The sequence below is a fragment of the Chiroxiphia lanceolata genome, chromosome Z, assembly GCF_009829145.1.
Source record: "Chiroxiphia lanceolata isolate bChiLan1 chromosome Z, bChiLan1.pri, whole genome shotgun sequence".
NCBI classification, from domain to species: Eukaryota; Metazoa; Chordata; class Aves; order Passeriformes; family Pipridae; genus Chiroxiphia; species Chiroxiphia lanceolata.
In genome coordinates this window covers 54,330,869-54,402,957 of record NC_045671.1, presented here as the reverse complement: position 1 = coordinate 54,402,957, position 72,089 = coordinate 54,330,869, and the positions used below count along the sequence as shown (strand labels likewise).

The window sequence follows — 72,089 nt, the reverse complement described above, 5'->3', positions numbered from 1 at the left end:
GAATCTGCTCTGGATTAGTGCTCTTCCTGAAGAAGGAAAGAGCACTTTTCTCAGAAAATCTGCTTAGGTAAACCCAGAAAAAATAATGTGGGGCTGCTTCTTGTTTTAACAAGTATTTTGTACCTTTGTATGACGAATATTCAGGCAGATGGAATTTCCTATGCCTTTACATTTCAGCCGTGATGAAATGGCAAAACCATTTAGTTTCCGCTAGTGAAATTGCAGAAAATGATTGTCAGAGAGATGCTTAGTTCTGATTTGTAATGTAATGCTGTATCATCTGTTGTTACTCAGGAGTCGATTAGTTCTCACATAATTGGACATGACTCAGGACATATCTATTAGAAAGCATGAATTTCACATGCAGGAATTATTTTAGCAGGAATGTCTAGGGCACTTGCACCCACCGGTCCCATATATCTCATATGAATGTCAAGCCTATTACTTACAATACTTATGATGTCATTAGAAAGATTTTTGGATGAAAATTTATCCAATTTCTTTGTTTAATTTTAAAATCATTTTAGAGACAATTCTACTGTTCTAAGTATAAGCAATACTTATTACCAGATTAAAAAAACCGATAGAAAAGTTCCAAACTTATCAAATGATAATATAATAAGTATCAGTAATGACATTTTTTGGGGAGGTGGGTATTAATAAAGTAATTTTAAACTTTTAATTGATATTCATGAGAAGTGTTAGAGTATTTTAGAATAGGGGGTTTAAATTTATCACAGGTCTGCTTCTCCCCTCCCCAGTCTATGCAGGTGGTTTGTAATTCAACCTCATTGTCTTCTCTTGTAGATATTTCACAACCCACATTATCTACATTCTGAAAATTTTGGCTTACATTTCGTTTTTCTGATGAATGTTTAGGTGTTGTGTTATTTTTTCCCTTTATTGCAGTGGTTATAGAGGGTCTTTACAGGACATTCAAATACAATTTCAATAAGAAATTTATATTGTCATATTTTACTCAAGAAGAATTCACTATTTTATGAAAAAGATTAAATATTTCTATTTGATTTTTTGCAGGTCAAAAGATTTGATATGTTAAATAACAGCTGTGGTATACAGAAGTTTTCCTAAAGAGTACTTTTATAGCAAAGACTCTTTCCTTGTGAGAGAAAATAATTTTTAAAATCAGTTTCTGGATAATGTAATTTTTCTAAATAATTATTATTCATTCTTTTATTACACTGGTCTTTAATTTGATTACACTATTTTTTAATCATTTGTTTCTTTGTTTCCATGTACCAGAGGAATAGTAAAGTAAAACTATCAGAGATTTATAATGCTACTATGATGTATCATGGCATTTTGAAGGTCAAACAAGGAGAAAATTTTAACATTATAGAAACAGTGAGAATTTCCTGGGAATAAAGGGTCTTTTTTTGTTCATTTTTATCATCTGAGGATGATACAAGTACCCTTCTTTCAGCTGTTGTATTTAAGACCCAATTTTGGTCTTGCTTAAACTAAAGTTTCCTTTACGTGTGTGTGTGTGTGTGTGTGTGTGTGTGTGTGTGTGTGTTTAAAAGTGCACTAAAATACATCAATCCCTTTCAAACCAGAAATCAGTTTCGAAGCTGATAAGAGAGAAAATCTGATTTTTTTTTCAATTTGAAAAAAAATAAAGAAGAAAAGTATGATAACTACTGAAAAATGCCCCAAACAATTAGTTGTCTGTTCTCTAAGGCATTAGGAACTAAATATTATGCATTTTACAGTTCTTTTAATAGGATCTAGATCATAGAATCATAGAATGTTAGGGGGTTGGAATGAACCTTAAATATCATCTAATCCCAATCTCACCAGCCACAGGCAGGGACACCTCCCACTAGACCAGGTTGCTCAAGGCCTTATCCAACCTGGCCTTAAACACTGCCAGGGATGGAGCATTCACAGCCTCCTGGGTAACTTGTTCCAGTGTCTAACAATCCTCACAGTAAAACACTTCTTCCTAATATTTAACTTAAACTTCTCCTCTTTCAACTAGTACCCATTACTCCTTGTAATAACCCTATTACTACAATTCCTGACAAAGAGTCTCTCTTCAGCTTCCCTGTAGGCTCCTTTCAGACACTGGGAGGCTATTATGAGATCTCCACACAATCTGCTCTTCTCCAGGCTGAACAGCCCCAACTCTCTCAACCTGTAGGAGAGATGCTCCAGTCCTCCTACCAACTTTTGAATCCTCCTCTGGACAACCTGTAGGAGAGATGCTCCAGTCCTCCTACCAACTTTTGAATCCTCCTCTGGACTTGGTCCAACAGTTCCATGTCCTTCTATGTTGGGGACACCAGTCTAGTTGGGGTCTCAGAAGAGAAGAGTAGAGGGGGAGGACAACCTCCTTCGACCTGCTGGCCACATTCCATTTGATGCAGCTCAGGATTTGGTTGGCTTTCTGGGCTCTGAGCACACATTGCCAGCTCGCTCTGAGCACACATTGCCAGCTCACTCTAAGTTTTCTTCAACCATCACTCCAAAGTGTTTCTCTGCAGGGCTGCTCTCAATCACTTCCCCGCCCAACCTCTAAGTGCGTCTGGAGTTGCCATGACCCAGGTACAGGACCTTGCACTCGGTCTTGTTAAACTTCATGAGGTTCACACAGGCCCGCATTTCAAGCCTGTCCAGATCCCTCTGGATGGCATCCCTTCCCTCCAGCGTGTTGACTGCACCACACAACTTGATGTTGTCAGTGAACATGCTGAAGATGCACTTGATCCCATGGTCTATGCCATGGACAAAGATGTTGAACAGTACTGGCCCTAGTACTGACTGCTGGAGGACATCATTTGCCACTGGTCTCCACGGGGAAAAAGTTGTTTACCACAACTCTTTGTGTGCAGCCAGACAGCCAGTTCTTCATTCACCAAGTAATCCATCCATCTAATCCATGTCTCTCCGATTTGGAGACAAAGATGTCATATGGGACAGGGTCAAGTGCTTTGCATAAGTCCAGGTAGGCGAAGTTAGTTGCTCTGCCCCCACCAGTGCTGTATCCTGTGTAACTCCGTCAGACATGATTTCCCCTTTGTAAGGCCGTATTGGCTGTTACCAATCACATCCTTGTTTTCCGTGAGCCGTAGTGTAGTTTCCGGGAGAATCTGCTCCATGATCTTGACTGGCACAGAGGTGATACTATAGTCTGTGAGGGTTGTAGTTCCCAAGGTCTTCTGTTTTCCCAATTTTAAATTGGGGGTTATGTTTCCCTTTTTCCAGTCATCAGGGACTTCACCTGACTGCCACAATTTTTAAAAAATAATGGATAGTAGCTTAGCAACTTTGTCTGCCAGCTCCCTCAGGTCCTGTAGACGAGTCTCATCAGGTCCCATGGACTGTGCATATTCAGGTTCCTTAGAAGGTCTTGAACCTGATCCTTTCCTGCAGTGGGCTTGGAGCCTTAATTCTCCCAGTCCCTGCATTTGTCCTTCTTGACTTGCATGGTGTGGCTGGAGCACTTGACATTGAAGACGTAGGTATAGAAATTGTTGAGAACCTCAGCCTTCTCTTTCTCCAGGGTAGACAGGCCTCCTGTTTCCTTCTGGAGAGGGCCAACATTATCCCTATCCCTTTTTTTTTGTTTGCAACTTATCTATAGAAGCCGTTTCCTGTTAGCCATAATATCCTTGGCCAAATTCAATTCTAGCTGAGTCTTGGTTTCCCTAACTTTATCCCTGTCTTCCTGTACAATTCTCCTGTACTTCTACCAGGCCATCTGCCATTTTTACATCTTCTTTTTGCACTCTGAGTTTGCTTGGCAGTTCCTTATCCATCCACAGAGACAACCTGGCATTTTTGCCTGATTTCCTCCCTGTTGGGATGCATTGCTCTGGAACTATGATTCTAAAATAAAATAATACTGTTTTCTTATTCTTACTTTTATCACTTATGATACATTGTTTAATTTAATAAAATTTAAAATATGTAACAGTTGCTATTTAAAATGCTGTTTGAAAATAATTATAATTAAAATTTAATTCTCAGTCCAAATTTTTATATTAAAAGTAAAAATCAATTGCTAGTAGAGAAATTAGTCCTTTTCTCTCTGTTGCAGAATTGAAAACAGATAAAAACTGGCAACTTGCATATGAAGCCATGAAATTGCTTCAGTAAACTGGAATAGACATGAGATTAAGTGCAAGTAAGAGCTAAATTATAAGTTTTGGAGTCAGACATTCAAAGAGTTTAGAAAAAAAGAACAAGAAGAATTGTGTCAAAGCTTCTTCACAGAAATAAATGTTTTCCTGTAAGGATTTTAAATAGCTAACAAAGCTAATTAATAAAGTTAATAAAAATATTTCTTTTTTATATATTTTATTTTACACTTCTGTATGTAAAATGTTAAATTACTTTACACTATACAGTTGATAGCTGAACTACAATTCAATCTCCTTTGATTTATAACAGAGCTCTGGCTTACTATATTCTTTAAAACTAGTTTAAAACTGCCCTTAACTGTCTCTCACCAAAACATCAAAATTCTAACTGCAGCATAAAATCAAACAGGGGTCTATGTGTACATTCTGCATATAGATTGTAAATAGTTTTTATAAATATTTAGGGGTTTTTTTCTCCCTGTGGTGGACTGGAACCGGTCCGGTACTGTCTAAAGCTTGCACTTATCATCCGTGTTGCTGCATCATGGAGTTCGTCACAAACCATTCACAATCACCTTCTTTATCCACTCTAGTTGTTTTTCTCTGAAGCATCATCACCATAATGCATCTACATTTTAGTGACATTCATGTCCTTCTTTCTTTTCTCTTGCATTCCCTTCCAATACTCTTAGAGTGTACTCCAAGACTTAATTGAAAAAGGCCATAAGTACATTAATGCACTCAGGAACAGACATTGTGTTCCCAGCAGTACAGTGATAAGCACACTTATCAACTTGTTGCATAAAAGCACTGTCATTGGGATGTTTCATCTGTACAAAGTGTTCTTTTTGGATAGGTGATTCAAACCTAAAAGCAGCATGTAATGAACAGGCATGCAGTTAAAAAAACTAAAGCCTGTGGATGTTACCTTCTGAATGACAGGTCAGTGCTGGTATAAAACGTTTTTTCAACTTAGTATATACATGGTAACATTAGGGACTTGATTCAGCTGACTAACTCAAATAAACCACTCAGCCCCAGATATCTATGCTTGGCAGAGAAAAAATAATTCTAAAAGTGCACAGTTGGTATTTAAATTTGCAGTCTGCATTTTCTTCCAGGAACTTAGCATTATCATCTTCAACAACCACTTGTTAGAGGCAACAACAAGTTGTTGCTGTTGTTGTCTTCAACAACAACCATCATCTTGACATTCATTTGTCCTTTATTCGATCTATAATTTCAAAGTTCATAGTTTTAAACTTTTGTTCCTATCTATTTCTTTGATTTCATCTTCTATGAAGTGTGGAAGTCTCAAACAAAAAGTTTATTAGAAAAGCCCTTCTGTTGAGTCATGAGGTGCACAAAAGATCCCCTTGCACTCCTCAGAGAGGAATCTGAATCCTATTGCAGCTGAATCCAATTTTAGCTCCAGACTGTCAACAGTTTAAGTCTGAGGAATTATAGAGGTGTGACTGAACTTTCATAAAACTGTCTTGCAGGGTTAGAGATGGAAAATCATATCTATTTACATAAAGTGAATTATTTATTATGAAAAATGATTAGACGAAAAGGTCTTAATCAGAATAATTTATTACACAGTATAGAAGCTAAAACTATTAGTATAGTATGATATAGTATAGTGCACTATATCAAAGCAGTTATATTAAAGCAACTATATTAAAGCTATCAAAAAAGAAAGAAACAATTATTAAGTACCTATACCTATGACCTTGGGCATATTTCTTTCACTCAGGCTTGAGGAGTAATCTTGAAGGGCATCCCTCTCAAGGGAGATCTCCATACATACTCTAAGAAAAGGTGTTGTTATTTGATAAACCTAAAAACTCCAAACCAAACAAAAAAAAATGCAACCAAAAATATAATTAATAATTATGAACAAAAATATTTTACAGTTTTTATTCACTACTTAAGAACTTCTGTACATTAACTGACATGATGGTTATTGTGTTAATGTCTATGTAGGGAAAATAATTATTTCGTGCAATTTTGAGTCTATTCACTTTGAGATTAAACAACAGCAATGTCATAAATGCATTATTGCATGCTGGTTTTTGATGAATTCTGATGTCTGCGATTGTGTCAATTTCAGCAAAGAATCACAAAATCACAGAATGGATAAGGTTGGAAGGGACCACAGTGGGTCACCTGATCCAACCTCCCTGCTCAAGCAGGGTCATCCTAGAGTACACAGCATAGGATTGCATCCAGACAATTCTTGATTATCTCCAGTGAGGGAGACTCCATAACCTCTCTGGGCAACCTGTTCCACTGTGTGGTCACTCACACAGTAAAAAGACATTCTTCCTCTTCTTGTGAGGCATATTCAGCTGTAACTTCCTGTGCATCACTTTCTCTCCATTGCCTCTTGTTCTACTGCTCAGAACTACCAAGAAGGGCCTGACTGCATCCTCTCAACACCCTCCCTTCAGATACTATAGACATTGTTGTGGTCCACTCTGTTATCTCTTTCTGAGGCTAAATGGGCTCAATTCTCACAGCCTATACTCATAAGAGAGATGCTCCAGTACCTTAATCATTGTCATAGTTTCAGATTGCCCCCCCTGGAAGCTGGGGGGCCCAGAGGTGATTGGATGCCAGGGCAGTTTCCCTTGGAGGGCCAATCACCACCCGTCTTGTTCGCTCCTGCTGAAAAATCATATATACACAACTGGCGGAAGTTGTTGGCAATTGGTCTGTCTGTCTGCTCTGTGTGTGGGGGTGTGAGAAGGCCAGGGGTGGTGGGGGTGGGGGGGTCCTGCGGCCCCACAACTCTCACTTTAAAGTGAGAGGGGAGGGGAGACACTGAAGCCAAAGTAGACGGGCTAAATGCAGCTCGGTCCCAGGGAGATAACCCCAGATGAAATTGGAGATGGACCAGAGACAGAACTGGAGGACGTCCCTGCAGTGATTTAAACGCAGGACAGCCAAAAACATGGAGAAGGAATGAAGATTCCAAGAGCTGCAGTTCTCAATACATGTCATTGTCCATTAATCCAGTCCACACTTCCTATGGTTTCCTAAGTAGATTTTGTGAGACAGTGTTGAAAACCTTGCTAAATTCAGGGTAGACAATATCCACTGCTCTCTCCTCATCCATCCATGTAGTTGTTTCCATGTAGAAGGCAATTAGGTTAGTCAAGCATGATTTATCTTTAGCCAATCCACACTGACTACTCCTGATCACCTTTTTGTCACCCATGTGGAGAGGCACAGCCTCCAGAATTAAGGCACTCTACCACCTTTCCGGGGACTGAGATGACTGGTAGTTCTCTGTGTACTCCTTGATCTTTATGAAAACTGGGGTGGCATTTGCTTTCTTTCAGTCCTCAGGCACTCTCCTGGTTGCTCTGACCATTCAAAGTTGAATATGAGTGGCCTCACAGTGGTGTCTGCCAGCTCTCTCAGTGCCCATGAAGGCATCCCATCAGGGCCCATGGACTTGTGGATGTTGTTTGCCTAGGTTGAGAAAACTCAATTCAAACAGTTATTTTTTTCAGTTATTTACTCTGATGTAAATTCATATGAGGCAATACTTCATTTGTATTAAACAGGAAATCCATGTGTAAGATCCCAAGTCTTGAGCTATGAGCTCACCAAAGGAGTTTTACTTTAAAATATGCAAGGCTCCAACAATCATTAGAAGATCCTTCAGATCATTAGAAGATCCTTTGGTTCTTTTAAGACCTTAAGAGAGAGCACATAGGAGGATAGCTGTACACATCTTCCCAGGGGGTACTTTTACTGGTAAACTTCTAGAAAATAAGAGTACTTGGCAAAAGTACTTGATCTGGATGAGAGGATTGAGTCCACCATCAGCAAATTCACAGATGATACCAAGCGGGAGGGGAGTGTCAATCTCCTGGAGGGTAGGAGGGCTCTGCAGAGGACCTGAACAAGATGGAGCATGGGCTGAATCCAATGGTATAAGGTTCAACAAAACCGAATGCCGGGTCCTGCACTTTGGTCACAACAACCCCCTGCAGTGCTACAGGCTGGGCACAGAGTGGCTGGAGAGCAGCCAGGAAGAAAGGGACCTGGGGGTGCTGGTCGACAGTGGCTGAACACGAGCAGCAGTGTGCCCAGGTGGCCAAGAAGGCCAAGGGCATCCTGACCTGGATCAGGAACAGTGTGGCCAGCAGGACCAGGGAAGTGATTCTGTCCCTGTATTCAGTGTTGGTGAGGCCTCACCTGGAGTACTGTGTCCAGTTCTGGACCCCTCAGTTCAGGAAGGATATTGAGGTGCTGGAGGGTGTCCAAAGAAGGGCAACAAGGCTAGTGAAGAGAATGGAGCACAAATCCTATGAGGAGAGGCTGAGGGAGCTGGGGTTGTTCAGCCTGGAAAAGAAGAGGCTCAGAGGAGACCTCATCACTCTCTACAACTCTCTGAAAGGAGGTTGTAGCCAGGTGGGGATTGGTCTCTTCTCCCAGGCAGCTATCAATAAGATAAGAGGGCATGGTCTTAAGCTCTACCAGGGGAGGTTTAGGTTGGATATTAGGAAGAAATTCTTTACAGAGAGGGTAATCAGGCATTGGAATGGGCTGCCTAGGGAGTTGGTGGATTCACCATCCCTTAAGGTATTTAAGAAGAGACTGGATGTGGCACTGAGTGCCATGGTCTAATAGCCAAAGGTTGGACTAGATGACCTCAGAGGTCTTTTCCAACCCAGCTGATTCTGTGATTCTCTGAAGTTTGAAGGGTAACATACAACCAAAATAAAGCATTCCACAAAGTATTGACTTAGAACATGCTAACCCACACAATTTAGCAAAATCCAGCCTATCTGGTCCTAAATTACCCAAAATATTAAAAAAAGGGATTAAGAGAAGAAGAAGAAAAGAAAGAGAGAGAAAAAGAGAAATATAGCTACCATTCCTAGATCCAGCATAGGTCATGCTACAAGAGTCTAAAAGATGGAGAGTTCGAACAAGCATGGGGAACACATGTTGCTGTTTTTATGTGCTTTGTCCCTCCTGTGGCCACACCACCTGCCCCTAGGTGGGACTTCCAGTGTGCCAGCCAATACGAGGATGGGTCAGGGGCTCTGATATGTGGTATGGGCAGTTCATTTGGGATGTTTTTGACCAATAGCTTCTCTGGGTTTGCCCCAAGAGGCTTGCAGGGGCTGGCGTGTGGGACTGGGCACAGTCAGTGAAATTTGACCTATCACCTCCCTGCCCACACACACACTTGAGTTGGTCCAAGCCAATAATTTATATAATAATTCTGTGTCTCACACCATATATCCCAAATCATTAGATGTATGAATATATGAAATGCTGCAGCGTGTCCAGAGAAGAGCAACGATGCTGGTGAAGGAGCTGGAACACAAATCTTATGAGTAGCGACTGAGGGAGATAAGGGAGAGAAGGAGACAGAAAAAGAGGCTCAGGAGGGATCTCATTGTTCTCTATAACTACATGAAAGGGGGTCAGAGTGTGATGGGGATCAGTCTCTTCTCCAAGGTAACAAGTGAAAGGACCAGAGGAGTGGCCTCAAGTTGAGGGGAGGTTTAGACTGGATATTGGGAAAAATTCTTCACACAGAGGGTTGCCAAGCATTGGAACGAGTTGCCCAGGGAAGTGGTTGAGTCATCACAGCTGGACTTATTTAAAAAACCCACGTAGATGTGGCACTCAAGTACATGGTTTAATGGTTGACTTGACAGTGCTGGGTTAATGATCTGGGTTGGACTGAATGATCTTAATGGTCTTTTCCATCCTAAAGTATTCTATGACTCTAATATACTTTTACTTGTAACAGGTGTCAAGGGCCACCAAGATGTATAAGGATTTGCATGTAAAGCAAATATACAGGTGAAAAACATAACTTGGAAATCTTTTCACACAAAGAAACATTTCACCATGTCATTCCCTAGTTAGCAAAGCTGTGGTATTCTTGCATGTAAATGTGCGTAGGGGATAGAGATACACAACTGTAGGTCTTTGTACATAATTGCCACTGAAATTTGCTCTATAGAAAATGATGCAAATATGGACATCACAGAATATAACCCAGAGGAAATCTCAAATCTTTTAAGAATGCTTAGGAAAATGAGTGCATTTTAATAACTTCTTTGAAACCATGTAGGGTGATACATTGTAATGTATTACCTTGATTTCCATTCTAAACTTCTACATGAGTTCCTTGGGATGGTGATTCTGTCTCCTTGGAGCATGTTGCAGGGTCTTCTAGGGAGTTCCAATAATTATACAGTTACATATAATCAGCATTTTACTCAGTAAATCTTGTAAATTAGAAATAGTCATTCTCTCAGACACATCCACCTTCTTTTCCCTGACTAAAAAACCCCAAAACAACCAGACTTTGTATGGCACAATCATAGAAAAAGCAAATCAAATATTTGAAGACAGGTTCTCCACTAGTTCCCTTAGAAAAGCACAGTGTGTTAAATTTATGCAATGAATATTTTTAAGTTTCTTAAAAAGGGCTTACTTCCTTCTGAATTCTGCATTTGTTGTTGCAATCAGTGCATGGTTGACAAATCTGGGGAGATTCTGTGCACATCTATCTTAGACATGCACTGAGACATTTAGGCACAATATGCAAAAGACATCTATTTTCAAAACAACAAAGATACTAAAGAAAAATTAACAGTGGGGTAAAAATTTGGAAACCATATGTTTACAAGCCATGACTCAGTATTAGAATTCATATAGTTATTCACTGCAATGCACACAATGGAAGATGTGTCATGGGACACATGGCATGGCAGCAACATGTGTCTAAATGCCTTTTACTGATGTACTATTGTTTCTTATATTCAAAAGTAAATTGTTTGGGGATAGTTAGGCTTCTGTCAATTGACAAGGGGATTTCTCACCTGTCCAGGCTACATAAAGACAATCCCTTTTAATCCAGTTGGGGATTTCCCCCGTTTGGATACAATCAAACACAATTTTCTCTGCTTCAACATATTCTAAATCAGACTTTGCTTTCCCAATATTTCTGAAAAGCTTCGTTGGGAGGTGTATCCTATCATTAAAGAAAAAAGAGAGAGAAGTTTGTAGTGAACTTCCTGTAGAAAGAATAGGAAGAAAATATGTTGATGTTGCAGTACAAGGCTGCCAAATAAGCTTATTTCAGCATATTTTATAATACAGTGGATGAAACTTGCATAAGCCAGTTAAGCTGAAATGTTTTTCTGCTTTTTGTGGTGTTTCGAAGTTACTTGATTTTTTTGGTAATATAAATTATAAGTAAAATATTTCTATTATATATTGTATATATCATATATTTACATACATTATATATATTATATATATTATATTTATAATATTGATGCCTTAAGGTCCATTTAGTTTTTTGATTTTTCTAATTTTTCTAAGTTTTATGAGTAGTTATATAGCGGAAGTAGATCTAGAAGCAGCAGCACTTATTCCCTTACCCTTAGCACAGAAACTCTAGAACCCTATTACCCCATCCTATGCTCCCCATACCAATTCTACCCCTGGATTCCATTAGAACATGTTTAGTCTCACTGTAAGATAGGCCTGTTCTATCTGAAGAATGCTTGTATCTTAGCCTAAACCGCAGAACATGGTCAGAAACTGAGTGACCATGTATCCTTTGTGCTCTGAAGAAGATGAAGATTGATGAAGAGGTGGTCTCAAAAGACTCCAACCCCAATTCCCCAGGGGCATGACTGAGGGCAGTCCGGGGCAAAAGCCACGGGGTGGAAACATCTAGGATTGGACAAGCAGTATTATAAATTGTAAACATCTGTAACAGAGAGGCTGCGCACGTCTTGTAACCTTATGCCTCAGAGGCACAAATTAAAACCCTTTCCTTATCTCACCTTCAAAACTAATTTGCCTAGGAATTTTTCCTCCCTGAATCTTCTTTCAGGCATCATACAAACAAAAAATACTTTGATATTTTTCCCCCCATAACTGCATGTGGAAACTATAACAGCATCCTTCAAAATTTACTTTCTCTTTGTGAAAATAGGTTATTTTTCTATGTTACTTCATTATTTTTCTATATTTTTCCTATCTTTGTTTTATTCACTATTGAGTATACCTTCTGTCATCCATAGGTTCATTTCCATAAAGTACTTCATAGGACAAAATGTCAGCCTGAGCTTTGTTAAAGGCTTCTTTCCGATCAACTCTTTCATCGTCATTCTTCCTGATAAGCTGACTGACGCATTGTTGTGCCCCAGGAACATCACAATATATGGTGTGAACCTACCATGAATCAAAAATTAGATCACATTTCCTGTAAAGCTGGTGCATCTCTTTGTAATTCATGCAGTTCGCATAACTGAAAGGGTAGAAAACCACATTTTTTTTCCATGATGTCATTCTCATGCTTCACTAATTTATCTTTTAAAATAATGCCAATTAATGAGTGTTCAAGTTGGTCTAATCAGTTTTCTGTAGGCTGACTTTCAGTGGGTACTTATGGTTCTTTAATTCCATGTGTTATTCCTAAAATCTAGCGTGTAAATCAATGTACACTAAATAACGTTTCACAGTTTTTAAGATCATAACAATAATAAACAAAACAGCACTTTTTTCCTTACTGAACTATATAGAAAGCCCATCAAATAAATTTTCATCTTTGCAGAAACTGTGTTCTTACCTTCTTGACAAGAGATTTCAAGAAGACTAGCATGGTCATTTGAGGTTTCATTGCCTTGTTAAATCTTCTTTTGTTTTGCAGGAGCTCAGTGACTTCCCTCTCTCGTTTCTGCAAAGATCCTTGTATCTTTTGAAGGATGGTATGTCCCTGCCAAAAATATCCCTTTTCCACTGACCATTCAGTCTTCTTTTCTTCATTAGCTATCTGGGGGCAACAAAGATAAGTCTTATACACTAAGCCAGGATCTAGATTTTCATTGTTTTCATATGAAATTTTTAAGATTTTAATGAGTAAGATAGAGCAAAAATGGAGAAAACAAAAGAAATATTGAATATGAAGGTCTGTTTGGTTCCAACATCCAGAATATAGTTTTTGTAATTCAAAGAAGTGGATATTTAAAAGATTTTTGTGGCAAAGTTTTCTGCTATCAAATATTATAATGAGAAAAGAACACTATCAGTAATTCCTGAACCAATGAATTGATTTCATTACTGTGATATTTTAGTCATTCATTAAAAATTTATCATTCTCCAGCTATGTATATATTTGCACAAGATTTTTGCTATCAGTTAGTCCCATGGTTTAGTTCCGCTTTTGCTATAGTCAGCCTGATTGCCTTTGAAATACCTGCAATAATCCCATAAACAACCAATAACATTTCCATTTTTGTGCTCACTTGTTCTGGCTGAAGAATTTTTATCTGGAAATTCATGAGGTCACGCAATCTTTCCACATGAAGACTGATGTTGTGTAGTTCCTGCAAAGCTGCATTGAAAACAAGAAAAAACTAGGTAGGAACAACTTAAGCATTTCTAATCTTCATTTTCCACAATACTGTTTATGCCAAATGATCTCTGTTTAGAAGTCAAGAATTTGTCATGAACTAATATTTTTTTAGTAATCAATAATTCATTTCAATTTATTAAAACTCAAAAATTATAAAGGGGTCATGCTTTATTGGGTTTTAAACTTCTAAAGGGAAGACTTAAAGTGCTGAAATAAACCTAGTGAGAAATGATGCTGACTGTAATAAGACAGTTGTGCTAAGGAGTTTGGATTTATGACAGACATTATTTGTAGCTTCGATATTCTTTTATTATTCCATCTGCACACACAGTATTGCAATGGAAGGCCTTATATTGACCTCAGCTGGCAAGCAGCAAAAAGCAAACAGCAAAGAAGTCAAGAAACTACATCTTAAATACAAAACTCACTCAGTGCATGTTGGGTATAAAGATAATCTAGATTTTTACACAAATTTTGTAGAATCCAGACCTGCAAGGCAAGAAAAGAAGATAGCAGGAAATCAGTGCTCTACCATTTTTCATTATATTTCCTTGGGGAGAATAGTCAACAATAGGAAATTAATGCTGTTGCCACTTATAGGTACAACGTACACAGATGGGCTATTGAGCAGTAATTGGCTCTTACTTGAAAAGAAAATATTGAAATAAACTAGAGAGTGCTCAGACTTCAGTGTTTTCACAGGCGCCTGAACCAAGTTGTCCCACGCTTATACTTTCTAAAACATTTGTCCATGTTACTGGAATAATAATAGAGACAAAACCGATAGATACTCCTGAAACAGCTGAATAACAAAAGCTTTTGGAAGAATTCCTAAGACAGCCCTGAAGAAAAGGTTGTGTGCACCAAATTTTATCAGTATTATTTGGCCTAATAAAAAGTATTCCTTCTTCCTACAAGCCTTAGAATATTGTATCCTCATCAGTTCTTTCTCTTTATTGTAATACTTCTGCTACATTTTCTTTATATGTAATAATTAGGTCAACTGACTTGTAAAACCCACGATTTTTCATCAACGAGGCACAGTAGACATTCGTCAAAGTGTTTGAAAAGTGAAAAAACCCTTTAATTTTAAATACTGTTGCCATGCAAAACTGAAACAGAAGGTGGAGCCACATGGTTTGAAAAAGGAACCAAAAAACTTGCCTGAGATCTTCACTCAGAAATCCTACAGAAATCTGCATTCAGTTTCACAAATGCAAAAGAGAATCTGGCTCACAGACTCACTGCCCCCACCACTCCCCACCACAAAGTTGGTTAGGATCTCCCTGAATATGGGTCTTGGAGCACTATCATGAAAATTGGCTGTAACAAATTGATGTTGATGATTTGCAAAATTGCAGGAAGACTTGACCATATCAAACAGAATAGAACACTAGGCAGAAAATAACAAATATCAGACCATGATCACAGATGCTATCAATGAAAAAAAAATTCTTTTTTTACACTAGGAAGTCATCTCAAATCTTTGGTAAACTGAAGTCGCATTATTACAGAAAAATTTGGAAAACCTGAGGAACTTTAGGTAGTTTTCTGTGGGAACTACCAAATGAGGTAGTATTGCTGCTATGTCAGCCAGGTGAAATGCAGTATTGCAGTATCTTAGATGATGACACGTTGATTTTTAATGCTAATTGCTAAATAAAAAAGAATGAATGTGCTCTAAGAAATGTGATCTAAGAAATCTTCAAAAACACATGAAATGTGAAATGAGAGAAAAAATGACAGTCTAGTAGTTTTTAGTGGAAAGAATAATATAGTAAGACAAAAAGGCATATGTCATCTTCATTGCTGTATAAAGGGCAAAAAAGTAGATGGACTCCCTGAAAAAAAGAAGGCAAGTGCACAGAAATTCAGTCTTGGCTGATTCAGATATAGATATCTAAAGGCAGACAGGCAGGCAAACAGCACACACTAGATGCAGTAATAAGAACACTGTCGTACACCAAAAAGAAAACACAAACTTGCTTTGTTCACCTTTTCTTCTTCCCAGTTCTCTGTTTGTTGTTTCATTTGGTAAAGAAGATCTTCATTCTCTTGGATCAGTTGCCTGTTTCTTTCTTTCAGGCTCTGAAGACATTAAAATAAGGCACAATTTTAATGCCATTTTTCAGAAAGGCCTAAAATTTGAGGGTTTTTTGTTCCATATACGTATTGAAAAGTCATAATATTTGGTCCAAGTTGCTAAGATCTGGAGATCTCACACAAATAATAATTAAAATTCCCATTTTGCTATAACCACGTGTGACCACAACAAGTCTGATTCTAAAGACCCTCTCTAAAGACTTGAACACTGAACTTTTTCCTGTAGCAGAACAGAATGAGGAACTGGATAAACTTTAATATCTGTTTCACCAGAAAAGCAGCACACATCATATATATTCTAGAATGAATTCAGATTTATTTGCATGAAAACATAGCTATTTCCAAGTGCATAAGTACAGTTAGGCCAAGCTATGAAAACTGGTTTGAAGGTATGCTGTGCAAGGCTTTACTAATCTCCAGAAGGAGACAGACATAGTTTTGTATTGATTTCACAGACTGTGTGTCTTCATTTGACCGTTAGTCCAGAAGAAGAAAGCAACCTCTGTAAGTACCTGCCAGGATTATCCCAATGTAAAAATTGTAATACTGGGTTACCTTAACTGTGTCTTCCCAATGTGTGTTGCTCTTGTTCATCAGTTCTTGGTAAGCTTCTAACTGGGATTTCAGACGCCTCATTTTCTCTCCATAATATTTCTTTATAGTAGTTATAATCTGCTCCTGTATTACAAAATATTATTGAGAAAATGAATAGTGACGAGAGCAGAAAATCAGGCATGATTTAAGAAATAGTCTCCACAAGACCTAGTGTTTGATGCTCTTTATTCAATGTCTTTTATTTTCTGCAAACATTTCTTATTTATCACAGGAGGTTTGTACTTTCATTTGCTCCAGACTTTGAACAATAATTACTGTTAAATTAATTTATCTTTTATGTATCTTTCTGCAGAAGTAAAACCCAAAGCCTTTCTGAGAGTAGACCAGAATGAAGTCATTCCAAGCATAGCTAAGCAATTTTAAAGAAATTAAACTTACCTCAGAAAACAAAAGCTTGGAAGTAGTATAAAAAAAAATACATACAGCAACAAAAATGAAAGAAGTTCTATAAAGAAAGATCACTACAGTCCCTGTGTTTGCATCAGTGCCCAGGAGGTAATTGTCTCCTGTTATGCATCTGTGTTCTTCCTGATCCTCTTTCTCTTCCCTGAGTGATCTGGAGTCAGCTGAAAGTGTAAGATGGGACTGTGCCAGGATTACATTCCTACTGAAGCATAGAAATGGATTTACACAGGTATTACAATTCTTCTGCATTCCCTATGAAAGGGTATCTAGCCTTTGTACACTACATACAGGAAACTCTCAAGTTCAGTTGACAATCTGAAGAGTTTGTTCTCTTCCCCTTGGAAAGTCTAGAAGAATTTCCAAATCTCTTCTGTCTGTGCACCAAGAATAAACTTTAAATGTGTGGAAACATACACCTTCATAGGAATGAAGTGCCTGTTTTACTCTAGACCAGAAAAGGAGAATGATGTGACAAATAGAAAGATAAAGCAGTAGCTGCAAGAAAAGATTCCAGAAGATTGTAGCCCAAGTTGATGTGGATAATTTCATCTTTTGGAAGAAATATTGACTAATGGAATGCAGAAATGCTTTCACAAAGTCAAGTGAGGCATTTGGAGTTATGGTAACAGGAATGGCACCTCTGGATTCTCATTGTGACCTTTCAGGGTTTACAGGTGAAGAGGTCTAATACTCTGTAAGCTATATTGATAAAATAGTTTAAAGCTAAAGCAAAGTAGATGAAAGAATACCACAGAAGAAAAAGCCATAAAAGCAATACAATTCAGCACCATCCTTTACAATACAGTCATTCTTGAGGCATAGCCTATATAAATGCAAATGTTCTAACCATGGTGTCAGTAATGAAAAGAACGTGTAATTTAAGAGAAAATTCTAGTAACAAATAAAGTTTAGAAAAATCCCTGTCATTGTGCCAGGTAAAAAGTAAAATTAGACTTCACAAAATTGTAAGATCAAATACATTTCAAGATACACTGACATTGTTTACAGACACTTGGAAGGGTAGGTGTATAGAGATGTAATTCTGAATGAAGTAGATTTTATCCTTCTGTATCATTTCAATGGTAAAACACAACAGTGATAATGCTCCAGAATACTTACATGGTTTTCTTTCCTTATATTGTCTAGTTTTCTGATTATTTTCATGTGTTTGCTTTTCATTTGCTGCATGTCTTTTACAATCTGTAGAGGATAAAGGAAATTATCAACTCAGAGCACTAGCAACACTAGTTATAATGAACCATCAAACACCTTTGAGGTACATTTCTCAAAATGACAGATACAGTACAGCGAAGTATTTGATCTTAAAAACAGATAAAGGGCTGCAGCCAAAGCTTTCAGGTTTCAATAACTAGAAAATATGTTATGCTATTGAACAAAAATCTGTAGATGACTTGAAATGGAATTTCTCTTCCGGTCCTAGTATGGAATCTCCACTTCTTCCTTTTTACTGTAGTGATCTAAATTGAATATTGAAGACACAGTCACTACAATTTTTCTAAAGTTTTTGAAAAAGCTTTAGTCTGTGAAGTTTATTGCTGGAAAAAAAGGGACATAATGGAGAAGATTGCATTTTTGCCTTTAAGCATTAGGTAACAGACTGTAGAGGGTTTTTTACCTTGATGATATACAATGTAGCCAAATTGTAGGGAATATACAGCACTTCTTTGTTTGTACATTCCTTCAGCTCAGTTGCTTTGTGATCAGTATCAGAACAACCTCCGAACGTGGTAACATGATCTATTGCATAAAAAGGTTTACTTTATCAACTAAAAGGCACAGCAGCTTCAGATGAACATTTAAATTTTTTTATTAGAGGCATCAAATATAGTTTTAAATCTTTGGGTTTCTTTTTTTTTTTTTGGTTGTTTTTTTGTTTGTTTTTTCTTTGTTTTTTGGTGTTTTTTTTGTTTGTTTGTTTGTTTTTTGTTTTTTTTTTTCTGATAGCAAATAAGATAGACTTTTGAGAGGAGAATTATAGCAACTCTTACTTATCACCTTGGATCTCTGGACACCATCACACGTATTTATGTAGTTTAACAATTACTTGTCCCTCACTACTCTGATATTTATTACTTTCATAAATTCATGTCATTAAAATTAAAAAAAAATTCATGCAGAAACATGTTGCCTCTTAAGAAAACTAGCTTTTATCAGAGTTAAGAAGACACATTAAATTCTTATAAAATTACAAGTTATTTGAGAGACTCTGTTTATAACAGTGTATGATATAAATTCTAATCTTTTTTCTTAATTGTCCTTTTTGTTAAATAAAGACATAAAATTACTTCCCACCCCCCCCGAGATCTCTCTGGCTTAACACAGTAGCTGACTTCCTATTGTAAAATTACTTTGAGTATCATAATCCTCAAGCAAGTATCATAATTAACTAACAAGTATATAAGGTCAAAAAAGACTGATCTAATTACTTAGATACTTAGAATAGTGACTTGTATATATCTACACTTAGGAGCTTCATTTGAAAATCCGAGCTACACAACTACATTCAATTAAACCTCACATAAAAGAAAGGAAAAAAAAAACCAATCCTCCTAATTTTTTTAATGTATCACATGTTCCAGAAAGCAACAATAATACTTGACATGTAAATATACCTTTTTTCTGAGTTCTGTTTTCACTCCATCCAATCAGGGAATTCAGAAATGACCACTTGTTTATATTCATTCCAAGCTTGTGCAACCATGACTTTCCCCCTCCATCTGTTAACAAAATTCAGGTCCTAAAATCTTCTTAAGGTCATTGAAATTTTTGCATTAATTCTCTTCAGACCAAAAGCTTTTTAAATTATTTAAAGGGTTACAAAAGTATGAAATCGGAAAGTCACCGAGAGAGCTGCAAGCATAAGAAGGATTTAATACTTGCGTGAGACTTGAATGGTTCCACCTGATCCTAAAAATAGAGAGGCAATCAATCTAAAGGCTATATTCTGGACTTGTTTCTCATTTTCTGTGAAAATGTTTTCAAATTGTATTCTGAAAAACTAAAAAATAAACTGGATTTTGCCCAATATCCTGGAAAAAATGTGTGTATGAGGATGTGTGTGTGTGGGGGGGGTGGTTGGAGGAGGGCTCTATTGCTTTGCTATATGAGGTATGTCTCACCCTGGTTTATTTATGAGCACTCTGGATGTATAAAACACTCCTGCTGAGAGAAAACAAAGCCACAGCACTTTCAAGTGTTCTGGTGTGAAAGAGAAAACAGTGCCTGAAAGAAGTCTTCTGACTCTTTGAATTGGTCAAAACAATTATCAGAAATTCAGAATTTTTGTCCACTGGAGAAATCCAAATGTATAGATACCTTTCCTGAGTTCCTAAAGCAATACTCATTTACTTACATAGTGCAGTGATTTTATATAACAAAATATCTGTCTCTTCACATTGCTTTTACTAGATATATCGTAGAAGGATGCACTGTTTTAAAACATAATCTGTCCAGTTACTAGATGAAGTCACCAGATCCTGTTCAGATACAGATAAAAAAGTCTTGTTTTTCAAAATCCAGTTTTAATGATTTATAAAATACATAACTAAACAAATTCTGAATTCATTATTGTCATCACTATACATTATATACATGTATAAATATATCAGGTTTTGTTCTGTGAATTATGTCATCGAAGGACACATTAACTTCTATTTAGAACAGCTACTTCTTAAAAGACTTGACCTCTCACATCTACATTTTGGTTCACATTTTGCTTTCTTTCTGCCACCTTGGAGACTCTTACTAGCCTTCCACTTCACATAATCTTACTTTAGGCAAAAGTAGCCACTAGTGTATCATGCTTGCAGGCCAAGAGTGTAGAGTCTATCCTTCTCTCTAGGATAAAGATTAATTTCAAACCCTTAATGGAAATCGAGATATAGACTTCATTTCCAACTAGAAAAAACGCATGACTACATCATCTACTGAAATGACTACAAAGTCTGTCTTCAAATTATACAGACCACTGGGAAGAAAAATATTTGAAACTCCTAAGAGTTAATTCATGAATGCTAAAAATCAGTCTACATGCCTTCTGTTTAACTTTGCATCTTGTAGAGCATGTCACTCTAAAAACTACTGAACATACCTTTTTACACCACTCCTGTGAGTTAACCCTTACAGAACTCTCTGGTATGGCAGGGACAAGACATCTGTAACAATCCTTTCTGTTTCTTTACAATGCCATCATTCAGACTGCTCCAAAAAGGCACTCTGAGTACCACAGCTCCTTACAGTTTAATTCCTTTGGAATGTAAGGCTCCTCAAACCAGAGGTCTCTCTTTGAGATTACAACTAGAATGAAAGCATCCAGTACAGACTAGGCAGCCACATTATTGCTTCTGAATAGTTTCAACTGCATTTTTGACAGTTTTTAGAGAGGTTACACACTTCGTTTTAGAAGTTACAGATACAGAATATATAAAAATTAAGTTCTGTTCTGATGCCTTTAGTTTTAGCATGTACAAAGCCAATATGCATCCCTTGTACATGAGAAGTTTGATGATCAGATCCATAAGTTGAACCACGACAAGAACTCTCCTACTTAGTCTATACTGTCGCTCATCTGTATTCGAGCTGTATTAGCACCGTGTACTATAATGGTTATGCAGCGCTGCTTCTGTGACACTACATTAACATCTTTTGTGGAAAACAGTGAAGTACAATCCCATTCTAAACATCTGAGGCATAAACTACTACTTACCCTCTTCAGGTGTGTCTTTCACTGTAACACTTTTAATCACACATGAAGGATATTCCTGTATGTCCTCTGAATAATCAATAATGCTGCCCGGCAGAAGAGCAAATGAGTGAATGCTGGTCTGTGGTTTAGCTTCAGGATCAATTCTTGCTGAATCTTCAGAGGCTTGCCAGCCTGAAGGGTTAACTGTTTGCACCAATACTTCTGGAAAAATAAGCAACATAATTGTTTTTAATAAAATACTAGACAAGAAAAATTGAGAGTCTTAAGAACAAATATCATGAAACAAGACCAGATTTGTAAGATCATACCTGAAAATGGAAACTGACAGCAAATTTAATTAAACCTGGGTGAGTTTCTTAGAAATTGATCAGAGTAAACCTTTAATTTTGGGTCTTTTCTTTCTGTCTCTTTTGAAAGGTAACATTATTTGGTGATTTAATCTTGGTTTGACTGCCAGATTTAGCTGAATAACAAGCACATCAAGGTCCATGAAATAAAACTACCAGAATTCTCCACCTATCCTGAATAAAACCTGCCAAATCTCCTGCAGCTTCAACCCAAAAGCACATCTCAAACACATTCGTCAATGCATAACTCCTGGCCAACTTTTTCCTCTGGATATTTTAAAAATATTTGTTCTCTTCTTATGATCAATTTCTGTCTCCCCAAAAAAAGGTTTTCTTTTTGCTGAGTTTCAAATAAACCAAAAATATTTACTAGGGAGAAGCCTTCCATTTTTTTTTTAATGCCTTGCCAATCTCATAAGTTCTATAGAGAAATATGCTGTTTTTCTAGCTCTTCATGGTGTATATGGCACAGCCAGGAAGAAAATGAGTGCTTGATTTGGAACATGAAATACAAATGATAGGTTTTTTGGGAAGCAATCAGAGCCCATGTGCAGGAATTAAAATGTAGATGACTATAAGTTCAGCAACAGAACACATGTTATTACAGAATTTCCAGCTATCTGGCTAGGAGTCTCAGCATTGGTACTTGCTCACTTTCTGTCAACATTGCACAAAATGTCCTGAAACCTTTAAAAACTTGGCTTGTGTTCATTGAAAAGGCCTGTAAATTACACTTCCAGAAGTAACAGTGATCATAAAGAATTATGATGATAGCAAAGTAAAAATGAACATAGACTGGTTGAAGTTGTGTATAGCTAATGAAGCTGACAGGATCTTTTCATATGGCAGATTGAAAAATGCAGCTCAGAAACGGAATACAACAAAGATCAAGATGCTTTAACTAATCCTTCCCTCCCACCACCACGAGAGTTGTGAACTTTTTTATGTTTCTCCCATCAATTTGGTAAGTAACACCAGCCAAAGAAATAGCATAAGAGTATTTTCCTATATTTCTATACCAGCTTCTGCTGTGTTTTAACCCTGTCTGACAGCTCAGCCCCACGCAGCTGCTTGTTCACTCCCCCACAGTGATGGGTGAGAAAATCAGAAGGATAAAAATGAGAAAACTCATGGGTTGAGTTAAAGAAAGTTTAGTAGGTAAAGCAAAGCTGTACGTCCAAGCAAAATTACTTCCCATTGGTAGGTCGATGTTTAGTCATCTACAGTAAAACAGGACTCCATCACGTTAATTGTTACTTAAAAGACAAATGACTTAAATCCAAAAATCTTTTCTTCTTTCTCTGTTCTCTAAACTTTTATTGCTGTGCTCAGTATTGTATGTCATGTGACATTCCCTTGGATGCTGTCGTGATTTAGGAATAGTACTCCACAATTCAGTGCCCCCACTGAAACTCTCCCAAATCACATGTCACTCTCTCACTGCCCCTTCCCCTCCCTCTTTCTGCTGTGGTGGTATGGAGTTGAGAATTGGAGTCACAAAAGGTGAGGGTCATGGGTTGAGATAAGAACAATTTACTGAAAACAACAATAAAATAAGAAAGTGAACAGCAATAATGTTAAAAACATAAGTATACAAAAGGGAGTGATTCACATGCAAAAATGCTCACTGTGGACCCCAACAGTAGGGGACAGCTCCCACATTTTCTTAACCAGATGGAACTGCTTCTCCTGGTAGGAGAGAGAGTTCCTTTCTCCTGCCCCCAGCAATGATGTGGCCAGAATCAGGACAGACAGTTGGGGTCAACTTCTCGTGTACTGCCTGCTCACTAGTGGGGTAATGTGATGAGCAGAAAAGGCCTGGGAGCTGTGTAAGCACTGCTCAGTGCTAACACTGTGAGTTATCAACAGTGTTTTGGTCTCAAATCCACAGTACCATAAAGGTTGCTCTGAAGAAAACTAATTCTATCCCAGCCAAATCAGTGGAGCTTCCACGTAGCCTGAAAGGTAGGTGATATTAGAGTGGTAGGTGAGTGAAAATTCATTAAAGCTAGAAGGATAACAATGATTTTCATCCAAGTTAAATGGGATAAGCATTTAAATCTATGCAGTAAGAAAGTAGAAATATAAAAACTCTGTGCAGAAAACAAACTGCTATAGGTTCTTGTGCTGAATACAAGGTTTGATGAAGGCTACATCAAGGCTACATTTGATGATCTTTCATTCATACAATGTGACTGAGTCAGGAGGTCCTTCCTTTGTGTCCAGGCTAACTGGTCTGCAGTCTAATGGAAGTAATTCCCAGAAAATTTCATCTTGTGGTCAGAACTCAGTTTAAATGAAAAGTATTTTCACAATTTAAGAAGGCATTGAGTGTGTTTCTTTCAGACTGTAAGATCTTCATTAAATGTCTTTCTTTGTACTTGGAAAAAGCCTCACCACATAAGATAAATACAAAACCACAAAGTTCTACTGGCAATCACTCTACCCCAGTCTTTCCTTTGTAAACAGAGGATTCTACCAAAGATTTTTTGAAATAAATATACATGCCTGACTTTGGAGAGCAGGACTTTTGATGCTGAATGTTTCTAATGAGCAGTGAGAAAATACTTCCTTCATCTATATAGTAAAAGTGCAGACAGTAATCAGTAGCATATTAGAAGTAGTCTGGAGTTTTATTTAACCTATAGTTATTTCTTTATTGTATTTTAGACACAGATTTGGAGTTTGACTAGATTTGGGGTTTGAAGTGAGGGTTTAGATCAATTCTGCCTCGCATTATTTTGGATGTAAAAGGAGAGACTTTTAATTTGAGAAATGGAGGCAGACCCCTTGTGGGTACAACTTGAATAATTTCTTTTCTTTTAAAAAGATTTAATAGAATTCCCCATGGCAGGAGGTTTGGACTAGATGATCTTCACAGGTCCCTTCCAACCCAAGCACTTCTGTGATTTTGTGATTAATTTTCATGACACCCTTACTTCCAGATATGGATCTCAATATGTTATTTCTTTTCAGCTTTAATTCCCTAATCAGAATCTTTCCATGTACAAGACTAATTTTGAAATGTAGAGGGGTATCATTTTTACATGAAAGTTTTAATTTTCATATAAAGTGTTAGTTCCTTTGACAAGATAAGAACTTTCTTAATGTGTTCCATTCTTGGAAATTAGCACACAGCATTTTTGTCACTCATCCTCTCAAGTGTTAGCTGGTTTTTGTCCTGTGTGTACATACAACTGCTAAATGTCTAAAGAGAAACATAAAACATTCTCACATTCATAATCCTTACACTGAAGTCTTGAACAGAGAACATACTCAATAATCCTCAGTGTCTATCATCATTATGTAACCAGCTGTGTCAGGAGGGAAAGTGAACAACCACTGTCTGTGTCCACATCTCCAGTGTGATGGTTAAGGAACCTAGGTGACAGGCTGTGCTGAGAAAGATACCTGCTTGGTTGAGTTGAAATCTTAATTTACACTTTAACACTGATGCCTGGGAAGTACAGAAGAATTTTCTTCTTTTTTGAAATAAAAGTTACAATTTTAACAGGAACATTCTGTCTTCCAATTTATAGCCCACTTGCTTTATAGCTAGGCTTCTCCTTCCTGGTATTTTATGCTGTAGAGTTAACAATACACTTCAGTTGCCATTGTAATGCATGCAATAGTAATGGAAATCTCTTAATGTTATTTCTGTGCTACTTCATGCCAATTCCGGTAAATTTCATTGTTCTAATATCTAGATGTATTGAGCACAAATTCTGAGGTCCATCTTGTAGTGTTGTCACATCCCCATTTAGGTACTTTTTTGCTCTAGTGACTTCTATTTTACTCCTTGCACCACCATATACTGCTTTGTGACAGCGGGTTTTCTTCTTTTCAGAAAAGTGGCTACTAACAATCTTCAAAATGGACAGAAACAGAAGTATCTTCAAAATATTACTTAAAACAGGTAAACAAGATGGAAGAGGACCATTTGTTTGGGGGGTGGTAGCTTATAGCTTTAATGTTTTATTTTCCCAGTACCAGAGAATTTTTTTCCCTAAAAAAATAAAGACACCAAAGCATGCCAGCATGGAAAAAACCATGATTCTATTATATTATTATTAAAATAATATTATATTTCATTCTAAGGACACATTTAACTAATCCCTTCTGAAGATGGAGAAAAGACAAAGCAGATGTGCCAAGGTTTTTATCGTTACATTAGAGAATGTTTATGAGGATCTCAAAGAAAAGGTAACTGGTCTAGCACTTGTTTTCTTTGCAGTCATGAAATATTACATGTTTATAATTCTTAGTAGTAACATCGTTGAAAGGTATAAATGCTGCTATTGTAGTTACACTATTATTCCACCAAAAGGAAAAGATAGTTTATGCCAAGCAAGTTGTGTCTGCTTGTTCTTGCTAAAGAATGGAGGAATGGTATTTTTTAATACAGAACTGTGGTCAAGATTACAGTTTTGGTACAGAATTTTAATTGTATATTGAGTAATTATTGGCTGTTTTGGCAAATTTTTCTTTGTCTTTTTTGCTAGGAGGAACTAGCCAGTAGTACTCAGCTATTTGAGAAAATATACATATTTAAACCTCAAAACTGTGTGTCCTGCAGAACTTCTAAAATAATAACAATAAGTCCAAATTAAAAACAAAAGAAAAATTGTAGTCCTTGCATTATAACAAAAGTATAAACTATATAATGCATATATGCACATGAATTCTTTATATTTAAAATGGTTTTTTTAAACTGTAAGATCAAAATTGTCGTGATAACATTGACTGATATTCTGAAGAGGAGACCTCCAAGTGTTTCATCTCTTCCAGTAACCACTTCCTTTTGCAAGACAGAAGTGGTGTGGTGGCCCCATAATAGAAACATCTGAGCAACAGTCATAAGAACCTTTCTCAGGCCTCTGAATGTCTTGGTTTTTTGCAATTAGCTTCAGAAAATTTCATAGGCAGACCTATGCTGTATTTTAGTAAGAAAATTGGCTCATGGGTAAGCAACAGAGCATGGAAGAATTTAGCATGGGAAGCAATGCAGAAAGCTGTGTCATGGGGGTAAACTTTCCTTGTATGTGCTAATCCACTGAAGTATTGCCTAATATTCAACTTCCTAATGTCCAGTGGAATGAGAGTATAAACACCTGCTTTTACTCTTTGCACATTTTGGAGCAGGTATCTCTTTGGTGTTGATAACTATTTCTGTTCTAGGTTCATTCTGAACTCTATTATGTGCTTAATGTCCTCGTATCCCCACACAAGATTCTGATAAACTTATGCTCTCCTTGTAGACTTTCTGATTAAAATTTTGTCAGACAAAGCAGTTCTAGTTTTACAGTTTTTATATTCATTTCATTCTGGATCAGTACCAGAACTATCTGATGCAGTAATGTAGTTCTTTTGTTGCATCTCATCTCTGAGATTCTTACACAGCTGACCTTGTTGAATCCTACAAAGTTTATGGGCAGTTATTTCTAGAGCTCTGAAATTTGCTAACAACAAAGCAAAGATGATTGTATTTTGAATTGATTGCTTCTACTGAATGCACTATCAGTTCGAGAGCTAAAAAAACTTATTGTTTTTCCCTTTCCTCATTTTTGGATAAGAAAAATAGAAGTGATGCAAGTATGGTTTCTTTACTAGTATGTAATTAACTTTAGTTTCCTGAAGTTACAAAACAGCAATGCCCCAGAAAAATGTCTCCGTTCTGGTTTTTGAAACAGTACAGCTTGTTAACAGAAGTATGACACCACTCTCTTTAAACTGTTTTGAACCTTATAGATCAGTCAGTTTTCTACAGCTGGAGTCACTGAATTGTTAGGTCTCAAACTAACCTTGTGGGAAGGTGGAGCCATGTGCTTAACAGGTGTGTTATTCTTGGGCTTAAAGGTACTGCAGTATTACTACTGATATTCGCAGAGATGGCAGGTTTGATTCTGTCCCAAAACTACCTAGGGATCCACCTAGGCTGGCTAGTTGTTGAAACAAGTTGAGCGTTTAGTCACTGAAACAGGTATTATTTCTCACAGTGTCACAGTTTTCTGCTCAAACTGCATGGTGACTGATAGCACACAACTGTCTGACCTTAACACGCAAAGATTTAGCTGACACGTGAAAAGAAGCTCAGGGAGCTAGAGCAGTTATAGGCTAAAGCCCTGTATGGAAATACAAGTTAACCAATTAGTCTTCAATTCTCAAAGATACTTGGTTTATCATAATATCAATATATCAGAAAGTGACATTCTAAGGTCATGTCTGAAACTAGCTGTGGGAATGTCACAGCTACAGAAACTCTTTCAAATGCTCTTTTCTCTTTCTCTTCCATCCCACATTGAAACATAAAAAGAGAATGGTTGAGAATTTGCTTGGAGATCTGGACTTAAACCAAGATAGAATAGATTATCTTAATTAAAAAGATAGCGTAGTGTCAGTAATGTTCCAAAAGTCAAATATGTGCTGTTGGCTCAGCCACACTACCTCTAGTCTAAGGTACGAGAGACCTCCCACTTTTGTGGCCTATCAAAGGTTTCCAATCTGGTCTCAGGTGGTGCTGTCAGCTGTACATATGGTATACTTGCAACTAGAACAATCAGGCACTACAGTTTACCTGCTCGAAGGGGTGATTCAGACCATCATTTAAGTGGGAGAGCTTGACATCTTCTTCTCAGGCTGTTTTATCTTATTGTTTAAAAAGTTTGGTGTATAAATAATAAAACTGCACACATCCATTATAGTGGTGTCATATGCCTTCCAATAGTTTGCTAACAATTTGGTGTGCGGAAATTTTTCAAACAAAAAAGCCTGATGTTAACTGTCTTGCTTTGGCTTTTAGCAGCAGGAGAAACAGAATTACACTTCTTCCAGGATGAGGATTGTGATGACAGGGGAATATTTTATTCAGAATAGGAATACTGGTCTAAGTAAAACTGAAAAAATACCCCATCAAAACAAACCAAAAATAAACCACAAAAAAACCCCAGGAACAGAAATATACCCTACCAAATCATATATTATGAAAAAGTAATTCTTATTCCAGTGGTTAGTGGAGCTTTTTGTTATAAAACCAAACTCAAAAAACCCCCATCCAACCCCAAACAAAAAATACAAACAAAAAACCAACCAAACAAAACCCCCAAATTATTTTGTGAATATGCATAGAATAGGCAGCAGTGCATCTGAGACAATCTAGAAAATATAATCAGGCACGCCTGTCTATCATATGTTATAGTAAAAGAAGAAAGACACGCTGTCTGCTATTTAAAGTATATTATCTAAAGAAAATCTCCATGGAGACAGATGAAAATCAATCATGTTATTCTTATGCAGTGTGTTCATGTTCTGCATGTGGCCAAGAAAAAAAATAGCGTTATAAGCTTACCTAGACCTTTTATATCTTTGAACCAGTTTTAATGGAATATCTCAGTACTTAGTCCACAGTCTGAGAAATTTTACATGTAGCATTGCTACAGCATGAATCAATTTAATGCCTTTTCAGATGAAAAAAAAATCACTATTAAAAAAAATCACTATAGAAAAATCTTAGGATATTAGAGATTAAAAATCATCTCACAGATGTACAGGATTCTTCCTCTGGAGTTTCACTGCACAGCAAATTCTAATTCTCAGTACTTTAATTTTAACTGCAATACCAATATTGTATGCTAAGTGTATCCTATAAGATGCAGGGAAACAACTAAAACAGTCCTGTGCTTCAAAATCATGTTGAGCTTTCCTTGGCTTCTGATTACACTTAGAGCCAACCTAGACTAGCTCTGATAGTGGGCCTCTGAGGATTTCTGTAAATCAGTCACATATGTAATTCATTCAAATTGCAAATTTTGCAAGCATGCTACATATCTGGGAACTTCTGAAACACAAGGCACAGCTTATTGTACTGAGAGGTTCTACAGACATCAAAGAAAAGATGCAGTAAAGGGGTGGAGAAATAAGTTAGGTTTGTATGATATCTTTCCTTAACTCTGGAAATACAGTATTTAAATCAATAATGTACTCAGTTAAATGTTTGTGGATCTCACTATATGAGTATTATAAAATCCACATATTTTAATTTTTCTATGTAATAAAAAGGCCTTTCAAGAGTATGGCAGAAAGAAATAGAAAAGAAAGAATATCTTTGTGTCTATTTCTTGTTAATAGCATTTAACATTGTGTGTTTGTTGTATGAATCATTGTACAGCAAGGTACAGAACACTGCAATTTTCATCAACATGGCAAAATAGTGGAGTGACTTTTAGCATTCACATCAATTTCTCATATCTTGCCAGGGCAGGAATTTGTTGAAATTTATGATTTCTGAGGAGAGGTAAGGGTGAATTAACTTAGTACTTGGTCTCAGCCCCACCCCTGTATTGTGACTAATACCCACTCGTTTTCAGGGAGCTTGCAATATCTCACTAAAGGTTGTCTGCAATGACAGAATAATATCTATAAAATACAAAACAAATGTACTTTTAGTAACTTTGTATAGAGAGGCTGTTGGAGACCAAGCTTCTTCGTTGTTTGTTCCTGGTTACAGCACTATCAATGCATAGACTCTCTGCTATTCAATATTACCCAAAGTGCAAGTGAATGCACTCGGCTTTCTTATGAAAACATCAATGGACTAAATGGAGCCTGTCCCACCCTATGTGCTCTGACGCAAGACAAGGAATGGCAGAGTGACAGAGGATTGGCAGGGTTTCGTTGGAGTATCCTTAAAGCATGGTTCATTAGAACAGCCCGAATGAAAGAGAAGACAGTTGCTTCTGTGTCTTGGGCACATGGACAGTGTTCCCTTCATTAATGGAGCACAAAACTTGATGTGGATAAAGAATAACTGTTCACACAACATCCTAAACAAACAGGTGTTGACAACCAAGACCACATTGTTACTCTTTGTTTCTTACAGAAAAGTGGAAATTATCATTTTTATTGCTGGTGCTGCGGATTGCTCAGAGAAACAGGAAAGTAGAGATGTAGTTGCAATATTCAGTGTAGCTGAGTGGTTGGAATATGGGCCTTCTGGGGCCTGTCTCTTGCTTGTGGATTGGATAGTAGCTTTCTCTGCTATTTACCCACTCTCTGAATGGTTTTAGAAGTCTGGTCCTTCCTCACTGGCGCTGTGTCACATTGATATCAGCTGGTATGAAGATTCATATGGTAATATCTTTTATAACTCCATCTCATCACCTGAAAGTGATTTAACAATGCACTCAAAAGATGTGTTAAAGGTAGATATTTGTTTACATTACTACAAGCTACAATTAATTTTTTTTACAAATGGAAATGAATTATGCAAACATTTTCCTTTTACTCAGTCTGGTCAAACTACATTTTTATCTCCAACTTTCTCAGGTTACACTACCTTGCCCAATGGTATTGCCTAACAGAGCTGTCACTCAAAGGTGTTGCTTAACTTGTTATTCCTCATTCTGGTGTGAAGGAAGGTTAAACAGTCAGTCAGTCAGGTTAGGTACACTAATATAGTATATTAGCAAGACAAAGAGAATATATAGAAGCTATCAACTGCTAAGTTGTCGATATGGAACAAAATGCCAGTGTCAACATTCCAGCTTGCTACCACAGGCAGCAAAGCTTTTTCTTGCTATATTTTGTTTATCTTACCACTTTCCTCTTAAAAATAAAAATAAAGACATGTATTTCCTCCTATAAACCACAGAAATGCTGGAGAAAAATGCAAGAATCTATATTTAACTTTCCTTGGAAAATTATGTGCGTTTGTATGTATATTGACAGACACAGCTATTCCATTCGTATTGGCTAGACCTGAGATTCCATGGTATTCCCAATCTTTGCTCATTCATTAGTCAGCTGCCTGAGAATACAGACAGACCTCAATGCCCCACTAATGGAGTGCTATTCATCTCTACATCAGATATGACAATTTGATGTTAATATATATTATTGCATTTAAATTTTAAGCATAATTCTCGAGAAGTATATTTGACATCTAAGAAAAAATTACTTTTACAAATATATGTGGGGAGGCCTCAAATAGGTTCATTATTATTACGTAAGAGAAGACTATTCCCTCATGATTCATGGGCAGGATCTGCAGGTTGCATAGTAAAAGACAGAAATGTTCCTTATCTTTCTCTCACGCCTCTTTTCAGCAGCCTGCTCCCTAAGGTGGGACAAAGCAAACCATCCTGTTTTTTTATTATAGGCTTTGCATGACTGTTCACTCATTCTTTTATTAAATACCCTTGAAAAGCAGTCATAGAATCTGGTCTTCTGCTTTCACTTATCTTAACCCCTAAGTACAATAAAAGTCTCAAACTGTAAATGACTGTAGATGCTGAATATTTTAATTTTTGAGACCCTAACCTTGGCTGGCTGCCAGCCCTCAAATATTGCCACATCATGATAGGTATAAGAAACAAAAAAGTCTAAACACTCACAATAGTATTTTATATTCCATATAACACAAATGCTTTTAAGAGTACAGGTGCAATTTAAAGACAATTTTCAGATGTCAAAGCTAGGATACATGCTATCTCTGTGGAAGATCTAAGAGGAAACCCACAATTTTTGGCAATATAATATTTTAATTTTGTTGTGGCATAATGATCTCTTCTTTGAGGCAAAATCCTCTGGCAAATTTATTTGCCTTGCAAGTTTGGGGCTTTTTTCAGCAAACAGGAGTTAAGATTTCAGGGAAGTAATAAGTAGCAGGGACATGAGAATTTGAGCAAAGGTTTGAGTTTCCAAAAACATATTCCTAAGTAAAACAATCGTAGAAAAGAAAGTAGGACTTGCTTATCCCATTTTAGTCACTTATTAGTTAGACTAGTTAATGTTTAAAGTCCAGCTGAAACTCCCTCCCCTTTAGTGTAAGTTCATTGCTTCCTGCAACTAAATTGATGACTTGTGAAGATTTCTGAACTCAGTCTCCTGAGAAAGAACTCAAGGTTCTAGACCACCAAACTTTTTAGTCTTTCACCAGAAGCCACATTCATCAGCCTTTTGATCATTCTCCTATACAATCTCTCTTGTTCATCTTCTAATATTGTATTTCTTGAAATGACAAGAGTGTCATGCCCGAAATACTTATTAACTTGTTGATCTGTGGAAACTCAATCCTGTTTTTCTGAAAACTCACAAACTTTTTGTAAAACCTGCAGTGACTTCACTTAGAAGGCCTTAATTTGTCACACTTTTCTAAAAGTTTATGAAGACAGGTACATAATTTTCCAACTGATCCCTAGCATTTGGACACACATTTTCTTAGGTTAGCAAGATAGCCTTTGAAAAATAATTAGCCGTATTTAAAACTATACTCATTCATTTGTGGTTATCTTTCTGCTATGTAAACAACTTAGCTCTCTTAATATGTCTTTCATATCTGTGGGTTCTTTTTTTTTTTAAATTTTTTTACACCTGAGAAGCTGAAAACAGAGGGTTTTCCTCTTTACACTTTTCACTCAGCTTATTTAATATAATAGTGGCCTGGCTCCACCCTTCCACTCTCAACAACTGTATGCCATAAGGTAACATATATGAACTTTGTTTTTTTTAAACTAAACAAATATTATATCCTAAAAAATTACCTTCATCCATGGTAATCAGTCTGTTTCTCAGGGCCAGTGTTTTCACAGAGATGAGATTAACTTCTGGTATTTTCTGAAAGCCTCCCACACTGTGTGCATAAATATTTAACCTGCAAAAAATGCAAGAGCTTCATTAGGCAACAAGATACCTGTAAAAAGTAAAATGAGAGACATAGATCAAGTTTCTTCTCGCTGATTCCTAGGGTGGGAAATGTCAGTTTTACCAGCAGATTAGAATTTACTAAATGAAACCAAATGCTGTAGAAAGCATAACTATAACTGAAAAAAAACCAACCAAACAAACAGGCTGATGTTATATATTTGAAACCAAAAATACCCACAAGGGTTATTTTAGAAGTGTTTCATTATAATATTTTACAAACCTCCACTCTTCCCCATTTCAGCAGAAACAATGTGAAATAGTATTCTGTTACATTTCCAGTAGTGATGAAACTGGTAAAGATGCAAGTGGTGTTTTATGCAATTTCAGCCCTAATTTCATACAAACTGAGTTACTACATGGTTCCAGATGAAACTGTTGCCACATTAGAGCAAAGTTTGCCCTGCTTTTTATGGTTGATTCACATACGTGTATGGCCATTTTCCTTCTTTCATAATTAAAGGTAAAACCCCTACTCTTTTATCATTGCCAATACCATTGTGCTGTGACTGGCCTCAGCTGAGATAGGTAGGTTATTTTGATCTGCAAATCAAATATGCTGTTCTCTTGGAATAACTCCAGGCACAAAACTTCTGATGTATTCCTATATTATTATGAACAATACAGCAGCAGAAACTGGGAGAAGCAAGTATTATTCCACAGTTGCAAAAGCAAATACAGAATGAAGTGTTCGCAGGCTGGTGTGATCCACCCTTGGCAGGTAAGAACAGTGGCTCAGGATTTCTACCTCACAGCAATCGTTCTGCACTCCACCCTTATGTCAAAAAGGATTAAAAACAGGAACTTGCCTTTAGACTGTAGTCCAAAAGGAAGGCTTTTGGTAACTCAACAAGCAGTTTCGCTGTGGGTTTATAGGAAGCAGCTTCATTGTGAATCTTTGTTCAAATAATTGACAACTAATTTAATTTTGAAGACTATTTTCTCTAGTATGCTATTTTGAATATGTTATAGCTTCACTGGGAGGTAAAGAATATAGCATGATATAGAAACCTAGATAAAAGGCTTCTCTGAGAGAGTACTTTTCTTATTAAAAAGAACCCTTTTGTGATTTTTCTTCTTATGATAACAAAAATATAAAGGGGTGCTTTTTTCTTCCCCCATCTTTTCCTCTTACCACATTAGTAAAAACAGAATAAGGAATAGAAAAGGTGGAAAAGAAAGGAGAAAAATCAACCATCTTAACAACTGAGGGTGGTGGATTTTAACTATTCACAACCTTTTATTTCATAAAATTAAAAACATATTTGACAGGTGATGTATCCAAATCTTTTTATAGTCATAAAATTATGTATGACATGATTAGCACTACAACTATTGCTAAAAGAAGAAACCGGCAAAACAAAAAAAATTACTGGACTTCAAGCTGTATTTAAATAAGATATTTTAGGCCTACTTCAATTTTTTAATATTCACTGTAATGTTTACTGCTTTGTTTAATCTTTCAAGGAATGTGTAGTAGTCCTACTCTTGAACTATAATGTGACTATGCTAGCTATTAAACAAACATAATAAAACAGATTAGTAGTGCTACATAGATCTTAAGGCTGTTTCTTTCAGTACTTTTGTTCTGATTGGTATTCTTGCTAATTTTACACTAAGAAGAATTCCTACTTGACAAACCTTCTTTACATTTTTACGTAAAACACCCTTCACAAAAGGCCTATAGTAATCAGTTACGCTTAATGCCTTTTTTTAAAATCAACATCATTGGGACTCACTATTCCATTCTTGTCTCTGGTATTTTCTCATCCATAATACTTCATGCATAATTATGTGAAGATAAATCTCATGTTCCTCTTTGTGTATTCCCATTTATTTTGATTCTCTTTAGAACCTTGTAGCAGCTCCAGGGAGAGATAATTTATTGTAGTATAGAATTGGGCCAGATTTGAAATGTCACATCTGCACCTTTCTCTGAGGAAATGAAGATGCAAATCCCAGCTCTGAGTTTTGTATCTTTAGGCAGTTCTATAATGGGACAAATTACAACAAATACAAATGTGCCTTTAAGTTTCTTCTCTTTGAAACAGTAAAAAGCTTAAACACTTTAAAATTTCTCATTAATAACTGTGGCTTGCACTATGCCACCCACCGTGTCCTGGTGATATTTCTTCCCAAACAGCCACAGTCTTGAGGTAATCCAAAGGGTAAAACTGGAACAAAAGAACAGTTTTCTGAGGTTTTAGCTGGAAATGTAACAAGGAATTCCTATTCAACATCACAATACAGAAATCTGTAGGAAATCTCCTGGATATAAATTATATTACTGAATGTCAACAATAAAATTATATGTAAATTGAGGAAAAACCCATATAAAATGGAGAAGGTAAAAAAAAGTACATTTTCAAATGGAATACTACAGTATGGAATACTATCGGTATTTTGTTTTTGTGAAGGTTTGAGGTAAAAGCACATAAAGAGTTTCATTTTTTTCTGAGATGAAACTGTTCTAATGTTCCATAGAAGTAGATCAGTTTTGCAATCACTGACTGAGAATTAGTTCTGTCTCCTAATTTTGGCAGGTAAGCTGTTGAGTGAAATAGTAACAGTCAAGCTGTCTCAAACAAATTTTCCTAAGCACAAAACCCCCCTATTGTTAATGGAAACAAGGTATTACAAGAGCAAATGGAATGTACAGTTTCCTCAATTTTTTATGACTGTTCTTACCACACCCTGAATGTAGACAATGAGCAAAACATGATTTACTATTATTCACTTATTATGTGATTCCTGTTTCTGCATGGTAATGGGACCCAAGACAGGGCTGTGCCACTCTGAACAAATATCAGCTTGACTGAAGGGACTCTGAAACTTCAAGGTACCATGTTTGCTCCTCATTGTAAATAAGGAATAAGATATAGTTTATTGTCTAACCTGGGTGTTTTTTGTCAATTGATCTGCTCACTGGTATAATTCAACATACAGAAACAACCAAAGCAGCACAGTTTGCTAAGGAGATATTTGTAAATATACTCATATATTTATAATATTTATTTATAGACTTATTAACTTTCTTTAAAAGAAAAAGAGACACACAAGAAATGGCAGTAGATGCAAAGCTACTTTGAAGGATCTAAGCAATGTCAGAATGTCAAATAAACTGGGAAATCCTAGATGACTAAATTTAACCTGCATATTGCAACGGCACAGGTGATTCATCTGCTGATTAACTTTTTGCTAGTTAGTGCTGTCTCTTCTTCCTTTGAAGTTACGACAACGTAATTCTGGAGCAGGGTTCAGTCTCTTGTAAATCACAGAACTGCCCATCCTGCTTCTTGGTCTCAATAGAAGACACTGCCCAGTTCCACTTGTCCTAAGACAAGGTGTGACACATCAGCACCCCTCCTGAGTTTATTATTTGGTAGGGTTTTTTATTCTTGTTTTTTGTTTTGTTTTGTTGTTGTTGTTTTGGTTTTGTTGTTTTGGTGGGTTGGTTGGTTGGTTTTGGTTGGAGGTTTTTTGTTTGGTTTCAGGTTTTTTTGGTTTGGTTTGGGTTTTGTTTCTGTGTTGTTTTTAATTTTTTTTTCAGTCAAGACTTTTCTCTGTCAAAGGCACTTACCTTTCCACAGTATTAATAATACAGTTCAATTGTTTAAAGAAGCACTCTGTCATTTGTGTTCCCTTCCCTTGCATGTCACTTCTGTTACTATTTACACTTTCTGATTAGCATTACACACTTCACAGAGAATAAAAACCTTATGCATTCCGAATTTGTCTTGTACCCTTAGTACTTTCACCTGAATATGCACGAAGTTATCTCTTCCACAGTGATTTACTATTTTTGTCACAGCTGTATCATCATACAGGTCTGTTTTGCTCTACTGCAATTTGGAGGAAGATTTGTGTAACCAGGGTTTGTTTGCAAAGTTTTTTCCTAGAGGCTTCCTAGCAGGTACAGATTTTCCACATACAAATTACTTTGGCATACAACCATAGCAGAGTCAGGGTTTATGTCTGGAAGGCAGGCTGACAAGTTCAAAAGCTTCTGGAAGTGTTTCTCAGTTTGTGCCTGTAAGACTCCAGGCTCCAAGCTACAAGTTCACCAAAGCGGGTTTATTCCAAAAATATACAAGGCTCCAAAAATTTGCCCACCAAATTTGTTAGAAGAGCCTTCAGTTCTTTTAAAACCTTAAAAGAGAGTGTAAAGGAGAAATGTTGCACACGTTTTTTCTGGAGGTACTTTCACTGGTAAACTTTAGAAAATAAGGGAACTTGGCAAAAGTTTAAAGAGCAACATTCAACCAAAATAAAACATCCCACAAAGCATTGACTTAGCACATTCTAACCCACTCAGATCAGTGAAATCCAGTAAATCAAGCTTTAAATTACCCAAAATGCGAAGAGAGGAGATTAGGAGAAGAACAAGTAAAGAAAGAGAGAGAGAGAGAGAAAGAGAATTATAACTTCCACCCCTAGATCCAGCATATCCATCTACCAGGAGTCCAGAAACATGGTGGGGTCCAAACAACATGAAGAGTACATGTTGCTGATTTATTTGCTCTGTCCCCCCCTGTGCTCACACCACTCCACCCCCAGGCGGAATTTCCAGCCCACTGGCCATTCTGGAGCTCCAGGTCAGGGTGAGGGGTAGTGCTTCTGGTGTGCCAGCCAGTGTGGAGCTGGGTTAGCGGCTCCAGCGTGTGAGGGACAGTGCTCCCAGGCTGCCCAAAGAGACTCCAAGGGTCTGGGGTATGGGACAGGGCATCACCTCACTTTCATGAAATTCGACCTGTCCCTTCCCCCTCCATGCACACTCACTTGAGTTGGTCTGAGCCAATAATTAATATAATAATCCAGTGTCTCACAGTGTCCCTAAGATGAATTTCTGGTTCTACTAAAATGAGGATTTGATCTCATTTAAACTGAATGGGATTTCTAATTCCCAAAATGTTTACCTTGGCATGATTTTACATGCAGCTATTCTGCCTGTTTATAGTAGGACATAGGTTATTTTTATTTCTCTATGTAGGGGGCTGTTCACTAATGTTTTGTGCCTTCTGGACAGCCAACCTTTGTTTTACCATGAGACTCAGAGTATCCCTTCAACCTTCTAAAAATCTCTGGAGATACAGAATAGGTATTTATTGCAACTAAGTGAGCAGTAAGTAGTAGACCTAATTACAGAAGTAGGTGTATGTTTGATTAATGCATGGAATTCCTGTTGCCTGGGAATTTTTGCCAATTCAGTATTTCATGAAGCAAGAACAAAATGCTGGCAAATCTATTATGAAGACAGAGGTCTTAAATATTTTGTGCATTGCAAAAGCAAATTCAGCTAATCCCAGCTAGAAATTTCCTCAAAAATATTTATTAATTATTTTGAATCAGCATCAAGACACAAAAGCATTTTGTCCGACCTTTTCCCTATTTACAAGCTTGCAAAGAAGTCCACAGCTGAAACATGATCTGATTGGTAAATAACACCAATGAAATATTCAAATATTCAAATAACTAATGAAAATAAATCCTTTAACAGAGAAGCCATAAAAGATATTACACAGTTTTGATTGTCTTATTGTGTCCAATTAATATATTTTGGTTTTTTAAGCATGAAACTAGAAAAGACCCGTGTCTAGATTTGAGGCTTTATGTCATCCAGCCCATAGTAGAGGATCACAGCGATACCAATGACCACAACTCGACCCTAGATGGACTGACTAGAACCATGTATACTAGGTGTAAATGAAGGCAGTGTAGCTGTTCTCATTGATTTTGAAATCTAATCTGCTTTAATGTCAAAGGAATAGATGAAGGTCTGAGGAGGCACTGTAACTCAACATGTAGGAAAGATATTTTTCTAAATAATGTAACTGAGATATGCTTCTTAAAACAGGGTTTATATAGGAATTGGCAAATCTGTATCAGTAAAAGTACTGTGTTCTTTCTGGAATGCCTTCTTCGAACTGTTACTGTCTTGGGTAAAACCATTGTAACTTATACACAGTCTTAGATCTGTATCACCTACATCACTTCTCTGTTGCTTGAAACTTGAGTACAGCTGCTACATTGCAAGTCCTGGCTGCCTAAGGAAATGGAGTAATGTTTCTCCGTAGTTTTTCAGGATGCGGATAAAAGGTACTGAAGATAATTGAAGTCACAGGGTGCAAGAGATGAAAGGCACAGATTCCAGGTGGCTCTGGCTTGATATCAGATGGTCAAAATGGATAACTACCCTGGTGTGAAACAGGTAGAGCTCTGATTTATGACTTATTGCCTGACAGTACTCTCAGGAGCTCTTTCAGGATAAAGCTATTTCATAACAATGTGATTTGTTAGCATCAATTTTAACTTAAAAGTTTATCTCATATGTAATCTGAAGGTCATTTGTAAACTGAGGTTTTCGGCTCAGTGTAGGTAGAATGGTCATCTCCCCAGTTCCCTCAGATTTAAGTCTTCTTTAAGGCAACTTGGATAGAATAAACACAGAGCTACAACAGGGTTGGCAGCAGCCTCTGAAATAGATGTAATGGCTGCTGATGTTTCTCTCAAACTCCAAGAAAATTTCTGACTCAATGTACTATTATTTTGTGTAGGCTTCGGGAAATTCTGTCTCCCCACTTGAGCTGTTATCACTAGTCTCAAAAGAAATATTTAGCATGGCCATATCTGACAGTTTGCAAAAAGGAACCTTTATTTTTTGTCTCATATGAGAAATTTGAACACTATGACAGTGTCTGCATGCTTTGCCACTTCTGAATAACTAATGCCAGGTCAACAATACACAGACTGTTACAGCTTTATGAAGCAAATGATGGAGTAACAGTTAAAAACTTAACAATAAACAATTGTTAAGAGCTCCATCCAATTAAATTGCATTTTTTAAGTGTCAGCATTTTACACAATAAGGCACTCTAGCACAAATGGTGACTCAGTCGAGCTCCAGGAAGATGATGAATCAACATCTGCCCGCCCATTAAGAAGGAGGAAAAGCAAATGCAAACAGCTTTTGCAATGAGTTGTAGCACAATACCTTCCTGTCAGATCACTCTGAAGGTAGAAACACAGACCTTAAAGAAAATACAATGAATTAAAAAAGAAACACAACAAACAAGAAACAAAAACCCAGAGATGAAAAATTACTATGAAGAAAATTAGATAATAGTCTAATTATGGAGAAACTATATTAGAAAAAAGAGTCGACATCAAGGAGTGTCTAACTTGTAGCACACTGATTCCTACCCTTAGATATGTTCATTAATAGACAAGGGAAACAGTTCCAGAAAAAGAGTGTAAACAGAGCTTTGGCCAACACTTCACACAAGTGAAACAAGACTGGTAAAATCATTCTGATAGTCGGGAGTCTGAACATCACACATCATAATTAAATAAACCTAAATACAACCTGACAACTTGCTCACAATATCACTGCCAGTTGGTAGACCCCTTCAATTATTCAGTTTAAGTAAATATCTGAAATAGTTTTGTAAAATAATATATGAAATGTGTGGGGAAATAGGAAATAAAGTGCGGGGGAAATTGATGTCAGAGAGTTGCATGGGCTGGGTGCTCCCTGGGGGCTGGCACAGGTTCCCATAAGGGTCAGCAAGGTCCCTCCTATCCCAGGACTGGGTGGTCGGCCACTGTCTCCTTCAACGCTCCTGGAGGCTCTCCCCTTAACCTGGTTGGAAGTGGACTTCCTTGACTGTGATGATCCCGCGCCAGACTATCCCCAGCACTTGCAACCAAACCCTATGGGTAGTACATGTTTAGGGTACTTAGCCATTTATACAGAGCTATTTTAAACAGAGAAAGGGGTAAGCTATGCTGGAATGTATATGTAATGTTGTGTTACAATTGAGAAATTTGCAAGGGTCCGCTTTAATAATAAACATCAGTCTGTTCCCCTTCCTCCTCATCTATCTATCTACAGGCAAGGTGCTGTGCTGGACATGTTCTGTAAAATGTCTTTGGCTAGGCTGGTGAGAAAGTGCTTGCAGAAAACCACTTCTAGCAAGCTGGGATACACCCTCAGCTTGTGCAAGCCACTCTCACTTTGATCTTCAGAGTCTAATCTGATTGTTTCAACCTCTTTCTAGTTATGCAGGTGCCAGTTATTGCCATTCTATTAAGCCTGCCATTTTCCAGGTGTTTCTTTTCAAGAAAAGAAAAGGAGGGGATATATATTAAGTATTAGACCTCTTTTATTCCTGGGCCATTTCTGCCATGGGCCCATGTGCAGAAGAAGCAGAGCTAATAGCCACCAGAGCTCAGGGAATTGAGGAAGCTGCATTGACTCTTCACTCTTTTTTATCTAAAAGTTTCAATGAGCAAAGATATATCTTAATATATTCACTTTGTACTGGTATCAGACATGTTATAATGTGAAGGGAGTAACTCAAGTTTAGTTTTCTTAACATTTAATCATACAATCCCGAAAGATTTATGGCAATTTATTACAGTGACGGATGGGACCACGGCAGGGGAGGAGAGCTACCACAGCATGCTTATTTGCTGTCTTTTCCTTTCTGAAATCTGCACATGCTTTCTCCAGCACATAGTTTCACAATGACTTTTTCCGTGTGGTTCTCTGTTTTGGGCAGCACCCAGATAGCTGCTGCAGATGATTTCTGCCGCTGTGGAAACACTCTGGTTGCTGGGTGGAGTCTCCCTCACAGGCTATAAAAGCATTGAGAACACTGCTCCTTTATTCCTGACTGTGCAGCCCTGCAAGGCAGTGTTTGTGAGGAGGAAGGTAGGTTTTTGTAGTTCATTACTGCTCTTTGTAAACCTGACACACTTTAAGAATCCTACGTTGAATTTGTCAAGTGATCTGGCGCAAATTTTCTGTTGGTTGGAATTGCTGGCAAAGGAAAAGATGGATGTGGGGAGGAGAAGTTCTTTCAGTTTTGAAACATTTTATGGCAGGGTTTGGACAATTATTGTTTTTATTTAATGGAATTAAATAAAGGGAACTAAAAAAAGCTTAAAAGTTTAAAAGGAAATGTATTTGGAGTTGACCATTTCAATGCTTTCTCTTTGCCTTTGTAGTAGGCTGCTCTAGAAATCTACAGTAAAACTGGAGGTCCTAGAAAACTACTATTCTTTGTATGGAAACTTAAAATATAGATACAGCTGTTGTTGTAGAGTGACTGTAGAGGAGTCTTTGCTCATTAAAATGATGAAGATGAAATCTTTACAAATCAAATCAAACCAATCTTTTAGAAGCATAAGAGCAAAATCCTGGTTTTATGACTAAGAACACAGGCAAAGCCACGTAAGTGCTCTGTCATCTGTGGTTTGTTCTGCTAAATCTTTCCACAGAACTTTACAAGGATGAGATTGTTTTTCTCTCTGATATTTTCATATTCAGCAGAATTTCCAACGCAAAATGAATTATTGCCTGTTTTTCTGATAGGGTGTCATGACTATAATTTAGAGCAAGATCTTGGTCTCCAGCCTTGGACAGTAACTGGAGATGTATCTGACGTGGTTCGTGATATGGTTAAATAAGCATAGATAAATGCTGCTGTTTGACACAAACTGTAGTGTAAAAGTCTAGTTTGTGTCTTTAAATATTTTCAGTAGAGCACCTTCTCAAAACTTTCAAAAACTCAGATATGTCCAGTTCAAGGGTGCATCTTTTAGGGACTAAGAGCCAGACAGAAAGCAGCATTGCAGTAATTTTTGTGAAACAACAGTTAGGGCTTTCAGTCTGTTTGATTTTTGAAGCCAATTGCAATATTGATCATTCCAATTGGGAATGATAAAATGCATAAAAATCAGAATATTTTTCAAAATGAGATATTTTAAGTTCGTGATCCTTTTTCCTTTCAAACAGGACATCTACTGATTCCGGATTGGAAAGTGGGACACGTGGACAGGACAATATTTTGTTAAATAGAATAACTCTCAAATAGTTTTCTGGTATGGAGTAACCAGAAAGGAGCATCACGCTTTTCTATGTCAACTTCTGTTTGTATCACTCAGTAGGCACATGCTTTTTCTTCTCCCTGTTTATAATCTATGTCCTGAGCACAAAAGTAGACAAAAAATATGACAGCCATCAGTCCTTTCAGTCTTTTTGATACTAAATTAAAATAATATTTGGGCTGAATGTATCTGTCCTGGATCTAGTTACTGTTTACATGAGCTGTTTGCATTTTAGAGTGGCGTGAGTCAAAGCATGTGGAAAGACCTCATCATGGCGCTGGCTGTCTTCCTAGATTCCAATCTTCTTTTTTCTTGTTAGACATATGAAGCAAAAGAGTTTTATATGTAAGTTAGTTTCTTATCTTTGTAAGCCAATTCAGTCTGAGGTTTTTAGTTCCTTTCAAGAGCCATTGCCTACTTCGACTTCTATTAAAATTGTTTACTAGACAGAAATAGATGGATCTGCAGGCCAAAATATCTTTATTTAAAAAGAAAAAAAACCCTCAAACTTAGTTCTAAAGGCAGAGATTTTTTTTTTTATGTATAAATTAAATTAGAAAATACATAAAGGTTTAGAAGCTTAATAAATAGTGTAGTATGTCAGCCTTCTGCTCTAGCCAACCCCAAGAGCAGCAAAATCCCTAGAGTTGTGTGTGAGGGATGGGTGTGGGGATACGCAGAAAACATGGATACATTCCTGAAACCAGCTCTCTCGGAGAAGTGTTATTTTATCAACCAAAACACAGTTTTGTTCCCTCTTTTTCTTAGAGGCGGTGTGAGAATTGATCTTGTTTCTTAGTTTTAAATGGTTGTACACTCTGTGAATCCACTTGTCAACAGACATATCAGTACATGTTGGTGTTGATGACTCAGTGCACCCAGTATGGAGACTTTTAAATGTTTTCATCCTGCTGCATATGGTTTTTGTGTGTTCTGTTATAAAGTGCAGCAGAACTTCAGGTATGATACCACTTCATCTGCCCTCATTAAGTTCTGTCAATACAAGAAAGGTGTAGGAGTCACTCTAACAGCTTGATAAAAGTGTTCTTGTAATAACAGTGTAAGTTTGCTTTTCTCATCCTGAACAAATGACTCATTATAAAAGTTAGTCCTTAAAACTTACACAATATTCTGACCATTGTTTACCCAGCTAAGACCTACTCTAAATACCGTACAAATACAGATTTGGAATCAGTTTCAGGTTTTCTGGCAGCACAGGCAGAGCTGAATTTTGTGCCCTTGGGGCCCAAAAGCAAGAGTTTTCTGGGGAAGGTGGAATATAGGTGGTTCCTGCCTCAGAGAGGGGAGGTAAGGAGAGCTTAAGGCAGGCTGTGGGAGGTAGCTGTTCCTTTGCTGTCTGCAGAACATGGAAGTAAGCTTTACAGTTTTGCTATGAGGCAAAAAACCCAGCTGGACTGTAGCTACATAGCTTGGTCCTAAATGTGTGTTGCTTTAACAGATTGGTCTGTTAAACCAAGCCTTCCCTAGACTTTACTGTGGAAGAGTGTTTTGAAAAAAAATTCTTTTGAATAACTCTATTTGATAAACCATTGGTTCCTCCTTTCTGTTCACTCACTATTTCAGTTAATAAACAGAGAATTTCTCACCACCTATTTCACAACCGATAGGTTGCATGAAGCAACCTCTTAATTATTTCTGAGTGCTCAATGTAACATCACAACTCATATTTTTTCCCATTCTGCATAGTTACTTATGAAAAAGCTGGATGGATTTTCCTTTCAAGTAGTAAAAAGCACAGTTATGCTTTTTTATCTCTTCTTAAATGCATAAAGCTCTATTATTATGTAAAAATTGTAGGAAATATGTAAGAAAAAAGAACAATGTATAGGAAAATATCCACTTTCACACATCTTCTTTAGAAAGGGTCTAGTCAAAGAAATCCCATGACAATATATTTAACAAAGGAATATCTTTTGTCCTGACATAATACACAAGAACTCCAGCCTCAGTAAACGATCAGACGAGAATACTTGTCTACCACTGAATTTGAAAATAATTAAATACTAAGTAAGCTAAAAGAGTATAGCTGTTAGAGAAAGACAGACTAATTGGGTTCTGGTAATTTCCCTTTTTAAGTCAATTTTAATCCTAAGGTATTGCTAATAAGCAATTAGTCCAACTACTTTACTGTTCTAATCTAAAACTTCTACAAGTAACTAAGAGTATTGGGGTGAGCAAGTAACTGTGGAGCATCACATCCCCTGCCAAACATCAAAGTTCCCTGTTTCCAACAGCACAGGTCAATTACAACTTGGGAAACTAACCGCTGCATGTCACAGTTCTAGAGAAAGGACTTTGAGAGTGGGAAACCTTGAGTTTCACTGGTGCTGAAAATGATGAAAAATTAAAATTTGATGCATCTCTTTCCAGAAACTCAGTCAACATGGCTATGGTATCAGAATTTCTGAAGCAGGCATGGTTCATGGAAAATCAGGAGCAGGAATGTATTGTAAGTATTATCAGCTTTTGAGAGCATAATGCTTGTTTTTCTGTACTCTTACAAGTGATTTAAAGGCACAGACCACCAAACGTTTTGCAAACGTGCAAAGGGAGGAAAAACAATGGCAAAACTTCGATGGATTAGAACTGGAACTCAATTTTATTGCAATGTATAATGCAATAACCGAGGAAGTCTGCTATTAGATAATCAGAAAAAATTACTCTTATTTGTACATATTATCTAGTTATCAATTCCTAAGCAAAACTAGTTACTGTAATGAAACTGTAATTCCCAGTGGTCAGTCACTGATTCACTCAAATTGGCCTCTTTGAAGTAGTAATCTGTTGCTGGCATGTGTGAATGTGTAAGAACATGTTCAGATGATGTACATGAAAATGAGGGACCCTTACGCTGAGGTACAGGCAGCCAGGAGCTGGAACCCAGGAATGTAGAGGAGGAAGTAAAGTCATTAATACATGTCCTAGTTATCATATCATCTCATGCTTATGCTTGAAAGAGCCACATTATGTAATAAAACATCTCAGACAATCACTACTGATACAGATTAGAAGGGAGGAATACGGTGGTGAGAAGTTTAGAGTTACTTCACTAGGATGATACAGAGAAGCTTTCTGATAATGAGGTTAAGATACTGAAATGACTGTCAGCAAGGGCAAAGCAGTGACTGCGAAGTCACAGGAGTTCCCTAAAGAACTTACTATACTGAAAAGAAATATAGGGGAAATTTCAGTAAATAAAGTTTTCTGCTCTAGGCCTTTGTGGATTTTGTAATATTGACTCCACAACATTTTGTGTGTAAAACTTTGACTCCACCATCCTATCCCCATTTCACTCCCAGGGTCCTGAGACATTCTTGGTTGTGGTGGTTACAGACAGTTTTTTATTGCTGGTAGATAAGTTTGTCATGGAAACCACTATACAAACTTGATAAGAATCAGAAACAGGCAGCAAAACAGTCCCATTCCTTTGTTGACTTATGCAAGTCTCAACAATGTTTTGAAATGTATGCAAGAGACTTTAAAATATGCAGTCTGTCTGCTCTCTTATGACTCCTAGCGATAAAATTGTGTAGGAGATGAACATCTAACAGATGTTAGAAGTGTACAAAATTCAATATAGAGTGTTGTGTGTAAATCATGTATCCATAAGATCTTGCCATTTCTCGTGGTGTTTAATTTTAATGGCAAAGGATTAAAAAAATTAAAATAATTTTTGAAACAAGAGAAAGAGTACAGGTGACTCTGAAAAGTCTAGCTAAACCGATTTCATTTTCTAATAAAAAAATCTCACTATACATCAGAACAATGGGAATTTTATGTAAATTTTTCATCCAAGAATCTTGAGGCATCTTGTAACTTCTGAAAAAGAAGTAGGCATTGGTTAGGTAGCACTATTGAGTTATAGGTCCTACCACTACCGTGATCTGTCATGTTGCTGACTTCAGACAAGCCATGTAATCTGTTGTATAATTCCCACAGGCCTTTAGAGGCTGATTAGAGAGTGGTCACCTAGGAGTAGATTCACCAAAGGCGATAAGTAGATAATGCTTTGTGCAGAGTGTGGCTTACGTCTTAAGTTTCAAAGTTAGGCAACAGGTCTCCACTTCCTTATAGAATTAGATTTGAATTCTTCTCCCAGATCTTGAATGCAAGAAGTGTTTATAATCTTAGATATGAGTCATCTGAGAAGACCCTTAATGTGATGCACAGGTTGCGTAAGGTGAGCAGATAAATTAGTAGTGCTTTAATGGCAGTGCCTGTAGGACTTAATTGTAGTTTTAGAACCTTTAAAATTTGGACATAATTTGCTAATATGACAGTTAAGTGTTTTCCTACACAATCCAGCTTAGTCTGAGAAACAGGTCTTCAGGTACCTAAAACAATATATGAAGTACTTTCTGTTTAATATATGAGTTGTGAAAGGAATAAATCTGATGCATAGCCATTACTGAATCTGTTTAATTCTCTGGAGTTACAAAATTGTGTGTCCTTCATACTTCTATAATAGACAATCCAAAATGCATACTTTATTTAGGCATCCAAAACTGCTTCTTTGCAAAAATATTCTTTCGAAAGAGCAATTCTTATTTTATTTTTAATTTTATTTTTTATTTTCCCTCTGAAGAAAAGTTCAAAAGGTATCCATGGAGTACAAACATACCCTAATTTTGATCCATCAGCTGATGTTGTTGCTCTGGACAGAGCTATTACTGTAAAAGGTAAGAGGAGTATATATCTTGCTATGTTAAGACACTTCCTGAGGAAATTTTCAGAATAGCACTGAATAAAATAGCAGAGCAAGAGGCAGTGGCAAGCAGGAGAGGTGCCTCTCCTTTTCAAGGCTTGACAATACATTAAATTATGCCACTTGCTAAAGAATCTCAACTCTTTGATAACCTGATGTTGTATTACAGTTTCAGACCTTAATGCTGCATTAAAGTTCTTGAATATGTTGAAGGAAGGGTTGTAAAAATTTAATTTCTAGAGAAGGAAAAAGTATTATAGCATACCATACTGTTACTTTTTGACTTGATTTCTCTAACATTCCTGCATGAGGCAGTGAATATGCTGATAATGTAGTGCATCCTTCTGTTGTGCTTCTCTTTTTTAATGAAATTCACATTTGGCACTTCATCTGTACTTTGAAACCTTTTTCAGTTTGACTAAATGAGATTAAATGAATATACCATCTCTTTTTTTGGGTTTTTTTGTTATTGTTTTCAGTTTAGTGGAAGTTCTGCACTCAGGACACTTTAAGAATTTCTGTATGAAATTGCAGAAACATACGTTTTTGAGTTCTATAGGAATCTATTTATTTGGTTTCTTCACTACAGCACTAATTATGAGTCCATAATGATTACACTTTCAGTTAAACTTAAGTGTGTCAAGAAATCAAAATATGACAGGAAGCAAATAATAATAAAAATACAATTGGCTAAATGATGCATATATTTTTAATATATTGGGATTTTTGTTTTTTGGTGATTCATAGGTGTGGATGAAGCTACCATCATTGACATCTTGACTAAAAGAACAAATGCTCAGCGTCAGCAGATCAAAGCTGCCTATCAGCAGACTAAAGGAAAGGTAAAGTATTCTAGCCAAGATTATATTTACACTCAGAATATCATTGTTTCTCCTGGGTTAGATGGCATGTATGAATCTAGATAGAATACTGAATTGGATAGGAGAGTTACAGGACCATAATACTGTTCCATAAATATACCATCACTGGTAAAGGGCTGGGCCTACAGCTGTCAGTGTTTTCTTACCTCTGAGTGATAAAAGTGCTGATCCCTGGAACCAAGAAGCTTGGAAGTTACTACATGTTTTTATGTGTTTAAATTGCTCTTACTCTTCTCTATTACAGATTTTCTTCAGTTAAACTTGTAACTCTAAATTGAAATTGCAATTTCACAGTTGGCAATACTGAAGTTACTTAGCATTTGCTTCTTGGAACAGGGATTCCTTTAAGTGTAATTTTAAAGGCCAAGTCAGAAAATAAGTCTAATATCTTGTTTTAGCCTAGAATTTCCTGTTTATGTTCAGGAAAACCTCACTTGTGGTTTTCACAGCTCTCTCCTCCCTTAGAGGAAGTTCCAGCTTTGCAATTATGTTTTTAAATGATTATTTTAAAATATAACTTTAAAGACACAGGGAGACTAATGATGCTAAACTATCAGATACCCTAATTCCTGGCACATCATCTAAAGCAGAACAATACTAATTATGGACATAGGGCTTGTTTCTGAAATAATCTTGTTGGTTTAGCTATCTTGACAAAGCAGGTTGATCTTCTCACTCTTACAGCTACAGCTTGGACTCATACATGGTGAACAATAGGGCTGAAATGTTTAATGTAACAAAATAAGAGTACTGGGGATTTTCAGATAGGAGGCAGAATAAATAAGATTTTTAATTTTTTTTTTCAGTTAAATTTAGGTCAAATTAGAATGTAGCCCATATCCTAATTTCAGGACTTGTGATTTTGTTTATATATCCAGAGTTTCCACTGCAAATTCTGTATCCTTCATGCAATAAGTGGATAAATTTAAATGTTATCCACATAAGCAACTTAGTCATAATTTTAAGAACAATATAGCATTACCTTCTCTTGAAAAACAAGCAGCCTATTTTGAGTCATCTTCTGATGCAGTAAATGGGTGAATACAGCTGAACTGTAATGTGTGAAAACACTTCTGAATATTTACTGAAAAACCCTGATGATTTGATTAACATAAAGGTGACAAAAAATTAATGTAGGTCTTCATTTCTTTTTTAGTAGCCAACGGGATGATGTAGACTGAGATTCATTGGAGGTCAGACTAATTTTTGGACTGTAGCTGAACAGCAGCTACATCTTTACCATTCGTTGGCTTAGTGTGTTTCTTATTCTTCTCGACACAGAGTCTGGAAGAAGCTTTGAAAAAAGTCCTGAAAAGTCACTTAGAAGATGTTGTTGTGGCTTTGCTCAAAACTCCAGCTCAGTTTGATGCTGAAGAATTAAGAGCCTCTATGAAGGTAAGACAAAATTTTCAGAGATAAACTTTGTTAAAGAACATAAGTAATTATCAGGGCCTGTAAGTTACACTGGACTTCAATTGCAAAGCTTGTGTATTGGTTTTTTTTAACCTCATTTTGCAAAACAAATCTATACTGGTAATTCAGATTATGGAGCAAGACCCAGTAATCTGTACTGAATTTCAGGTCGGAGGAGACTCTTTTGTGAGAATTAACTCTACCTTCTGAAAATGGGTTGCTAATATAGTGATAGAGAGCCATAGTGTTTACATACGTGTTCACGTAAGGGAAAACAAAAAGAGAAGAAGGTATTTTTCTTCATAGATTTTTACATTCCTATTTTTATGTGCTCTGTTTGGCCCCTTTAGCACTTCTTTTGGGTACCAGGATATTAAATGTGATAAAATTTTAATTTCAAAAGAGCTGAAATAACAATATTGTGTGGAAGCCCAATGATTTTAATTTTTATTTCTTGTTCCATGTGATGCCTTCAAAGCCAAGTCAGTGATTTGCATCTAATTTCTGTTACAAATTTTAAGTTTGCTCTATTGAATGACATTTCTGAAGATTCAATCACTTTTATTAGGGGCTTGGAACTGATGAAAATACCTTAATTGAGATTCTGGCCTCAAGAAACAACAAAGAGATCAAAGAAGCCAACAGATACTACAAAGAAGGTAATTCAGAGCAAGAAAGAAGTATTAACGGTACAACTCTGTAATAGGCACATTAGAATCACAGCCTCGCTTCTCAATATGAGAGGCAGAGAACATTACAGGAGGCAAATGAAGCTTCACAAAAAATTTTAAGGAGTTGTGGGGGAGGGACGTCATACTGACTTTTTCTGACCTAAGCAGATCCCAGTAGAGAAGGAAAAGGTACATCATCACTGCCAGAACTGTGGGTGTCTCATGGAATGAGTCACACATTTAGATGTTTTCTAGAATGCATGTTAAACTGAGCTGCTTTTCTTCCCTTGTAACTAAACAAGGCTGACTTTTGGAGATATCACTAGGCTTGAAAAAAAAGCTTATTGAGTTAGAAACACAGACAACGTTAGCAGTAGGAGCAACCAGTGAACTACAGGAGGAAAATATTTGAAGAAATAAAATGTAGTGTGGTGTCTGTCATATATGTCAAGTTTACTGTGTTGTCTAATTAAATCATGTTTTCGGAGATTATGAGCCAAGTTTTCTGAGACATTTCCATTCAAATAATCTTTTTCTGGAAAGCGTTTTGGTTTAGTTCAGTACTGGTAAAAACAGACAGAAATAAGAATGAAAAAAAAAAGGCAGCTCAGAAAAAAGCTTGTGTATTTCACAAGCAGAGCCCAAGACAATGCTACCCCCAAGACCTTAGAGAAGGACATTTTTCATCAGATTTTGGGTTTAACCTCCAGTTTCACCGCATACCTTAGAATTTTACAGGATACATTACAAATACACTTCTTCAGTAGAAGCTAAATGAGAGAAAGTAAGACAACTGCATTTCTAGTGGACATATTTAAGTGGGGAATTAAGAAAAGACTGAAAAAGATCCTAGGATGGTTTGGAAAGGACCTTTAAAGATTATCTGTCCAACCTAGATGATAACTTCCAAACAAACTACAATTTGATTTCAGTGCTGAAGAGAGATCTGACACAAGACATCATCTCTGACACATCTGGTGACTTTCAGAAGGCTTTGGTTACTCTAGCCAAGGTATGCTGTGCTTAAGCATTTTGAGTGACATTATCTGTAATAAAAAATAAATATTATCAAGACTATTTTAGAGAGTCATACGATAAATAAACATTTGGGTAATGTTTATTTCCTTGCATTGCTTTTTACTTTCATATCCTAGATCAGTTGTAATTTTTCTTAAACAAAATACAATGAGATTTTATCCTGAGTGCATTTTAAAAAACATTATTTTTATTGTAAAACATATTTGTTGTTTATCAGTTATCCTTTTAAGACTTTTTTATTGCTGTCTTTAAGCACTTGAAAAAACAACAGACATAATGTCATGTCAATTGACTAGAAATAGAAAAAGCGGAAATACTTACAATAAGAGAAATAAACCTTTTGTCCTGCTGTTAAGGTATGTTTCCAGTATTTAGATAATGGGACAAGGGCAAGGAGTTAACAAGTGGACAAAGCATTTTTTAAATTTATGTTCAAAAGCTGAGTTTAAACACTGGAGCTTCCTGATAAAAATGCATAGATACTTGATTTTTGAGTACATATATGAAGCTTGTACATGCACACAAGATTATTTTTTGATATGTCCATGGTTTGGTTTTCAGTTTTTGCTTCCAAATCAACTTGAAAGAAGTCTATTGAATGATCACCAGGGAGCAGATCACAGGTTCTAAGCCTGCAATTTCACATCAAGAAAGAATACTTCCTGTGGATTTTCATGTAGGACTTAAGAAATAAGTTGCTGGTGGCCTTAGAAGTCTGAAATCTAATTGATTACAAATACAACAGCTTTATTCATAGAATGATTGTCATAACTGTAACTATTTCCAGTTATACACTGATATGACAGTGGTTCTGCAGAACTCTAAAGTGTTGAGCTTTAGTGAACTGAATGATTGTGAGCACCAGTGAAATTTTGTTTATTTCCTTACGTAGGCTGACCGATGTGAAGATTCTCATGTGAATCATGAGCTTGCTGACAATGATGCCAGGGTAAGATCATACTTGGCTCTCTGCAGAACTTCTGACTTACTTGAGATTACACTGGCTGCACATGTTCTGCCTGAATTGCAGACCAAATAGAGAATGTCATACAGCAATCTTTTCTGAGGGTATAGTGTTTACATGAAGTAATACTTCACTTACATGAAGTTCATGTAAGCTTCATTATCGGAAGGAAATTAGATCTTCACCCTAATATCTAGCTTCAGAAATGTTTCTGCAAGGCTTCTTCTAGTTCCTGTAAAGTGTGCAGACCATTTGAAGTACAGGTCAACAAGTGGAGGAATTAGGTCTAATCTTCCTTCCATTTTTAACATGGTTCTTGAATTGAGGGACAAAGGTGTACCCATCTATGTGCATAACTAGCTAGCATACCTTGACCAGTGTGTTAGCCAAAGCTATTGCTTTGGAGTGACAACCTTTCAAGATTATTGAGTAAACTTCACAGTAATTTTCTCAGTAATTCTAAAATAAACATCTATTCTTTTCCTTCTTTCTTCCACCATTAGTGGGATTATTATTGTTAAAGTATTGGTAAAACTTAGTAGTCTTTCCTGAGAAATCTGACATCATGGTTACAATTTAAATGTAGATAGACTTTAAACTGACTTTTAAAAAATCCAGAAAAAAAAAAAGGCTGTGGAGAAATACTGCTTTTATTCCTGGTACATAAAGAGTTTAGTTCTGTCATCAGCCCTAAATATGAAAGTAAATTAATACTCTGTCTAAGCTCAAGTTCAGTACTATTTATCTTTATGCAGTGTTGTTGAATCTTTTTGTGCTGTGTGGCGGTCTTTAATGATTACTTTTAGACAGGTTTGAGGAGGTAAGGAAAGTGAAGGAGACTGGTTTGTTTCTTACTTTCTTGGAAGTAAAAGTCACTCCTGGAAAGACAAGGACTACTTGGTGCATAGACTTCTCTTGCACATTGGACCAGTTAATAGCAGAGATAATTTGTTAGTATCAAGAATGCCTACCAGTCCTAAATTCCCATGCAGACTGCTATCATATCATGATAAATGAAAAAAAACTTAATTCAAGAATGAAGTATATCCGTGTGAGCTAGATGATGATCGTAAATTGTCTGAAAGTATGTTTTCTAGCTGCACTGTGTTTTCTAAGTACTATTATAAGTGCAATACGAAGTATAACTTTACAGAGCTAGAGTGGTCTGAGGTAGGGTGAAGTTTTGTTATGGATTGTGTCAAGGGCTAGGGTTCATTGCTGACAAGCAATGACTCTCAGAAGTACAGTATTCCTGTTTGAGTTTTACTATTCCAATATTGACCTTACTACTTTCTTTTCTTTATGATAGGCCTTGTACGAAGCAGGAGAGAAAAGAAAAGGAACAGACATTAATGTGTTTATTACTATTCTTACTACAAGAAGCTACCCACATCTTCGAAGTGGTACGTTGAATGAAACTTTGTGCTTTGCTGGCATGGATTTTGCACAGGGCCTGCTCATGAATTCAGAGAGGATATAGATTATCAAGATGTGACTCTGGCTGCTACAAAGGTCTTTGTAATTGGAAGAATGCTTGCTGACTAAGGGTGCAGTTGGCAGCTTGGCTGTTCCTTCCGTGGTATAGATGAGCAATATCATTTAGGCTGTAAATAAAACTGTTACCATGAAGTCTCAAACGGCTAGTGATCACAATGCCAAGCAATCAGTGTGACAGAGGTTCTGAATACTCCTCAACATAGTCTTGCTCCTAAGTCACTTTGCCCTAGATAGAGGGTTATCACACAATGTCACAGGCTCTGATAGTCAGTGGACCACTTCTACCCCTACCAATGGGAACATGAACCCTTCCATCCTAACAAAATCCCATTCCATATGCAGACTTCAACAGCCCATGAAGTAAGAGTGCTCTTTACACTGTGCTGTCTGAAGAAAATGAGAAAGATGACTTACAAACAGTCCTCTGCTGCAGCAGAAGAGGCACAATAAGGCAGAGGCAGTACTGTATTTTCATCTCTATTCACTCAGTTTTCTTCCCTTATTTAGTCTTTCAGAAGTACAGCAAATACAGCAAGCATGACATGAACAAAGTACTGGATTTGGAGCTCAAAGGTGACATTGAGAATTGCCTCACTGCCCTTGGTAAGTGGTTTTGTACATTGCAACCTACTGTATGTACTGACTGAAAACTCAAGTTTTACTTTTGCTATACTTGCTCTGATCAGAAACTGTTCTGGACCTGCCCTGCTTCTCTGAGAAACTTCCTAAGTAAAAAAAAAAAAGTCTAATCCAATCATAGTGATTTAATAACTTATCTAAAATTAATTAACCTATCTGCTGATGAATTACTAGAAATACCTCTCCTGATATATGGGACGATCTTTTAAAGAGAACAGATGAATTGTCAACATAAAAAAACCTTTATAAGAAGTCACTAAGCCAAAAACAACAAGCACAACTTGTGTAGAAAACCCAATAGTTTTAAACTTGTCTTCAACCAAACCCACTCTTCTCCAAGTTTTGTGAAAACACTTTTAATATACGACTATTAAAAATATAACTAATTTCCTTCTGTGGTTGTGTTCAAGAAAATATTCATATAAAGCTAGTGACTGTTCTTCATGAACAGTAAGGTGAGGCAGGGACTGATTCTAACAAGTGGACCAGAGATGGAATCAGGAGCCAGGCACCTGTTTTGTTCTCAGCTTTTATATCACATATATTTTTTATCAAGCATATTTTGAACAAAAGAATTATTTCCATCAGATACCTCTTAATATCAAAAGTGTAAGGCAAGTACTTACCATAGCTTGGTTTGCAAAACATCAGATCATAACCTTCAGCTCTTCTGTAGAAGACATAGATGTTTTCACCTTTTACTTCTTTTCTTCCCTAATTTTGTGGCAGTAAACTAGGGAGAACACTCTTGTCTTTATAGTAACTGAATTCCCTGACTGAATTGTTTTCTGAATAGACAGAGAAAAGGAACTGTTCCTTCTCCTATATTTTTGAGACAGGTAACAAAGAAGTACATAAATAGGATGCGCTGGTAGGAACAGTGAGACTGTTTTTAAAGTGTTCTTTTGCCAGACTTTTGTCTTCTGTTACTTCTTACATGTAGAGCAGAAGTGACGTTATCTTACTGCTTCATTACAGTGAAGTGTGCCACAAGCAAGCCAGCTTTCTTTGCTGAAAAACTCCATTTGGCGATGAAGGTAACCTAAAGAAAGAACTTCTCTTTGTAAACATGAGGTGCTTTATAAGCTGAAAAATAACAAGCTAGCTAGAGCTCTCTAAGCTCTTCGTGTGATAGAAAAAGACTGTGGAAGGAAATTCAGCGTATTTCATTCACTCCTTCTGTTCCTGCCTTTGAAACCTGAGAGTTTTTCCATAGGAGGAGCTGTCTGTGTGCTGCAGTATGTTCAGGAGGGTGTCTATCCATCCACACATATCTTTCACGGTCAACAGTAACAGAAAGCTGACTGGAACTTTTCTTACTTGTGAAACCCCAACAATATTAGTGAGAAGGAAATAGCAAAGCAATTACAATAGGACCTTGTGGAAGCCTAATCTTTGATGAGACATCCATGATCCTTCTGGCAAATCTGGAACCCAAGTTGAGTGAGGCAGCTGGAGATTGTGAAACAGTCTAGTATGCAGGTATTGTCACAACTCTTGTGACTTGTTTAGGAACAGTATGTGAAAAATTGAGTGAAACATTATGAAAATATGGATCATTGCACTGTTAAAAAAATAATGAAAAAAGACAGTGAAGTCTAGGTTGTCTCTGATGTCTAGCAAGCACTGTGAAGGAGATGCCTCTTTTCAAGAAACAGATAAAAGAAATATGTAAGAAAAATTCAGGGTGGAGGTAGACTGTCAGAAGTGAATTGTGCTCAAAGGGAACAGAAGGCAGATATGAGAGGTCCCCATTATGCTTTAAGGAAAAGGATGTGGGATCTGTTCACCTGCAAAGAAGTCTAATGGATTAACACACAAAACTTGATTAAAGATGTTTCAATGATGTAAGTAGTATCATTCTTTTCCTTTTTTTTTTTCTTTTTTCCTCCTTTCTTTTTTTCTTTTAACAGGGTGCTGGGACACGGCACAAAGACCTCATCAGAATCATGGTTTCACGCCATGAAGTGGATATGAATGAGATCAAAGGCTATTACAAGAGGCTGTATGGCATCTCTCTCCGCCAAGCCATTATGGTAGGTTTTCTCTCAAGTGACATACAAAATGCAAAACAACCAGAGGATTTCTGAAGTCCAGTGAAGGTTTGTTAACTCTTCTGCTCCTCAGTCACCAGTTCATCCTGAGTATCTCATTGTAACTGAGTAACTCATGTTTCCAATGGTCCACATGGTGGTAGAACTAATTCATTTTCTGAGTCCATTTTTTTATCAGAAAAGGGTTAGTACTTTGTTAGTAACGATACATATCTCAGGGTAGCATCTTTCAATAGAAGTCAAGAGCTGAATGGAAATTACAATATCCCCAAGTTCCTGTATTTAGGCAGACATAAAGTACCTTGGCAGGAGAGTGGAGATGATTGCCCTGACAGCTCCATGGGAGATATTTGACAAAACTGGCTACTGGGTTTTAGCATTTGAAGTACTCCTGCAAATGCATGTTAACTTTTATTAATATTTATTTGGCCTGCTTTCCAGATGACCCAAGTAAATGAGTTAAACTAACAAAAATATTTTCTCAAAAGAGACTGACTACCCAATGTATTTTCTGGAAAATTTAACCAGTGAGGGACTTGATGAAAGGTAAACTTGGAAAAGGGTAGAGCATCTTTTTGGAGGCTAGTAGTGCAGACGAAAAAATATAATCTCAACTGGAGTAGAAACCTACTCTCTACACATATCAAAATGCCTTTTGGATTTTTATTGGTGTCTGCTACTTTTTCAGTTAGGTGTCAAAGGTTACTTTTATTCTTCCCTCATGAATGTGGGTGAACTGTAATTTGCTATGTAAATACATCACTTCATCATGTCCTAGAGTGATAATTGCATCCAAATGTCTTGAAGCATAGCACGGCTACACTAAACAGTTCATATGTCTCTGAAAAGTAGATTCAAATTAGAGAAAACAAAGCATGTAATAATTACACTGCATACTTAATGCATAATATCCATTTTTATCAAGCTGAATATCCCATGGTGGATAGAGTATTTCTGCAGTATTAGCCTTCGTTTGAGATACTCCTAGACACAATGTGTATAATGTTTTAATATTAATGAACGTTGGACATCACTGGTCAAGGAAGAACTTTCGCTATATTTAGAGAAGAAAAGCTTAAGCTCCTGGATGTCTAGAAATCTCCTGTGCTTCTCTTCTTTATTTTTGCCATTAAATCTCCTGGCCTTTTGTACTGGATCTGGCTGAGTTCATTTCCCCATAGTAGCCCTCACAGTGCTGTGCTTTGCATTGGTAGCTAGAAGGGTGTTGATCACACCAGTGTTTTGTCTACTGCTGAGCACAGCATTAGCACTGTAACATTCCTTCCTCAGTTGAGGGCAAGATCCTGGGAGGGGACCCAAGTAGGCCAACTGATCCAAAGTGACCAAAGGGATATTCCAGACCATATGGCGTCAGCTCAGTTATAAAAGCTGGGGCAAGGAGCAGGAAGGCAGGCATTCATTGTCTCCAATGGCTGCCTGCTGAGGAACCATCACATGTTGCTGAAGCCCTGTTTCTAGGAAAACGGCCGGACATTGCTGCTCGTGGGAAGTAGAGAATAAACCTTGTTATGTTTTGTGTCGCTTTTGCACGCATAAGCTCTTGCTTTAAGAAACTTCCTTTTCCTAAACCACTAGTTGTTTCATATCTTACTCCCTCCCCTGTCTGTCTGGGAAGGGGAGTGATAGAGGGGCTGGGTGGGCATCCGGCATCCGGTCCAGGTCAACACCTTGTCTACAACTGTGCCACTCTGGAAATGCATGTGTTTATTTCTAGGTCGTACAGATAATTTCACTGAGGGTACTCAGTTGCAGCACAGTCTATGGTAAATGTGTATTATCAAGTGATTAATTTATTTAGGTGAAGCACTGATGCTTGGTATGTGTATATTGAATGCTTATTGAAATTTATTTCACTTAAGACCATTATTCTAACAATTGTGGGGGTTTTGTGCTTAAATTGACAGGATGAACTCAAAGGGGATTATGAAAGCATCCTGGTGGCTTTATGTGGAAGTGATAACTAAGTTTTATGTTCCTGAAACACACTCAAGCCCAGTTGATGAAGGTCTATATATTTACCTGTCTATATAAAAGACAGGCTTTACATCGTGAGGTTTCTGTGGAATGGTACTTGGTCCATATGTATTTTGTTGCAAACCTGTAACCCAGAATGTATTTTTTTTCCAGTATCTTTATTCTGAATGGCATTAATATATCTTTTTATCATTTATTCAAAGTCAAAGAATGCCCACAAGTTTCTATTTGCTTGATTATTCAAGAAAATGGTAAAGTTTTCATTTATTCTAAGCAAATAAACTTTAAAAAATAAAATTAAGCCATGTGGAACTTTGTATGTCCTTTGTTGCTATTCTGCATTTAATTTCAAGTTGTCTGAGTACAGTGTGTGAAAATCAGTAAATAACATAATAAAAAAATAATGTAGAAATATCAGACTGTATAGCTGAGTTTGCACCTTTCATTTCACTTCAACTAGGGTTTATGTAAGCCAGATACATGAAAAACATCTAAAGATAACCTGTTAAAAAAAATTAACTTGTTAAAAATATAAAAAAGCTAACAATATCTCTGTCTTGTTCTTTCTCATTTAAATTGCAGAGTAAATAAATCTGTTGTATTTAGTGGGGAAAAAAAAGAAAAAAATTTGAAAAATTCTTCATAGCTCATTGTGATAGACTGAAATGTTCAAGGTTAATGACTCAAAAAATTGGCCATTTGCAAAAGTATCGGGTGCTTTACCAAGGCCAGGTTTGCACCCCCCAAACAAAAGAGAGAAGAAGTTTTGAGTATAGCAGGTTTTAAAAATTACTTCCAATTAAAGCTGAAGTAGTTATTAAAAATTTTTTGAAGGAGTCATTTTTTGGCTGAGTTCAAGAAGATGTAAGCAGCAACATGTTCTTTGTGAGAGACCAACCTAACGATTCAACTTCAAAACACAAACAAATGAGCACCTAGCATTTTCATTTCGAGTAAAGGAGGAGATGGTATAAAGTTAAACATGCTATTAATAGAAAAACAGTTGTTACCTGATTGTGAGTTTTGCAGGACCATACACAGTTTTACTACTCCAACAAGCAAGTTAAATCCCCCTAGGCATGCATTCCTGTCTAAGAGGCACATATTTCTGTAGGGTTAGGGAACTACTTCCATACACATTTAAAAAAACCAGAAGCTTTTGATAAAAATTCTACTCATATGGCTATTTCACAAGTGTTTTCAAGGTTATGATGTATTTATTATAACTTGTTATTTCCATGGGAAATATGCAACAAACTACTATAGTCCAGAAACTTTTATACTGCAAAAAAGTAGGGCTGAGGTTAATACTTGGGAAACAGAGTCATTGCACCATCTATTTCACTGGTAGAAGGCCTCGAGATGGTTTGAGTAGACATGAAGGATGTTTCTAAAGTAAAAAAAAAGAATGGTTTTCAGTATGCCAACACCTAAGTAGAAAGGTGATTTCCTGGCATTAAGAAAGGGCAACCCTTGTCCTAAAAAGCAGTGTGCACAGTAAAGGGGAGAGACAGAGAATTAAATAGCCCAGCACAAATAGTCTTTTTTTCTATGCAAATTAATAAAAGCATCAGCAGCAAAATGTAAATGCAGGTCTGCAGGAATACATATATATCCAGAAGAATTTGTAACAGAAAGTTAGAACTCATTTTGCCAGGAAGGCTTTCTGCCTAGGTAGTGGCTCTTTCTCAAAGGCAGTTTCAATGCTTTCCCTCCACTGCATAGCAAGAGAAGTTCTCAGCCTTGCTCTCTGGTATGCAGAGAGATATAACATGTTTGCAGGCATGTACAAGGCCTCCTTGGGCCAGAGAGAGTCAGGGAGGAGAGAGAGAAGATACAAAAAGCCTTGGAGGAGGAGGTGCCGTGGTCCGAACGGGGGAGGGGAATGGGGCCGCGACATGGCACGGATCCCAGACACAAAGGTGGGGTGCAGGTAGAATCTTTAATCCAGCGTGCACAAGGGGTTTTTATCCGGAGGGAAAAGGGCTAGAACATAGGGTGGAGCAGGAGACAGACAGGCCGGGGGACAAACCAGGACTGAGCCGTGGGCAAAAAGGGGGGGGGGGGGGGAAGCGCAGGAGGGACCAGGGGAGGAGAGGGCGAATGGGGGCTGTGTCCTGCCGCAGCTTCTCCAGCCAGTCGGCAGAGATGACAGAGGTGCAGGGAGGTGAGCAGGCCAGGACATGCCCGGAAGATACAAATTCGGGGGAAACACACAATGTGTAAAGTCCATTCAATCGCTGTACATATTTTTCCATTTCCGGAATCGTTCCCATTCCGATTCCTGGTCCTCGACAGGAGGGGCATTGCCTTTTGCCCCTAGAGGCCCGGTCCGTGCAACATGGTGTCAGAGACTGAAATGGTTAATGATTTATGCATTCTAGGAGACTTTTGCAGGCCTTTCACTTGCATGATACCTCTGATGAGCAATCGGGCTCCTCCCTCCCTCCAGTGCTGAAGGTGTTAAGCCCTGAAAAGGCAAGAAGCCGAGCTCACAGGCTTTTGACTGTTGATACCTGTGATGAGCAATCGGGCCCCTCCCTCCCTCTGCTAATCTGGAAAGGCGGGAACCAGGCCAGACACAAAAAAAACTCAGCACAGACCCAGGAGATGTCGGAGGCTGGAGGCATGGTCCGTGACACTGACCATGGATATAATAACTCATAACTTCTTGGAGTGTGGGGGCTTCCCTCCTTCACCCCCAGCAGATCAAGGCCACCACTTCAACTGACAGACATGGAAGCTGCAACTACTAAGTTTCATCGCTGGACCCTGTTGCCACGGCTCGAGGGGGTAGAGGAATGGGACAGGGCACTGCAGAGAGGGTCAGGACACAGTTGAGGATGGTGAAGCAATGCCAGTTTTATTAGGGGAGACACAGACTTAAATAGGGTTGGATCAGGAGGTGGGCTCAGCTAGGGGAGGAGTAAATGACAAGCAATTTAGGGAAAGCAGGGATTGGATGCCAGGGAAAGGATGGGTGGTAACTTTGGGTATCCAGGGGAGCGGACCAAGAGTAGCTCTCTCTGCACTGCACCAAACAGCAACCAATCACAGGCAGAGGAGCAGGAAAGCAGGGGAAAGGCGGGAAAACTGTGAGGGGAGAAGAAGACAATATGGAGGATAGGATTTTTGAAACAACAACCAGGGATACAAACAGCCTTATGACACCATAGTAATAAACTGGGAATAACTGGAGATAACAGGGGTAGACAGTCCAGTCCAGATAAAGTCTTTATAGGTGTGAAGTGTCCATTCCGGTAATAAAAAGGTCTGTTCATGGATCATAGATTCTTTTCCATGCTTGAAATCGTTCCCACTCATCTCTGTCTTCTCCAACACCCTGTGGGCGGTGACTATATACATCTGTCCACTCTCATCTTTTCTTTCCCTTACTCTCCCTTGCTCTTATCCTGCCTTTCTCTCCCCTATGCATTTTCTTCCCCCCCCCCCCCAAGGTTATCTCTGTGTCACATTGTTGTATGACAGCACCCAAAATTCTAGTATACCTGTTGATGCAAAATTGTCCCTATGCATTTTCTCCCCCCCCCAAAGGTTATCTCTATGCCACCTTGTTATATGACAACACCCAAACTGCTAGCATGCCTGTTGATACAGAATTGTTAAAATAAACCTTGCCAGTATATGTTTTCAGACACCGATTATTCAGTGTAGTTTCACTCTAATCCACCCCAAGGTAATTATTGATAAAAACCTGGGTTACCCCCCCTCCCTTTTTCTGGGGCAGATCGTAACACATGGTAAAAAAGTGGTCCTGGCATCTGAAAGAAACCTTTTTTACTGTTTCCACTGCCCTGGCATTCTTGGGAAGAATACCTGCGTATGTTTACCTTATGAGGTCTAAGTAGTTTGACTATAGTTAGAATATTGTTAAGAAAATCTGGGTTACCACAGAAGAAAAGTAAGCAGAGGTTGTTTGGATATTGTTTGCACTTATGTTTTTGCATCAAAGGACAAAATGTCACATAAAATCACTGCAAATGAGTTTGAAATGTAAGTCCTTAAGGACTCTATCCAATAGTATGCTTTTCTCTATGGTGAGCTGTAGGCATGGGATGAGTCCACAGATTTGTACCAAGGAAGGCTGTTTATAAATTTTCTGCAGCTGTTTTCTCAATCAATATTAGAAATTAAGCACCTGTATTAGGAAAAATGAGACAAAATAATATAAAGAAAGATATTTTCAAGTATTTTTATAAATTTATATAAAAATCAAATCAGAAAGTCTACCACAACAAACTACTGCTGAAAAGAACAGCTTGATGCTTACTCAGGCTGTCTGAAGGATGGCTTGCTTGGGCATAGTCAGTGTGCTGGAATTTTTACCACTATTTTAGTGAAACACAATGACTTTTATATGAATTTTATAATTTTTATGAATTTTATAATGCCTCTTCTAAATTGGGGAAAGTCTTTCATAACAGCCTACAAAAAGAAAGAAGCTTTTAATTAAGTGTGAACATGGGATATGAGGAAAGTAGCCTGCCAGGTTTTAAAGACAGTCAGATATGATTTTATTGGAAAGCCATATATTAGACTTTGAGTAAGGTGGTGATTATTGCATTCAGACTTGTGAGGAATGGCGAACCACTCATTTAACGGGGAATGGCCATTCAGCCACTTAAAGCTAATGAAGGGGAGGTAAGTGATGAAATCAAGAGGAAAGGAATTGTTAGTAAATATATTACAAAAAAGGCCATAGTGAAATTCATGAGAAGGTCTTCCTTGCTATATTGCAAATTGGTGGGTGAGGAGGGGACCAAGAAGTCACAAGAAAAGCAGCAAAAAGATTGAAATATGATTTTTTTTCATCATTGTACACTTATATTCTATAACCAAAAAAGTACTGTGAGGTCACAGCTTCAAAGCAACCACGTAAATGAAAGAATTACCCCGCATCTTCGTCAGGTAAAGCTTTTTTAAGGGATACTGCTTTTTAAATAATTTAGAAAGTATTGGAAAACCATTACTTCAAATAGTATTAGTTCCTTCACTACTGTTGATAAACGCTTCTAACAGATAAAACCTCTGTTCTGAATCGATGGTCTGAACACTTTCAGACTCTTTTCAGTACCAGCTGTGTAGTTCAAGACACAGCAATTCAGTCCATCACACAACAACCAGTGAAGTACAAAATGGATACCACCCCCACTTTAGGAGAAACTCTCAAGGCCATTTGGCAGGTGAAAATCAGCAAGGCAGCTGGGGTTGATGGAATTCCAACCGAAGCCTGGAAACATGGGGGCCTTGTACTCCATGCTAAATTTCACAAGTTTGTGGTGCGCTGTTGGGAACTAGGCAAACTCCCATCAGACCTTCGTGATGCAGTCATCATCACTTTGTATAAGAAGAAAGGAATTAAATCAGACTGTTCAAATTACCGTGGTATTATTCTACTCTCCATTGCTGGCAAAATCCTGGCAAGAATACTCTTGAACAGACTAATACCCGCTATAGCAGAAGGAATTCTACCTGAAAGTCAACGTGGTTTCAGAACCAACAGGAGCACCACAGACATGGTGTTTGTTCTCAGACAACTGCAAGAGAAGTGTAGGGAACAGAACAAAAGGTCTCTATGTAACCTTTGTCGACCTCACCAAGGCTTTTGATACTGTGAGCAGAAAAGGTCTATGGTAGATTCTGGAACATTTAGGTTGTTCCCCCAAGTTCCTTAAAATGATCATCTCACTCTGTGAGGACCAGCACGGACAAGTCAGATATGGCAAGGCACTTTCTGAGCCCTTTCTAATACCTAATGGTGTGAAACAAGGCTGTGTTCTCACACCAACCCTATTGACAGCCTTTTTCAGCGTGATGCTCCAAAGGGCCACGGCAGACCTCAATGATCAGGATGGTATCTACATTCGATACCGTACTGATGGAAGCCTATTCAACCTAAGGTGACTGAAGGCCCACACCAAGACCTTAAACCATCTTGTCCGGGAGCTGCTCTATGCTGATGACGCCGCCCTTGTTGCCCACACAGAAGCAGCCCTGCAGCGCTTAACATCCTGCTTTGCTGAGGCTGCTGAGCTCTTTGGGCTGGAAGTCAGCTTGAAGAAGACAGAGGTCCTCCATCAACCTGCACCTCAGGAAGTCTTCCATCATCCCCATATCACCATTGGCCAATCAGAGCTCAAATCAGTCCAGCAGTTTAATTACCTGGGTAGCCTCATCTCCTCGGATGGTAAGATTGACTGAGAGATCGAAAACAGGTTAGCAAAGGCATACAGTGCCTTTGGAAAGCTTCATAAAAGAGTTTGGTGAAATAAACACTTGAAGAAAAGTATCAAGATCAGTGTTTACAGAGCCATAGTGCTGTCTGCTCTCTTATACGGATCTGAATCATGGGTCATCTACCGCCACCACCTGCGACTCCTACAATGCTTCTATCAACGCTGTCTCCGCACAATCCTAAACATCCACTGGTCAGATTATGTGACTAATATGTCTGTTCTAGAACAAGCAGCAGTCACAAGTATTGAGGCCATGTTGCTGAGAACACAGCTGCATTGGGCAGGGCACGTCTCCAGGATGAAGGACCACTGCCTCCCTAAGATCTTGCTTTGTGGTGAACTTGCCACGGGCTGCCGCAAGAGAGGAGCCCCGAAGAAAAGATACAAGGACTCCCTGGAACAACATCTCAGCCTTGGCCATATTGATCAACATAACTGGTCTATTCTGGCCTCCAATCTGGAGGTCTGGAGACACACCATCTATAACGCTGCTGATTCTTTTGAGAAAGCACACAGGATCACTCTTGAGGAGAAAAGACAACGTAGAAAGAATTGTGTCTTGCAGAATATACCACCTAAGGAGTCTTTCTGCTGTGCCTTTTGCAACCGGACGTGTCTATCTCGTATTGTCCTTTTTAGCCACCAGCGTGCTTGTAACAAACGTGGGTAGTGCCCTTCCCACATCTTCGTTCGTGAAGCCTAGCCATGATGATAAAATGCACTAGAAATGCTACATTTCTCACATTTAATTTATTAAGGCTTTCTGATCAGCCATCTCCTGCACGAGTCAGATGGATTCTCCCTGTTCTCTTTCACTGTAAATGCTTTTCTGACCCTTTTGGCTTTGCCCTGACGAAACAATGAATTTGCAGAAGGCTAGTAGAAGGCAGACAGCTTCAGAATGGCGTTTCCAAAAATTTGAGCTGTGGTGCCACCTCGTGACTATGTTGAGAACAAGGACAAGGAATTGTATTACAACAGAAATTCAATCTCAAAGAAGCAAAGGTCTTATCCTGATACTGTTTTCTAGTCTGTAGGAATAAAGACTGATACAGTAGTTCAGAATATTATGGAAAATTGGGATTTTTCACTGCTCCAGTATTGTTTTTTCATGGTGCTCTGGTTTCAAAAGGAACAAGTAGGGGAAAACAACTAGCTGATGTATTCTCAAGGGGAGATGCAAAGAGAAGTTTGTTCCTCAGAGCACTGAGACAGGCAGTCTGGAAAAAAAAAACCCAAACCAAACACATCACCAAACCTGCCTAAAACCATAGCAAATGTGTATGGGTGCTGACACCAAACCTTGTACTTGAAAGAAAGACTCATCCATCATGCTCTCTGTCTTTGTTATTCAGCAGATTGAGCAAGTAAAGGTGAACTTCTAATAGACATCATGATAGAAGGTGCTATGGCAGGGTGATACAGCTAAACAGCCCTGTGTGTTTATGTAACATAAAGATAAAGCTAGATAAATTTATTTTTTTTTAAATCAAGCTATCTTTCCATCTCCATTCCAGAGGTGCCGATGCCCAATGTTATCAATTACTTTCAGCTTTTATTATGTGCCGAATTTTGTTCAAATCATTGGAATAACATTGACAAAAAGTTCTTTAAAAATCTGGGCTTTAGTTTTTAATGTCCTGTTTTGCAGTCTGTTGAAGTACCTCCTTCATTCAAGTGGATCAAATATGGAAAAGCTAAACACGCTGCTTCTAAGGAATTCAGATTTACAAAACTAGTGGCAAGTTATAATAGCTGGAGAAGGTGCCCACTACCACATTTACTATTGTTTTCTATGCTGTTCTCTACAAATCAATAAATCACAATATTTCTAGATTTGTCTGAATAAAGAAGGGCAGAAAGCAGATCTTGTATATTCTTTGATTTTGCTATGCAGAGCTTTGTATTAAATTTTTCATTGTGACAGTAATATAGATTTCCTGAGCAGTTGCAGCTAATTAGTATTGTATAATATGCATTTCTTTGACTAGCATTAATAGCTCTGCAATTAAATTTATTCTGCCTATTTCAAACTCTGCTTAATCTTTCTTTCCTATCCACATTAAATGATTGTAGGTCATTATAAAAAATTGCCATTTGATTTTTCGAAATAGCTGATGAATGTAATTTGATGTATGAAGAGAAATTTTGAATTTCCTACTGTTCAGCTTTATCCATCTTGAAATTCAACACTTTCTTCTTCCACCACCTCTTGCTATATTCTAACCTATGCTAGAACTTGGCTGCTAAACTACTGACAAATTTCTTAGAAGTTTCTTGAGAGGTTATGTAAGGCTTCAAGAAGTCCAGTTAAATTCAAAGTTTCTTCTGTTATTTCTGCCTTTTTAGTGCGAAGCACTTCACTCTTTGTGGAGTCATGCATGTTTAATCATGAGGATGATTAGGAGATTTTTAATATACTTTTTCTATGTGTTTCACAATTCAGTTAGTATGAGTTTACTGGCAAATAAATATTCTTGATTTCTGACTTGGTAATATTATTTCCACACTTGTTTATTCCAACTAATAACTGGAAATGAATGAATATCATACATTGTTTATTATGCCTGCAAACACTATCCTGTTCTTCAAAAAAAGAAACTGGAGTGGTTGTGTGTGGATTTTTTTTTTGCATAATCTGAAATTATCACTATGTGGCATTGTTTGAAATATGTCAAGTTTACCTCTAATTGATTGAGATGATTGCTTCCAGAGTGTCTGAAAAATGGAACAATTGACATCATGGAAAATTGAAGGTCTTGTTAATCCATGGTACACCTACCAGGTATGGAAACGGTGCTGTAGTTGAGTGTTTCTATCAAACTCAGATATGAACCTGTGGCAAGTTACCTTAACTTGCTTAATCCCACTCCACAAAATGTAAATCTTAGAATTTGGAATTTATAAGGTCAAGTTCATTTCATCTATATGTGTATTTAGTCTATCAATAAGGAAAATACACAAATGTAGTATATGAAACTCTTACAAATACATGATTAAAACTTAAAATGACAAAGAACCTCCAGTCTCTGCAGATTAATTTGCACAAGACTAATTGGGGAAAAAAAAGTACCTTCAGTGAAACATCAGTGCTTTTACACTGATATTTGTATCAGCGCTCTGTATTGGAGATTTTTACTTCTCTCTTTAATGCAGAATACAAAATGCTTTCCTGAGATACAGTTTGGCTGTAGAGAAATTGTCCATGCTGCATAAAAACACTAGATGTAGCTGTTGACACTTGCAGGAGAAAGGGCGCACACACCCAAACCCATACCCATACTTTCGCTCTTGCACACCCTACACCCCCCACCTTCTCCAGCTGGGTATTTGTTGTGTGTGGTGTTTTTTGTTTGTTTTTTTTTTTTTTAAGTAAATCTTCATATTGTAGCCTTCCTTAATAATTGGGTAGCTCCTTTCACAGTCTCTGAATTTGTCAGTCCCTCTTCCATTAGACATGATACAAAAATGTAGACTGTAAAATTTAAACATGACATGAGTTTCATGAATTAATTATTAAGTAATGATGTTTGAAAATGTTAGCATATATGCTTCCAGCAAATGGCTTGATATTGCCACTACAGTGGTGTAGTGCAGGTTTCTCTTGCAGGCTTGATGCATTTTACATAGGTGGGACATGGCAGTAATTCGATCAGCTGCAATTGCCACAATACCAGATGGATCCCTATAAATAGAAGCCCTGTAGTAATCTGGCTAGATTATTGAATTCAGTGACCACTTGGCAAAATATCAGGGAACACTTGCAGAACTGAATCAAAACATATGATGAGGTTTTAATTTCAGTTACTTTGAGAAATCTCCTGTATCCTGTTCTACCATTTTCATCGGATATGCATTTATAAGGTTACACAACTTGTTATACTGCTTTTTAAAGTTTTTTTCCAGCTATCTGTGCCATAGTAATTTTCAAAATAGTTTTGACTGTGCCACTCTGTAATATTCTACTGGAACAGTTTAATTTCACAAAATACAATGTGAAATAAATTACGAATTCCTTTATTGATAAAAATAAGGTATACATATAAGAATATATAAAACTTTTTGCATTATTTTCCTCTGCAAGTTAAGACAAGTATGTTTGTAGGAACCTGTATTTACATGCTTTTCTAAAGTATAATCGTAAAACACACATTTAAGGAGGGAGAGACAGAAAGGATGAATATGGTGGTGGACAGTGTCATGCATTTTGCTGGTTGTCATGCTTCATTCATGCCCTGTGAATGAAAAAGTGCTGAAGCCAGGGACCTGATGCTGGTTTTCATTTCTATCTGATAAATTCAAAAAAATTTTTACTATAATAAAGTGTTAGTTTTAGAAGAATGTTAGTGTCTGACTCTTGATGAACACACATTCCAGCGCATTTATGAATGTTGAAGTATTTGGAGAGATGTAAGAGTTTTGGGTTTAGTTTACTGTTAATGAAAGTGTTCTATTTGTCACTAACACAAGTTGTGTTATACAAACTAATTATTGGAAATAGAGTGGCATCTACACCCTTATCTGAATGAAAGTTAATACCCTGCAGGTACCAAAGACCTGTCATATAGAGTGTCATCCATTCCCATATGCACTTGTTCTTTGAGCCCATCTCCTGCCCTCAGTTGTGCTTCTGTGACATTGTATAGTTTTTAGGGTGATTGCTGTGGTATAAATACAGTTCCATCAACATTTGTAGATCCATATGTGGTCCAGGCAGAAGTGCAAGTAGATCAGCAGTGTAAGAAGTCTACTGGTCACAGAGATAGGATTATAGGTATTTAAGCAAATCCAGAGGCAAAACTTCAGGAGTTTTGCCATGAGAAACTCCAGAATTCAAAGTAAAATTCAGTTTACTTTATTAACTGAAGAATTCAGTTAATAATGAATTACACTGGTTTCTCAGGCATCATTCCCTGCTCAGCCAGGGAAAATTCGCTGCAGCCACAGAGCCAGGAGAAAAACAGCAGCAGTTGTACCCTTTCTAGTAACTTAGTCCTGTGCTGCTGCTGACCTCAACACAGTTTTGCCCTCTCTGTGCCAGTCTCATAAGGAGGTTGTTTCCACTCTCCTCCTGTCCCCTTTCTCTCCCTCCTCTCATATTTAGGGTAGCTGCTGCCATTGGAAAGTCTAGTTCTTAAAGGTAAGAGCTGTATTACAAAATGTGTACACAGGCCAGAGAAAGTGTACAGAAACCACCACAGCAATATCTATCACGCAAAAGTTGTGAATCAGGGTAGGAAAAGTAATTTTTTTCTTCTGTTTCCCACATTGTTCCTAATCTGTGCTTCATAACAGGGGGCTGCTTTCATTCAGTCATGAACTCTGTGCTGCCCCTCCGAGGTACAGCAAAACAATTTTAATTTGTATGTTTATGGTACAAAGGGTCATGAAAACAAGCTCTCTGTGTTCATACTATTTTTGCATAGTCAACAGGATGATTTAAAGTTTAGGGTGGCGGATTTTCATATTTCCATCAGATACTTGGAAATGTAAGCAAAACAAACCACTGCAGTTTAAAAGTTCCAGCAATGACTCAGTCATTTGATATAAAAAAGGCAAACCCCCCAAATATTGAAACCAACATCATCCATTTTACAGTAGTTGAACCTTTATTTTAACAATCCCATCCAAACGTCCAAATATCTTCCATTTGTTTAGGGGTTGTTTTTTGGGGGTATGTGGTTTTTGTTTGGGGGGGTAGTTTTTTGGGGTTTTTTTTCTCCTTTTTGTCTGTGTGTGCTTTTTTCTCTTGAATTTAGGGAAAATCATTAAAGAACTGAGGAATCTGAAATTAATTGTCAGGTATTATAAACTCAATTTTGAAACTGAGTTGCTTGCTGCCATACAAAGGTGCTCATTTGGAAAAGAATTGCAAATACAGTGCATTACTCACTTTCTTGATAAATTTAAACTGCCTGCTTAAATTTTGACTACTGACTTAAGAAGCCTACAACCTCTCCTAAACTGCTATGGTTACAATTAATTGGTTGATCCAGTTCAAAACAGATGTTGCACTGCATTTCTTGTACCTAGAAACAGGGAAAGTCTGAATATGGCTGAAGGTCTGCTCTATATCTTGCTATTTTTCTGGTCCTTGGACTGTTGGAGGAGGTGATCCTTTTCTTCATGGCACCTGCAATGTACATTAGCAATTCCAGATGCATATATATAGCACTCACTGTCAACGCCTAGGACTGCTGGTGGAAAGAAGCAGGATGCCAGCAATGTGATCTCTTCACAGCTGCCATGGCTTAATAGAAGAGCAGGTACATTCAGCATCAGAGGCATTGAACAGCCTTTTGAGGATGTTGTAGAAAGTACCAAAGTGATTTGGTCCTGCACTTTGGTCACAACAATCCCATGCAGCGCTGCAGGCTGGGCACAGAGTGGCTGGAGAGCAGCCAGGCAGAGAGGGACCTGAGAGTTTGGATTGACAGGAAGCTGAACATGAGCCAGCAGTGTGCTCAGGTGGCCGAGAAGGCCAAGGGCATCCTGGCCTGGATCAGGAACAGTGTGGCCAGCAGGACCAGGGAAGTGATTCTGCCCCTGTCCTCAGTGCTGGTGAGGCCTCACCTGGAGTACTGTGTCCAGTTCTGGGCCCCTCAGTTCAGGAAGGATATTGAGGTGCTGGAGCAGTTCCAGAGAAGAG

General features: G+C 37.5%; 2 protein-coding genes across 2 annotated transcripts; one reads left to right on the top strand and one right to left on the bottom strand.

Annotated features, from left to right (window-relative positions):
• Positions 1 to 13,300: 13,300 nt before the first annotated feature.
• Positions 13,301 to 33,315, bottom strand: LOC116781099. The gene is made up of 9 exons (XM_032676700.1): positions 33,255 to 33,315; positions 21,371 to 21,571; positions 19,278 to 19,382; positions 18,281 to 18,402; positions 17,764 to 17,844; positions 16,180 to 16,302; positions 15,517 to 15,609; positions 13,950 to 14,010; positions 13,301 to 13,500 (listed from the first exon to the last, which is right to left on the bottom strand). Exons 1-9 carry the CDS (start codon positions 33,262 to 33,264, stop codon positions 13,301 to 13,303), a joined length of 996 nt encoding a protein of 331 aa, XP_032532591.1. The 5' UTR covers positions 33,265 to 33,315.
• Positions 33,316 to 42,029: 8,714 nt separating this feature from the next.
• ANXA1 (annexin A1) lies at positions 42,030 to 59,502 on the top strand. Its single transcript, XM_032676615.1, has 13 exons — positions 42,030 to 42,127; positions 45,697 to 45,775; positions 47,912 to 48,005; positions 48,779 to 48,873; positions 50,194 to 50,307; positions 50,894 to 50,984; positions 51,929 to 52,008; positions 52,927 to 52,983; positions 54,308 to 54,401; positions 55,003 to 55,098; positions 56,113 to 56,171; positions 57,048 to 57,170; positions 59,114 to 59,502. Exons 2-13 carry the CDS (start codon positions 45,710 to 45,712, stop codon positions 59,171 to 59,173), a joined length of 1,029 nt encoding a protein of 342 aa, XP_032532506.1. The 5' UTR covers positions 42,030 to 42,127; positions 45,697 to 45,709; the 3' UTR covers positions 59,174 to 59,502.
• The last annotated feature ends 12,587 nt before the right edge of the window (positions 59,503 to 72,089 follow it).

What these genes read in the sequence shown, in the direction of transcription:
- LOC116781099 (XM_032676700.1), bottom strand. An exon ending in CTACATTGTATATCATCAAG is followed by an intron (nt 17,845 to 18,280) that starts GTAAAAAACCCT and finishes TATCCTCTACAG; the next exon opens with ATTGTAAAAGACATGCAGCA. An exon ending in TTATACCCAACATGCACTGA is followed by an intron (nt 13,501 to 13,949) that starts GTGAGTTTTGTA and finishes TTTTCAATGCAG; the next exon opens with CTTTGCAGGAACTACACAAC.
- ANXA1 (XM_032676615.1), top strand. Translation starts at nt 45,710, where the DNA reads ATGGCTATGGTATCAGAATTTCTGAAGCAGGCATGGTTCATGGAAAAT. An exon ending in ATCAGGAGCAGGAATGTATT is followed by an intron (nt 45,776 to 47,911) that starts GTAAGTATTATC and finishes TTCCCTCTGAAG; the next exon opens with AAAAGTTCAAAAGGTATCCA. An exon ending in CAGAGCTATTACTGTAAAAG is followed by an intron (nt 48,006 to 48,778) that starts GTAAGAGGAGTA and finishes GGTGATTCATAG; the next exon opens with GTGTGGATGAAGCTACCATC.